This window comes from Natrix helvetica (assembly GCF_964273705.1).
Source record: "Natrix helvetica genome assembly, chromosome: 1".
NCBI classification, from domain to species: domain Eukaryota; kingdom Metazoa; phylum Chordata; class Lepidosauria; order Squamata; family Natricidae; genus Natrix; species Natrix helvetica.
Window position 1 is genome coordinate 212,788,943 of NC_138548.1, and position 72,089 is coordinate 212,861,031.

Here is a 72,089-nt window from a genome sequence, read left to right on the forward strand (position 1 = left end):
AGAAATACGAAATAAAATAAAAGTAAAAGATACTAACTCCAAATTGCAGATGGTGACATTTGAATGCACCCCTGTGCGTCAGAATGGTTTGTGCCTCCACCATAGCGCCATCTACAGGCAATTGTTGGTATGCCTGCATCATGTCCAATTTAGAGAATACTTTGCCGGGGCCTAAAGAATGTAATAAATGCTGTACAGTGGGTACAGGGAAAGCGCTTTGTTGTAATGCTTTATTGATTGTGCATTTGTAGTCTGCGCAGATGTGGACAGACCCATCGGATTTGACAGGTGTCACTATAGGGGTCTCCCAGCGGGCGTGATCAACTGGCTCTAGGATTCCCTGGCCTACGAGCTTGTCAATTTCCAGATCATTTTTGAGGCAGAGAACAAAAGATACTCTCCTGGGTTTTAGCCTTATTGAGGCTATGTTGGGGTCCAAATTAAAAGAGAATGGAGTCCCCACATGCTTACCCAGACCGGTGCCGAAGACATCCTCGAACTTCTTAAAAATTGCTTCAGCGCTCTCATCTTTCAAGGCGTCACTTCTAGGCCCAGGGTTTTGAACCAGTCAAGTCCCAGGAGGCTCCGCAGGTCGCCGCTGACCACCGTCACTGGGAGTTGGCCGCTGTATTTCTTGAAATGCATCCGGAAGGTGCCCTGGCCCTGGCCCACGATGGGGACTCGGTTCCCCTGATAATCGCGAAACCGTGCTGGCAATGTTCCCTCTAATTTTTTTTCGATGTGAGCAGAAAAGTATAGTGTTTGAGCGGCACATTTTCATGTCTGAGCACCCGAATTTTTTTCACAGATGTCACCTAAGACAACAACGAAATCAGTATGATTTGAAACTCAAAGTTATGTTTCTTCAAGGTACCCGCTTAATTCAAAGTGTTATATAATATCAGTATCACTTAACAACGCTCCTGCTTAGCAACCAAAATGTTGGCTCAGAAACTCTGGCATTTGAAGCACGCAACTCTTAAAGCTGTCAAGTTACAAGACCCTTCCACCCCTAGAAAAAAAATGCAGAGCTCTTCAAACCTGACAGCTTTAACACTTGTGGACTTCAACTCCCAGAATTCCTCCTCCAGTCATGTTGCAGCGACGTCATCTGCGTGGATCTGCTCCATCTCTGCTTTCTTCATTGTGGGCAGGGCTGCTGCTGAAGTTGCCGACGAGTAGCCAGCAGAATAACTGCTGCTACCTCCTCCTCCTCCAACAGCACCACCAGATTTGCTCCTGAGCTCAGCGCTGGGTAACCCGTGCCCGCTCCTCCTCCTCCGTGCTTTTGAAGAACCATGAGGCTTTTTTCCCCCCTGCTCCCTCCCCGAGGGGAGGCGCTGCTGCCACGCGCGGAGATGCCGGCTGGAGCTTTGCCGGCTTCATCTCAGCCGCAGCGCCGGGCGGCAAATCCGGCAGTGCTGCCTGTTAGAGGAGGAGGAGGAGGTGGTGGCAGCAGTTCTTCCGGTGGCGGTGGGGGCTTTGGGGCTTCACAACTAGCCTCAGTCGCCCCGTGCTCCTCAAAGCAAGTCTGGGGAAGTCCTTTGCAGGCGGCCCGTTCTAGCTGCCTGCAAAGGACCTCCCCAGCTTCCAAAGCCTGTGGCAATAGAAATCACTGCGCGGCAGTTGAAAACTGCTGCGCGGTGTTTTCTTGCCACCTGCGCGCTAGCGCAGCCGCGCACCTTAGAGGGAACGTAGGTGCTGAGCTCCGGACTGGATTTACTTGCTGGATTGCTACGCTCTTTTTGGCTTGCCTAGTTGCCTTCCAATTCCACCTTCGTCGCCAGTGTTAGATCGGGTAATAAAATAATAATGGTTGTCTTCTCTTTCATGAAACCTTCCTATTATAGGGAGCTGTCAGACCCTTCGACCAATGAGATTAAACCTCTGTTCCCGCCAGAACATTGGACCTTGGTGGAAACCACTATAACTGAAGCTAGTGTCTAACACTCCTTATATAGCATGCTTTTGTCCTCGGGTCTTTAGAAGAAGTTTAAAATTCTTCAGATTTTAGGTAATTTATTGCATTTTAGATAAGAATAGAGCAATTAAAGACATTTTACTGTTATTAAATGAACCTTGGGGTGGTTTAATGACTCAGATGGCCAGTTAGGTCGCTAAATGAAGCTGTCTTTAAGCGAGGCATCAGGTGACTGGACCCAATTGTACGACAATTTTTTACCATGGTTATTAAATGTATCGTGGTAGTTTAGTTAATCACATGGGTATTATGTGAAATCTGGATTTCCCAATTGACTTTGCTTGTTAGAAACAGCTGGGAAGGTCACAAAATGCGATCGTATGGCTACAAGATGCTGCAGCCATTGTAAATGAGAGCCAGTTGCCAAGTGGCCAAATTATGATCATGTGCCTGCAGAGTGGTGCAGCAGCCTTCAAGGACTGGTTGTAAGTCACTTTTTCCAAGGGAGTAGTAAGTTAAAAACATCTTTAAATGCACGCTGCAAGTCGAGGATTCTCTGTATATTCTTAAATCTACATTCCTGATATTCTTCACTCATTTCTCGGAGGAACAATCTCCTCAGCCTGATGAGGCAGCCTAGCAGGGCTTGAGGGGAGGATCCCTGAAGTAACATACCATACATATGTTTCTTTACATGCTCTTTTCTGTATTTTTTTTCCCTTTAGCTCCTTTAAACTGTGGGTGATGGTGATTAATCAGATAAGGAGTTCATGTCTTGAGAGAAAGCAGAAGATTTAAGGCATTTTCCTGTCTTTTCCATCCTGCTGTAAGGTTCGGGGAATACTTGTTAGAATAACAATAAGAACAAGAGGGCCAACCCCCAAATCAGTAAACAATAGCAGGTGTAACTAAAGTGATATTTAGTGTGCACAATACACTGAGCTAGGAGCCATTACAATAACAGATGAATTGCACATAACAACTATCCAAGGATTAGAAACAAGCTGCTTATTTAATGTCCCAGAGAAAGAAGCACATTAGAATTAACTATGCCTGATCAAAGATGAGGCTATTTTTACCTTAAATTGATATTGTTTATGACTAATACAGTACACAGGAAGATGACGTATATAACCTGTTTGATAAAAGTGCTTGTTTGCATATCATTTTTGTCTTTCCTCTAAGAGAATACCCTGTAGATGCAGAAAATAAAAGCTTCAAAGCACTCTTCATCAGTTAGTAGGGTTACATTGACATCAAAAGAGAAAGCTTGTGCTACTGCATCTCACATTCAAAGTTTATTTATTTAGGAAATAATATGAAACATAACGGAAGTTATGTATATATATTATGCACCAAGATACATATACAGTATGTATAGTTACTTTTCCCTGAAAAGCTCCTTTAGAGATTAATGTTTTTAAGAAGTGTCATTCTTCTGTATGCCACAGGAAGCATTTTTTTTGTGATAATGTGAGAATCCCTTTTTGTGGTGTCACTAAAGCCAATGAATTCCAGTCATGCTAATGTCCTCATTTTTTTCTACCATCAAGCAAACAGGGTCTTACTTAGGCAAATGTGATCACCAGCTAATTTAGTTGACTTTGAAAACCTAAACTTAACTGAACTGTATTGATGTTTGGATGAAAAACCAGGAAACCTGAGGATTGTATGCTACTTCTGTGTGTATGTGTGTATGAAGGCAGAAGGCAGTGGCAAATTATTGACAAGAAAATTACACAGGTGTGTCTATGAATTCACAAGGACACAAATTCAACTCTAACTTATTCACGTGAATTTTTGCAGAAAGAGGAGATGGGGTAGGAACTGTTTTGGTTGTGCTTATTATGTTTATAAAGTCTTTATGTTTAAAAAATATACATGTTTTATTGTATTTTTAAATTAGATTTCTTCCATTGGAGCCATTTCTTGGCTCCAAAATGGGATGGATGGGTGGCTGTACAATGAATCAATAGAAGGAAGAGAAAGAGTCGTATTTATGGAACATGCCATGGCTCCCAAAGTTTCATCTTCATCTCAAAGGATGCAAGAGCTCTTGGGTAAGCAGAGGAAGAAACATTTGTCTGGTTACTCTTTTCACTCATAGCTACTGCTAATTCCTCTCTAAGAACTATAGAGTGATGATTGAGGGAGAGTCTTTTGGAAGAGAGCAATGGACTCAAGAAATGGAATGACATTTTGGGGAAATATTGAGTTTGGAGGGCAGAACTAGAGATACTGCCTCTCCCAATGCTCTTCGCCCCCAAAGATCCTTTCATGCAAAGGGAAGACTGACTGTTCAGAGGAACAATTCCAACATGCAGCATGAGGTTTTGTCAAACTGGAGATTCTCCACAGCCTTGGATGGTGATGGCAACAATGAGATAGAAGAGAATAACAATAATTGTTATTATTTTCAATTCATCTGGAGCACCATTTGAACACCGCCATTGACAAAATCATCATCAGTCAATTGCAAAAGGCAGCTGTACTTGAAACATCTTATATCCCATGATGATATATTTAATACTGTGAAACATTTGTCTTTCCCAAGTCCTTGGGAAGGACTCGCTAGGTGGACAAAATGTCAAATACAGTGTAAACCTCTGGCTGACAATAAGACCCATAATAATGATTGTTACAGCCAATCCTGTAACAGCCCCTGCTGGCCAAATCTGGCATTGAGCTCAACGTTCCACATGACTGATGGGGAGAAAGTACGATGTCACACAAAGATTTTATCTTGTATGCCTTTCCATGCAAAAAGCTTCAAGAAGTTGAGTGCTTGGTGCTGTTTTTTTAACTTGGAGGATGGAAGTGGGCTTACCATTTTGAAATAACAAAACTCAGCATGCACACAATATTTTGAAACTGAATTGATACAATCTTCATTTCAGGATGACTATTGTTAATCTAAATTACACAGTCACCATCAGTCTCCATAATATTTTGCATTTGTGTGAGGAAAAGATTAGGGGCCAAGCTGCCATCAAGGACTTTACAATCTAAAATCAATCCTAGAGATCAGAAGGCCCAAGGAACTAGAAGACATGAGTAGCCAAAAATTAATGTGACCAGAGCTACATATGTTGACACACTCAAGACTTGGTGAGGATCCTCAAGGATTTATTATGGCTAGGCTAACTCTTGTTGTACCAGAGACCCCCTCAAAAGTTCTTATCCAAGGAGATTGTATACAACAAGAAGCAAAGAGAGCAGCCACTCAGTCATTCTGGTTTGTAAGGTGAAGCTTTTCTCTAGCAATTATTCTAAGAATGTGGAATGAGGCGGAACAAATTAAGATCCCATTGCCCCTCACAAAGGAGCTGTCATAAAGTATGCCCAGCAACAAGATGGGGAGGAGGGGGCTATTAAAGTTAGAACAAAAGTTGGAACAAAAGACAAAATGGCATTTGGCTGAAATGGGTCAAGGAGTGACATAGGAAGGATGAGGGAAAGGCCTTCCCGTTGGAGCCAGACACACTCAGCCTTTCAGCCACTGATAGAAATCAACGGGATGCAGGTTACATTAATCCCTGTTTGTTTCAAACAACTACTGGAAGCATGAGAAATCTCTCCAAACTGCTTTTCAGGCGTCTGAGTGGAGCAAATCTGAATCTCATTATTCTTCATGTTTTAAAGCAAGAGTGGATAATCCATAGCTTTCTAGATATTGAACTTCACAGGAAGATACAAAGTGGCCAACAATCAAAATTTATTTTAATTCAGCAGTGTTTCGAGAGCCATAGGATATCCATTCTTTTTAAAGTTTGCTACTTACTGATCACTACTTACTAATCAATTAATTATTAGAACAACTCCACTTGGTCTAGGAGTTTAGGGAAGCATTCGGTTACTTCACAATTGATCCCTCACCCAATCTGCTTTTTTCCGCAAACCAGATTAAATGTCTTTAAGGCTGAGCTATATTCTCACGCACTTCCTGTGCTGCTGGAGGTGAAGGTAACATTCTGAATAAGCCATATTCATGTGAAATCTAATGTAAATACCTGGGACTGATTGTCAGAGCCTTGATACTTATTCTGGAACTGGCTGGCAATAATTCAAATATAGTAACTGAGCAGCCGGCAAATAAAACAGTTCAGTAAATTTACCCTGCATTTTATGAATGGGAAAAGTGCTTAGGGAAGATTTTCTAGTACTGTACCTTCCCCATCACCAACAAAAAAGAGGATTATTTCAGATTTTTCACTGCTTTTTAAAATTTTTCATGCTTTCAAGTTAGTCTTGACTCCTGGTAACTGTCTGGATAAGTCCCTGAGGTTTTCTTGGCAAGATTTGGAAGTAATTTGCCATTGCCTACCTCTTAGGACTAAGAAAGAGAGACTGGTCCAAGGTCACAGCTGGCTTTGTGCCTAAAGCAGAACTAAAATTCATGATCTCCTGGTTTCTAGCTTGATGTCTTAATCTCTACAGCTAATTTATTCTCTTCTCACCAACTTTCTCCATCTTTAAATCTGATTCTACCTCATAGTTGTGTGCCTCATTCTGGACATAAATAAACTAAATCCATCCCTGCTAAAATGAGATGAGTGATTGAACTTGATTCAAAGTGCTCAAGTAAGCTGTCCTTATGCATTTAAATGTGCATACTATATAAAAATGCATTTTAAATGTGCATATTATATAAAATAGGAGGGACGCGGTGGCTGAGTGGCTAAGATGCTGAGCTTGTTGATCAGAAAAGTCAGCAGTTCTGTGGTTTGAATCCCTACCACCACGTAACAGAGTGAGCTCCCATTACTCGTCCCAGCTTCTGCCAACCTAGCAGTTCAAAAGCACACAAAATGCAAGTAGAAAAATAGGAACCACCTTTGGTGGGAAGTTAACAACGTTCTACGTGCCTTCAGTGTTTATTCATACCGGCCACATGACCATGGAGATATTTTAGGACAATGCTGGCTCTTCGGCTTTGAAACGGAGATGAGAACTGCCCCATAAGAGTTGGGAATGACTAGCACCTGTGCAGGGGAACCTTTGCCATTACCTTCATTCCTATTCCATCAAATGGAAATATGGATTTCTCAACTTCCAAGTGGAAACTGATGCATCTTTGAAGAGCAGGAATGATTCTGAAGTGGAGAATTGTGACAATAGTGATCCCAGACTGATGCAATTCTCTGAATAAGGAGAAGCCAAAGAGATTAATTGTGTATTTCGGAACATAGCTTCTCATGGGGAAGTCTCCAAAGACCCTGCAGGCATCTTGGGAGTAAGCACCAGAAGCCAAGGAAGAAATAGGTGTTTGCAGCCTCAGTGGAGCCTGTAATGGACATTGGGTCTGACTTAACTTCACTTTCCAAAATACATCTGCATTATTTAAAGGTTACAGAGATCCTTGAAGCAGCAGCAAATTGAGAACTGTCGAGTGCTCCTATGACCCTGGGCATGAATAAGGGAAAGGGGTGGGGGGAATTTAACTACAAGGATTTAAAAATAATCTACAGCAAAAGGTTTAAGAGTTTGGTCTATGGAAATTAGAAATGGATAAAGGATTTGGCTGAAGTCAAATCCCTGACTTATTGTAAAGTATTTTCAATTTTTTTAAAAATGCAGACCTTCTTGGAAAGAGAACTGTTTGGATTCTTCGAGATAAAATGATTGATCATTTTTTCTAAACAAAGTGGGGATTGACATTCAAATGCCTCAGAACATGTTGAATGGTACTGTAATGAGTTAAGACCATAGAGAAAAAGGGGGAAAGAAGAAGGGCTCCATTTTGGTTGTTGCTTTTCCTTGTTAGGCAAATTTTTAAAAAAGAGAAAGATGGCTATTATCATGGAAGCAATGAAAGAAGAGAGAAGAGGACCACTAACACCTCAAACGCCAGGAAAAAACATTACACCAGGGATGATACAAAGGATGTTTGAAGAATGGGGGAAGAATATTATAAAGCCAGTGACTACTAATTGAAATATTTGCAGTTGGAGTTTTTGCTGAAAATGGTTAAAAATGATGTGGTGTGGGAAATGGGTGGTTTTTGTTTTTATTCATTAAAATGGTTAAATGTGAGGAGTGGGGAAATATGTACAAAATTTTAAAGGGGGTGGGAGGAAATAAGCTTGTTTATAACTGCTATGAAGATTAGAAGCTTTTTTTCCAGTATCTTTTTCATACTTTTTGTTTAATCTTTTTTCTTAAATTTCTACTATACATTTTTCATCTTATTTCCATGTAATTTTTTTCAAACACACACACACACACACACACACACACACACACACACGAAAGTACTTGTATAGGTAGTCCTCAATTTATGACCATATTTGAACCCAAAATTTCTGTTGCTAAGTGAGACATTTGTTAACTGAGTTTTGCTCCATTTTACAATTATTCTTGCCCTGGTTGTGAATCAATGCAGTTGTCAGGTGAATCCCCATTGACTTTGCTTGGGAGAAGGTGGCAAAAGGTGATCACATGACCCTGGGATACTGCAACTGTCATAAATATGAGTCAGTTGCCAGGCGTCTGAATTTTGATCACGTGACTACAGGGGTGCTGTAATGGTCATAAGTGCAAAAAAACGGTATAAGTTACTTTTTCAGTGCCATTATAACTTTGGTCACTAAACAACTGTTGTAAGTTGAGGACTACCTGTATATTCTTTACATATTTGAAAAGCATTTATGAATATCTTTTAAAGAGGCAACAGATTTTTGCTTGAGTGTAGATAACTTCTCACTGCCAGTGGTTTCCAAACTTACATTTGTGTAAATTGATTTTGAACATACGAACAATTTGATTTGGAACTTTCTATTTTAATTAGACAAAATTGAACAATGACTTCATGCATATTCCAAGATCTTTCTTGCCAGTGATATTAACGTTAAATGAATTCCTTATATTTTGAGTTTGACTTCCAAGGACTACATTAAGACATCCTTGTTAATTTGGGAGCATAAATACTGAGGTGGTTTGAAGTGGCTAACCTGAATTTTTGTTGTTTTCTATTTATAAAATTCTCTGATTTCCTGATGGTCTCCCCTCCAAGCACTGGCCAGATCTTGCTGCTTAATTTTCCAAAATCGGATGTTGTCAGCTAAGTGCTGCCACCTAGCAGGCCCACTGATCATTTTAGTGACAATCATAACACTATATCTGTTCCATAGATGAGGCCTACAGAATCCCTTGGGAAAAACCTGGCAACAATACCGTAGGCACGCAACTGGAACATTCCTGGATGAGGGTGTGTGAGGAAACTGCTGGAGAGAACCAAAGAGGAAAGTTGGTGGGATGTGAAGGGATTGTGATCAAAACTAACAGGAAAGAAAGAGTAATCTCTTACCTCCCAGCTGCCTGACACAGATAGTCCTCAACTTACAACAATACATTTAGTGACCGGTCAAAGTTGCAACGGCATTGAAAAAAGTGACTTATGGCCCTTTTTCACACAACCATTGCAGAATCCCCATGGTCACGTGATCAAAATTAAGATGCTTGGAGCTGACTCATATTTATGACGGTTGCAGTGTCCCTGGATCATGTGATCACCTTTTGCAAGTCAATAGGGAAGTTAGATTCATTTCACAACTCTTGTTACTGACTTAACAACTGCAATGATTCACTTAAACAATTGAGGGGCAAGAAAGGTCAAAATTGGTGAAATTCAGTTAATAAATTTCTCACTTAGCAACATAAATTTTGGGCTCAATTGTGGTCGTATATTGAGGACTACCTGTTGCTGGTCAGCTGATTGAATGTGGATAGGGGTCTAGTGTGCAGCACAAGCTACAGGTTACTCACTCATGAATCAAACAAATATCCTCCAAGCTATTGTTTTGTTTTAAGATCTCTGCCAAGGCTTCATTATATACTTTTGCATTGGCCTCATGGTTTTTTAAAAGATATATATCAATCAGAGAGCTGTTGCAGCAAGACCCATTAATTTTTTTTAACATAAAATTTTGAATGGATCATATATGTAGCTACCAGTATTTTATTTCTTCATTATACAATCCCCTGGATTGCTTTTGGAATGCAGATGGATGTGTTCATAGGATTTGGAGACTTGAATTTCTTGATCTTTATTTTCCTTCTTCAAATTAACCAAAGGCCTGTTTCACAATCTGTGAGAATTAATATATGAATCAGCCCCCCCCCCCAATTCCTAGAATAAATAATGAAGCAGTGAAATACTGGGATTCCATTCATTTTCATTTAATTGAAACTACTATTACTAATGCTACATTTAATTGAAGGAGAGCCGGGAACTGGCAGTGAGAAGGAGGCTGATTTCCTGCAGTCAAAAATTATTCCTGAGAAGCAGGACCCCCCTAGATCAAGTCAAGGTTTTCAAATGGGGGCTAACTAAATGTGCAGAACTATGAACCAAATTCGTTTGAAAGCACCTAAAATTGTGTGCTACAAAAGAGCCCTGGCATTGCAAGAGGACTCAGCTGCCTAGAATTTTGCATTGGTTAGAAGTGTGTGAAGTTTTTATGTGTGTGCTTGTGCGAGAAGAGATTGTGTATTCTGGTTTTATTTGTATGTAACTTCATCTCTGCACTGTCAAGTGTCTGAAGAGACCATCAGAGAACTAATTATGACCATCAGGGTATGAAGCAGATTGCCCATTATGCCTGCAAGGGCTACATTTGATCCATTACTGAGGGGCCACACTCCAGAAGATCAGCATAGTCCAGACGAAAACTTTACTGAACTAAACATAACATTTAAATTTAAAAGTACCCTGAATCAATTCAATGAGGCTTTGGAGGGCTAGAAGTGGCCACGAAGAGGACAGAGTCTATGGTCTGTAGACAGCTAATGCATGTGAGTATCAACAGTGGCAATCAACAGGAATAACCATAAACCAAAGCCTCTGAAGAGTTTTAAAATTGTCTCCAGCTTCTCATCCAACTAATCTACATTGGTCTTTAGGCCACGGTGTTCCCTTAAAGGAATTTTTTTTTGGGGGGGGGGGGTCCAAGAATTAGCTCACATACACAGAAAGATGTCCAAGAAGTTTATGGATTAATAGGGCAGAGGATGAGAAAGAGCGCAATCGCATCTCACCTACTGGAATTTTATCGACAACCAATAATAAAAAAAAGAAGAGAGCGCCCTTTGGAATGACGCAAAGCATTAACCCAGCGCAAGACGTGGAACGCCTCGCATTAAAGGTAGTTCCGGAGGAGCCCTCCAACCCGGGCCTCTGCAGCTTCTCGGCGGCTATTTCTCGGGCTGGAAGTGCGCCGTCGGGGCTGAGCGCGCGAGTGACGGCGGCGGCGGCGGCGGCGGCGGCAACAGCTTTAATAAACTCCATCTGCTGCTGACACCCCCCCCCCCTCTCCGCCTTCTCTCTTTCAATCTCTTTCTCTTTTCTCTCTCCGCCACTGCGGGATGAAAGGAGGCGCTGAGGACTCTGCAGGCCAAGCCCAAGCGGGGATGACGTCTGGTTAGCGGCAGCCAAAAGACTCCGGAGAGGAGGAACGAAACCACCGCAAAGCCTGGCCGGCCAAGTGCGGCGAGTGTGGGAGTCCCCCGGAGAGAGGCGATCCCCGCGGGATGGAACTGCACGAGCAGAGACGGCAGTTGAAGATCGCGGTCAGGGGCGATGCCGTGACCGGCTCAGCGTCCCGGCTCTACCATGCTTGTGCCCGGGACGGGTGCCTCTCAGTGCCTCGGCGCTGTCTGGATTCCCCTTCACGTGGGTCATGAAGGACGGAGCAGAGCGACTGGCGACACATTCTTCGGAACAAATGACTGGTCGTGGTCCCGTTTTGGGGTGGGGTGGGATGAGGCACTGGGGTGGGGTGAGTGACGAGCATGAGGTAGCCTCCCCTCCCCCCGAATGAGCTGATTTCGGCCTCTCGGGACTCCGGGAACTTAATCTGAAGCGGAGGGGAGCGGCCCGTCAAAAGCCTCCTTGCTTTTCTTTTATTTTTTTTACAGCCCCCCCGCCCCCCTGCCAAGCTGTGATGCGTCCCTTTTGCGCAAGGGCGCATTATTCGCGGGCGCGCACCGCGCCGGGTCTTCCTGACTGGATGGCTCACTCTATGGCGACCCTCCTCGCAGCCTCTATAAGAAGGCCTGGCCCTGGCGAGGGGATCGCAGACATGCTGCAAGGAGCCCACAGCTAGCAGGACGCACGGCGTTCTCCCCCGCTAGCGTCTTAATTTCTCTTCTGGGAGACATCAGCAGCCGGGATTGCCTGCAAGTGAGGCCCGCGGGGACTTTTTCTCCTGCAGCTTCTCCCTTTTTCTCTTCCTTTTCCCTCCCACCCCCATAAAAACTTCAACTTGGGCTCACATCTTTTTGACGAGCGACGGCCAGTTCCCGGGCGCACGGTGCGCGCCTCGCCAGCGGAGCGCTTTGGAGACCGCATCGCCATCCCACCTCTCCACCCACCCATCTATCATTCGCCGCTTCCAACTCCCCCCTCCTGCGGTTCCCTCGAGCAGGCAGGCGAAGCGATGAGCCCCGTGGCATTAATGCTAGGCTTGAAGACCTTGTGGGTTTTGGCTTTTTCCTCTCTTTCCAACACTCTAGCAGTGAATAACAGCGGCCGATGGTGGTAAGTGCGCTTTACGCGCGGCTGCGCCTTTGGCGAAACCGGATCGCCCGAGTTCAATGATAGGATGGGGAGGGAAATCGAACCTGCTGCTGCTGCTTCGAGGCTCCCGAATTGGCAACTTTGCGCTGCCCGGAACTCGGCTTCTGAAGCAGTGACGAATAGCCAAGAGGGGAAGCGGAGCAGGACCAGGCGCTGGTTCTTGCCTAGCGATCTGGATCCCGTTTCGGTTTCTGCGGGATATTGCTCCGTGGAAACTTGGAAGACTTGAGCATCCAGCTGTCGTTTGCAAGAGATAAGGATAGGGCCCAAAGCTCCCGAATGGCTCTTTGGCTCTATCCACATGGGGTGGCCAAATTTGTAGTTGGAATTGGACCATACACGATTTCTACCAAAGAATTACTAATAATTGTTGCTACTTCTACTTTTGCCTCTACAAGGCTACTTATTAATACAGAAATGTTTCCTCTATAACTAAAGTATGTTGCACCCTCGCTATAATTATTTATAATGATGTGCTATTTACTGTTGCACTATTTCCGTCACTGCTAATGTTGTTATTCAAGTGTTTAGTGCCTGTACTCTTTCTTTCCATTTTCTTTGCATGCCTCTTCTGAGACACCAGGATAAATCAAGTAAAAAATAATTCTGCAGATATTTCCTCCAATCATAGTTCAGAGAAGAGAGATATAGCTCTCATTTTCGGTTTTGATTCCTGACACTCCTGTTGAAATCTCTCCATGAAGCCCCGAGAAAGCAAAGGAATCCCATTTCAAATTTTAGCCCCTCTACTGCAATACATGCCTGATTTTTGGTCCAATGGAAGAATCAATAGAGGAAAAGCAATGATCATTTTAGTAAGCATCCTGGCCAAGTAGAGGTTTCACATCCAAATTCAATGGCTATATACCTTGTGGGTATGATATCTTCCAATATAACTTTTTACTGCCAGTCATCAGTGATTTGGATCTGGCCACTCACCCAGCTGCGTAATTCACCCTGTCTCTTGCCGGAGCACTAGCTTTCTGCATGTGGGACTGAAGCAGCAACATGGGATCTGGGAAGGGTAGCTGCGGGACCCCATGAAGTGGTCTTGGAGTCAGGGCAGATACATGGAATCTGAAATTGCCAGTGGCACCTGCTCAGTACAAGGGAGGGAAACAAGGGAGGGAAATGAGCTGAGTTATAGGTTGTTCAGTGTAGAAATGAAAAGAGAATTCTAGTTAATGGAAGTGCCTCTTTCTCCAAATGTGTTGAGGTATATATGGAGAATTCCCACATTTATTTTTTTAAATCCTGTTTTTATGAATTAATAAATAACCCAAGATGACAAACATACCTAATACTCCTTCCTTCTCCTATTTTCTCGACAATAACCCTGTGAGGTGAGTTGGGCAGAGAAAGTGTGTGTGTGTGTGTGTGTGTGTGTGTGTGTGTGTGTGTGTGTGAGACTGATTCAAAGTTACCTAGCTCTGGAATGAAGCTGAAGGTCATGTTCTAGGTTTGGATTGAAAGAAGAAAAGAATGCCTGTTTCTCAGATGCCGCTGGTAATCAGAATGGTTTGAGGTGCATAAGTATTAAATATCTGTTTATAAGGGTAGCATGGTGATACACTAATGACTAAGTGCATTTGTGTCACATGTGTGAAGCAGATACATTTCTAAATTCTCTATCAATAGTTTTGAGTAACTGGCATATCTCAGATTATATGCATAAGTATGAAATACTCAATAGCCTTGTCAAACCTTGCAGGATCCAGGATCAGCTCTGTATGAACAAAACTATTTTTTTTTCATTTGTGTTTGAGCTGGGGAAAAAAGAAATACAATGCTTTTAAAACTTATAATGTAACATATATATTGCAGCCGTTCCCAAACTTTGTGGCCCAGGAACTTCCCACAGTGGTTTTCTTTCAGGCAAAGTGAGGAACAAAGTCTAAGAATGCATTTGCTTCCACTTGGCCAGAACCAAGTGATCAGGCTTTAAAGAAAATGATCACACACACTCACTCACGCACACACAGACATTCAAACACAAAGTTGGTTGTGATTCCTTGGAGGGAGAGTCTTGACCTGTAGCTTGGGAAAATCTACTCTAACATTTTGGAGGCAATACAATTCCTCCATCCCATCTTTCAAGGAGGAATTCTACAATTTTCCAAACTGTTTTAGCTATTAAAATGTCTCGGATGACATATGTATAGTACCAAATTTCAGGGCTGCAGTGCTTTGGAAAATTAACCCAACCATTTTAGTACTCCAAGTGAAGTGAGTCAGTGAGTGAGTCAGTGAGGCCCAAAGGTCCTTGGTAGTACTGGTAAAAAGAAAAAAAAGAAAGAAAAAAGAAGGATTTCCATGCTTCTTACTGCTATTTGTTCTAGCTCCCTGCCACCAAACGTGATAATGGACTGGAAGTCATAAAGCCCAATGTTCTACCTGAGATGTGGTGAGAGCCTCATTGGCTTTGACAGACTGGCCTCTACTGCAAAATCATGCGAATGAAAAGGTTGTGTTGGAATAAGGAGTTACGAGAGACAAAAATTCAGCTGTTTGTCGATGGACGTTCTCAGTCATCCAGGTCATGGTTGTCCCAAAGGTGCTTTGTCAAAAGGCAACTGGACTTTCTTGTTTTTTTTCTTAAAATACTTTTTGCTTCAGTTCAGAACTTGAAGAAGTTTCTTAGATGAGAAGCAAAATATCTTCAAGGAAGAAAAAGAAAGTCCAGTTGCCTTTTGAAAAAGCATCTTTAGGTTCAACTCTTCTGATTGCCTAGAAATACCTGGACTGTATGCCTTGGAAGTGTTTGTTTTGATAAGTGGTGAAATTCAAAAATTTATTACTACCGGTTCTGTGGGCGTGGCTTGGTGGGCGTGGCAGAGGAAGGATACTGCAAAATCCCCATTCCCACCCCATTCTGGGGCCAGCCAGAGGTGATATTTGCCGGTTCTCCGAACCACTCAAAATTTCCGCTACTGGTTCTCCAGAACCTGTCAGAACCTGCTGAATTTCACCCCTGGTTTTGACCCTCTTTCCCATTTAGAGTTAGGTTTTCAGGGGAGTGCTTGGACTATTGTATGCAGTATTACAAAACCCCTTTACAATGTTTTAAGGAGAAGATGCACACACAATTTATTGGGAAAATATTCTTCCATCACAAAGACTCTTAAAACAAGTGTTCTGCACTTTAATTCCATAGCTCAATAGGAAATACTTTCACTATTTTAGTATGCCTGTACCATTTATCCATCTGTTGGTTATCTGGGTTTTTTATTTATTTATTCTGTTTATCAAAGATAATCTATGAGTGCTATACCCGTTCTTATTCGAGCTCTCAGATAAAGCTCTTCTCCCTGTCATGATTCCTTCTAAAACATCAACCAGCGGAAACTAAAATGAATGAATAATAGAGTGCAGTGATAATTTATAAAATCAAGTGTCCAGCATGTCAGATTACTAGAGTTTATTTTCACCCAGGCAGTGAGTGAAGTGTTTTTGGCTATGGGAAAATAATAATAATTATTTTTTTACTTTACTTTGCTTTTATTTTGCCTTTCAGGATCAAAGGTGGCTCCCATCAAAAGCCAGCTGATTATAATTATCAGATGATAGTTATTGTTAATAATTATCAGATTATTGTTGTTTTTCATGTTCAAACATCTACATTAAAAAAAGCTTAGAACCATCACTTCTGTAAAGCAAAGGAGGCCACAATTTGCAGCAGCCACAAATTAACAGTTTAACACCAGTCATTTTCTGAATAAGATAGATCATGCAATCTTCCCCCAGTCTTGTCCTCCAGATGAACTTTAATCCTTACCCCATAATCTCCCTTACCTAAAAATTATGGGAGTTTGTTGGGTATGGATGAAGAGTGCCAAGTTGAAAAAGTTGGCTTATCGTCCTTCAATACTAGTAGTTCCAGTGGTGGAGTAATGCATTTTCCTTCTTGAAATGGCATAACATTGGGGGGTTATCCTAGACCTAGAAGTAAGGGTGGTATCAGTGCAAAAAGCAATTGGAGCTGCTGCCTAGAGCATCTAGTGCTCCTATAGAGATTCTCCACCTGTGTAGGACTGGGGTGATGGAAGGCAGGATAACTAGCAGCTACTTGGATGAAGAAAATGAACAAATGTTGTTTGCAAACTCTTCCACTGGGTGGGGCCTGGCTTGTAGTTTGAATCTTTCAAATACTGTATCCAGAATAGTTGTTTTCTTATTTTGATGCCCTTGTTTCTCTCCCTCTCTTCCCTGGATAGTTGTGGCCATTGTTATTGAGGGTGGCAGGGAGGTCTCGGAGACCTTTTAAAGGAACCTAGCTCCCTTATTATGGGGTGATATGTGGCTGCTTTTCTCCACTGTGGTTTGTAAATTCTAATTTTAAAAAACGTTTTTCACTAATGCTTTTCTGCATGTTTTATAATAATTTTTTGTATATTCTGATATTATATGATTGTTGTACCTGGCACCTCCTCTACATTCTCTGGAGAATAAGTTCTAAATTTTCAAATAAATATTTTAATATTTTCAATAGCACGGAATTGCAGTTGTGATGCGTAATGGTGGTTGAATTTCTTTTAAGCCTTACGGTAAAATTTTGGGCTTTACATTTGTGTTATACATGTCTCTTTCGTGTGTGCATGTGTGTGCGTGTGTGTAGACAAAAAAAAAAACCTTAACTGGCTGTCATATTCTGAAATCCTATCTGGAATAAAAGTAAAGTGTATGGATTTTATAAATAAATATACATTCCAGATTTTCGATCTAATCTAATAACAATAATATAAATAAATAGGTGTAAGATAATAACAGCTATGTTTTGTATATGCATAACAACCTATTTATTTTTATTTAAAACATTTATATAGCTCAGCTAGTTGGTTAACAAAATAAATGTAACCAAGATTACATTTATTTCAATGAACTGTTACTGTACTGTATTGTTACTGCAACTGTTATATTATTAGGCATTTATTGCATTTCTATAGCAAATGACTGGAGTTTATAACAGTGCTTAATGCTATGGTGTTTAAAGAGAAAAAGGGAACTGACTGGGAATTCTGGATGTTGCAATTCTAACTCATCTTGAGCATATCAAATTAGAGAAAGCTTGAGCAACAGAAATTGTGCACCTTACACTCTGCTCTCTTTATGGATCCTGCAAGGAACTCCTCTGCCTAATAGAAATCATGCACAGCAAATTCTTTTTAGACAGCTCTGTTAAGTAAATTTGTTTTCCTCCTACATGACTTTAAGTTGGGGACAGAAATTCTCAGACAAGATTTTCTTAATTCAAGAATGCCAGATGCACTAGATTTGGAATTTATATGGAATTCCCCCTTAGCTGTTTCCACATGTTTGGGGTGGCTCTGGCAAGAGATGGGAACACTCTGCTCCCCTCTTATTAATTACAGTAAGTAGATTGATTCCTCATCCTGCCAAAACCTGTCCAAAAACTGCTATGATTTCTTCGTTTGTCATATAGAGTGTGATTGCCCCAGCTGCTATGATATAAATGACTTGCAGACATTTTTAATTATGTTTTTAATATTATAGTGGGGTACCTCACTTCTTAAAATTATAATATGTTTGGCATTTGAACTGGAATAAAAGAGGGACTTCTTTGCAACTGGACCTAGATTTTGGCTTTCCTGTATAGCGGGGCTTCCCTGATTCACTCTTTAATTATCTTCCACCAGTAAAAGAGGCAACTCATGATTATTAGTTGATCTATCTCACATGTTTTGATGAATCTTGTGATCCTACTGGGAATGAACCTATACTATGGGAAGATTTATTTTTTATTCTTTAAATTAATTGGTAAGGAACTGATGTTAAGAGGCAGGATGGCACAGTGGTTGGAATGGAGTATTGTGGGCTAATTCTACTGACTGCTAGCAGTTCGATGCTGACCTTCTCAAGGTTGACTCAGCCTTCCATCCTTCTGAGGTTGGTAAAATAAGGACCCAGATTGTTGGGGGCAATATGCTGACTCTGTAAGAGAGAGCCAAAAAAACACTATGGAGCAGTATATAAGTACTATTGCTATGTTATGTTGTCTATTTGTGAATTTTCATTTTTCTCTTTTTCTTTTGCTATTTTCGTTTGCACTGATTTTCTTGTTTGCCAATTTGGACCATTCTGTTATATATCACCAGGCAGAGAGAGTTTAAATACATACGTGTGTATTTGTGTGTCTGTGTGTGTATGGATGGATGGATGGAAAGATAAGAGAGATAGAGAGATAGATACTGTAGATAGCTGTAGATAGATAGATACTGATAGATAGAAAGATAACATGTATTGGTATGTTAGCAGCATTGAATGCAATGATATTTAGGCCAAAGCAAAGGTTAAAAAAAAGCCCATGATAGAGGCTGTGCAGAATCATCAAAGAATGCCAGAAAGTCTTAACCCCTCCTATTCCAAATGCCCTTGGAGTGCTTAATATTCAACACTGCAAGATTTTGAGTGAAACGTTTGTATCTGGCATTTTCCGGGTGCAGCTGGAAGTCTTCAGTCCATTCTGGAGACCTGAGTCCTTAAGGAGCCCAAAAACCACCCTGTCCTGATCACCATGTAATCTTCTTGAAACCTCTGCTTTCAGGGGAATCATCAACGTGGCCTCGTCTACCAACCTACTGACCGACTCCAAGAATGTGCAGCTCGTGCTAGACCCTTCCTTGCAGCTCCTGAGCCGCAAGCAGCGCAAGCTTATCCGCCAAAACCCAGGCATCCTGCATAGCATCAGCAGTGGCCTGCAGAGCGCCATCAAGGAGTGTAAGTGGCAATTCCGTAACCGCCGCTGGAACTGTCCTACTACCTCAGGCCCCAATGTGTTCGGCAAGATTGTCAACAGAGGTAAGAGGATGATATGGGTAAAAAGAGGTTTGAACGGTGGTGGTGGTGAGGAGGAGGAGGAGGAGGAAGAAAAGGAGGAGGAGGAGGATGGAAGTCTGTTCAGTTCTCTAGGTGAACTTCATGAATCTGAGAACTTCATGAATTCCTGCTCCTATAATCTGGCTGACTTAGCAAGGGGAGGCAGGAAACTAATTGTGTTGCTTTGCGATGGGTAGTTGGCTCTCCATTTTTAATGGGGAGCACGGCAAACATGAGTGTGTCAGTCAAGAAGAGCAGACTTTTGCACAGAGCACACAAATTTCTCGTCCCCATTTTCTGTTTTTCCTTCCTCATAGGAACCAGCTCTCCTGTTTAGCTAAGTCACAAGTGTCAAACTCGTGGCCTGTGGGATGAATGTGTCACATGCTAGCCACCCCTACCCTCAGTTTAGTGAAGGGGCGGGGGGAAAGTCACGATACGTCACAAGATGACTACATGATGCCGTGATTTTGACACCCCTGAGCTAAGCGAAGCAAATGCTTCAAAGGGCACAGCTGGACAAACAAAACCCACTCACCCACCTTCCTGCCCTGCCCTGCCATTTGGATCAGCCATTTCACTGGGACTAAATCTGGATGGCTGGCCCCATTGCCACTTCCATTCCTTGTAAGAGCTGCTCAGTGCATTATCTGGTGCCTGTTGCTGCCATATCTGAGAAGCACTATGTGTATCTCACGGTGCTTCGCTGCTGCTGCTGCTGCTGCTGAAATCGGAGCATGGAAAGAAGGAGCAAAGTATCTTTCCTCCCCAAGGTTCAGGTCTTTGAGGGCCTTTTCCCCTCCAACTAGAACCTTCTACAGGTAGACCTCGACTTACGTCAACAATTGAGCCCAAAGTTTCTGCTGCTGAGACATTTGTTAAATGAATTTTGTCCCCTTTTACACCCTGCTTTGCTGCCCTTGTTAAGTCAAACGTTGCAGTTGATAAGTTAGTAACCCAGTTGTTAAGTGAATCTGGCTTCCCCATTGACTTTGCTTGTCAGAAGGTTGCAAAAGGGAATCACATGACCTTGGAACACAGCAACACGAACCAGTTGCCAAGCCTCTGTGAAGAACGGTCATAAGTCACACTTTTTAGTGCTGTTGTGATTATGAACAGTCACTAAATGAACCGTTGTAAGTCAAGGACTACCTGTACTTAATTTTTCCTCTCTTTAATTTTGCTTCTCTGCAAGATTTTAACAGGTGATGCCCAAAATAGCAGATGTACCCATCCGCTATATAGCCTTATATTTCAGAATATAAGCCCTATAGAATGATCAAAGGATCCATGACTTATGAGGTCAATTTGGGGAATAGCCACGAACCCTGGAGAAACTGAGCAAGGGAGCACAGTCAGGTAGCAAAAGATCAGCTGACTGTTCTTTGTTCTGCTTTATTTTTTTCAAAAGCAAAATATCTCAGAATTTTTCATGGTGCCCATGCTGACCTCTTCTTTTGAAGCAAACTGTGTGGCAATTACTGGGATGTGGCTGAAGTACTTTGCATAACTTCAGCATTATTAAGAACAATATCAGACTTGCTGTTCTGGGTTAGAAGCGTCACATCATTACTGATAGCACACCTGGCCTGGTTAAATCTGATGGATTTCAGTGGGATTTCAATAGCTTAAGTGGACATTAAGGTGGTTGAAAATTAAAAGGTGACTTGTCTTGGGGCATGCGTGGGTATACACTCCACAGCACATTAAGCCAAATACATATTTTATGGGAATGTATACAGTAGCTACCACAAGAAGATGCAACTTCTTTAAGGAGTTGCCAACAGATGCAACATGAGCATCCATGCACACTCTGATTCACCTTTCTTTCGAATTTGGATCATTGCACAGCCGTGACGATGCTATTAATGATGACATCCCACTCTGGGGTTAGCAGCTGAGCTCTGCTAACAGCATAGTTCAGCAGACTAACAGAATAATGGAACAATAGCAGAAAAAAGGAGGAAGAACTGGAGAAAATCAGAAAATATAAAGACCTGCACATTGGGTGCAATTCTCTCCCCCCCTCCCCCCTGGCCTCCAAAAGCCAATTTGATCTAGTGGTTAAGGCAGCAAGCTAGAAAGCTGGAGATGGCATGTCCAGGTCCCGCCCTAGCGATGAAAACCAGCTGGGGCAATCTTCAACCAATCACTCTCTTCAGATTTGTTAATGTGGGGAAAATAGGAAAATGAAGATGTGTTGGATATGTTCTTCATTTTGAGTTATTTGTAATGACAGGATATAAATGAAATAAATAAAACATCTGGAGCACCACATGAACACCCTCGGCATTGACAAAATCACCATCAGTCAATTACAAAAGGCAGCTTTACTTGGCATGGTTTACATCCTGCAACAATAGCTTTAACACCATCAAATAATATCTGCCTATTCCAGGTCCTTGGGAAGGAGTCAATAGGTGGTTATAAATGCCAAATCTTGTCTAAACATCTGGTTGATTGTGTGACCAACCATAATGATGGTGTTTATGATAATACTAACAATACTATGTAACAACAACAACAGCCTATTAATTAATTGACAGGTTCTAGTTGCCCTCAGCCATGGAAGCTGACCGAATAACTTTGGATCAGTCATTCTCTCTCAGCCCAGGTGACATTATCAGGTTGTTGTAATCGGGGGGGGGGGGGGGAATGGAAGGAGGAATCATGACATATTCCCTCTTCAGCTCCTGAACAAGAAGATGGGACTTAAATCCAAGAAACAGATAATAGAGTAGAATTGCAGGGGTGGGGGACTATGGCCCATTTATGACTTGTGGATTTTAACTCCCAGAATTCCTGCATCAACCACACTGGCTCAGGGATTCTCGGAGTTGAAGTCCATAAGTCATAAAGGGGCCATAGTTCCTCATCTCTGCCTTACTGGAAGCTGCCACTGAAGGAATGGGGATGAAAATTATTTTCAATCCCTTCCTGTTTCCTGGAAGCCTTCCATCTCCCTTCCAATCTCTATATATTAAAGCGAAATACCACTCACGCAGCATCACAAAATCTCCAGAGCTGTAAAGCTTACAAACTTGAAATTTGGTACATACTGTATGTTCCTCTGGGCTTCTAAGTGCTTGCTAAGAAAGGATTTTTCAAAATGACCATCAGATCATTAGTCTTTCTTATATTATTATTAACATGCTCTGATGCTAAGAAGTTATACGTTCTACTCTCCCTCCCCACCTGAAAAGAACTCTGTTGCAACTGCCACTTGGGCATGGGCATGGGCATGGGCAGCGCATGACTCATCTGGCCTGCAGCCTAAGAGTTTAGACATTCTACCCCTCTGTGGGGGCAAGCCTGGGGGAGAAAAGGGGAGAGGAAACGCCGATCATAATTACTCATTAATTTTCAAGCTGTAAGTGTCGATTTCTCAAGCCCGATCACATAGTTTCATAGCGGAGCATGGGTATCCAGCTAGTATATTCCATAAGATTGGGGGAATCCCTTGGAGAGAATGGGAGGGAGGAATAGCCGGAAGAACGGCTGAGAATCCCCTTCATTCCTGTTCTGTTATTAGAATCTTGGACCAATCAACAAGTATGCCTCTAGTTAACTTGGCTGTTTGCTAAAGGGTATGCCTGAGCATTGTGGTAAAGTGCGTTCTGATGGCTGAAAGGTATCTCTTCATGAGCACCATTTAAAGCTGGTTACAGGTTTATAAATTAAGGAAATACATTACTTGGGTGAGAAGGCTTAAGAAGTTGCCGTTTAGACTGCCCAGATTAAAGACAACAGCTGGGAGGGGCACAGAGAACCTCTAAGACTGGACCCTCCGTTGTGTTGTGGTGCCCTTATCCTCCTCACTCCTTTTAATTTGTTTTTAAAAGTTTAATTTACAAACGTGACTGTGGACATAATGATTTGCCTTTAGTACAGGTAGTCCTCGACATACGACCATAATTGAGCCCAAAATTTATGTTGATAAATGAAACATTTGTTAAATGAGAATTTTATGACTTTTCTTGCTGTGGTTGTTAAGTGAATCATTGCGGTTGTTAATTTAATAACCTGGTTGTTAAGTGAATCTGGCTTCCCCATGGACTTCGCTTGTCAGAAGGTTGTAAAAGGGGTTCACAAGATCTAGAGACACTGTAACAGTTATAAATATAAATCAGGGGTGTCAAACCCATGGCCCACGGGCCGGATGCCTCACGTGCTGGCCAGGCCCACCCCTGCTTCAGCGAAGGGGAAAAAAGTTGGGATACGTCACATGATGACGACGTGACGCTGATATAAATCAGTTATCAAGCATCCAAATCTTCGTTACGTGACCATGAGGATGCTGCAATGGTCGTAAGTGTGAAAAATGGTCATAAGTCACTTTTTTCAGTGACTCTGTAACTTCAAACGGTCACTAAATGAACTATTGTAAGTCGAGGACTGTCTGTGTTCTATTGTGTTTAGTGAGGCAAGTAGGCTATTTGGCATTTGATGCTCAGATCTCACCTCTGCCTTGCAATCAGTCTCTTGGCCAAGTAGTCTGAATCAAAACAGTGACATCTGTTTTGACCAGCCCAGAGAAGTTGCATATGAAGAGTACAGAAGTCTGTTTTTAAGATCTAAAGTCTAAACCCAGCCCAGCATCCATTACAAATATCCACAGCTGGGATTTGTCCATCAGATTTCATAGATTATGTCAGATTTTATAATAAGCAATTGTTATTCTCTTTTTTCCCTTCCCCATCCCACTCCATGGAGAGCTGCAGCATTCCTTTCCCACAAACGAAAACTCTATTGCTTGAATGTTCCTTTTCTGACCCTCCAGTTCTCTCTCCCTTATGAGCCAAATCAGAAATCCAGCAAAGATCCACAATCCAGAAAACAATCCACAACTATTTCTTTTTATGGGATGCAGCATTATAGTCCATTGATTTTTAGATTGCTCAAGTAAAAAAAAAAGCTCTTGGGCAGCATGGGGGAGAACGTTCTTTAAAGCATTTAAATTTTTTTAAAGAAAGGGATTTTTTTTCAGGAGGAAAGGTGCTGTATAAATAAAATAAATCAATGCCAGAATCTTTGCAAACAGCATGCATGGTGCTGTGCTCTCCTGGAAGAGGGTTTCTTTTTCATTCAAGAGGCAATGCCTCTTCTAAGATAGTGAAGCTATCATTTTCAAACATGCTTTCAAAGTTATTAATCCTTCCATTCATATGCAAAAGTAGCTGAGTGTAATCCTACATTCAGAGTAATCCTCCTGTTTTCACTTTTGAGGCTGTTGGTTGAGGACAGAGTGAACCACCACTTCCTAAACCCCACTGAGCTCAATCTGACAAAGGAAGAAATATCTATATCTACAGTATATCTATATATCTCTATCTCTATATCATCTGTACCTCTGTATCTCTCTTTGTATATCTATATCTATTTACATCTATATATATCTACGTCTACATCTATGTATGTCTACATCTAGGTAGGTGGGTAGGTAGATGATAGATAGATAGATAGATAGATAGATAGATAGATAGATAGATAGATAGATAGATAGATAGATGGATGATATAACGGTAGAAGATTCAAGCCCATTGGTTTTATGAAACTGAGAGATGGAATTCTCATACTGATGGTTGGGGAAGTTAAACATCTACCTCCATTAAATGCTTCCCATGTTGGTCTCCTTGCACCTCTGCACATCATCTCACCCTTAACAGCTCCTAACTATTCATTCCCTTCACTTACAAATGCAGAGGGTACATAACTTAAAGTTTCTTCTCATAGGAAGTGCCTCCTACCCAGCTCCCATGTTTGTTGAAAGCAATGTACAACTGCTTGAAATGGCCTGATGAGTAACATCACCTTATATTCTTATTACTGCTACCACTTTTATTGCTATGGTTGCTACCACCATGATTATTCCTTGAAACTAACAATACCACTTTTTTGTATGCGGGGGGGAAAGCTTTAAGGAATGCTGCTGCCCCTGCATTGTGTCAGGAATGTGTTGTTGGTCTTCAAGCACATGAGGCAGCCCTTATTATGGATTCATTGGGAACTACTGGTAGTCCTCAACTTAGGGCCACAACTGAGCCCAAAAGTTCTGTTGCCAAGTGAGACATTTGTTGAGTGAGTTTTACAACCTTTCTTGCCACTGTTGTTAAGTGAATCACTGCAGTTGTTAAGTTATTAACATGGGTGTTATGTGAATCTGGCTTCCCCATTGACTTTGCTTGTCAGAAGGTCACAAAATGACCCTGGGACACTGCAACCGTCATTAAATATGAGTCAGCTGCCAAGGGTCTGAATTTTGATCACATGACCCTGGGGAGGCCGCAACAATCATAAGTGTGAAAAACGGTCATTAGTCACTTTTTTCATTGTAACTTCAAAAGGTCCCTAAATGAGCTGTTGTAAGTCAAGGACTACCTGTACTAAGCCAGGTTCGGTGCTGTTCACTGATACGTTGTATGGTCTCTCTCTTCTGCCTCCAGGTTGCCGAGAGACTGCCTTCATTTTTGCTATTACCAGTGCTGGGGTCACTCACTCGGTGGCCCGTTCTTGCTCGGAAGGCTCCATCGAATCTTGCACTTGTGACTACCGACGGAGGGGCCCAGGAGGTCCCGACTGGCACTGGGGTGGCTGCAGTGACAATGTGGACTTTGGACAGGTCTTTGGGCGAGAGTTTGTGGACTCCAATGAGAAGGGAAGAGACCTGCGCTTCTTGATGAATTTACACAACAACGAGGCAGGACGTCTGGTAGGAAGAATGGTGACCGCTATGGGGTATATGGGGCTTTACATAGAACTGCATGCATTGAGAATGCCTTTCATATCAATATGGTGTCGGGCACAGTGATATCAGCAGACCCTAATTAACACCACATTTGACTTCTGCAATAAGTATCATGAATATTTTCAACATGTGTTCAGACCGTGTTTGTACCAGCTCATTGTTTTCTGAAGAGCTAATCAGCTATGATTTCAGTTATGTTGTTCTATTCCTAGGAAAACTAGCCGTCAAATTCCTCCAAAGTAATTAATGTTTGATTATGGTTAGCATGCAAAAAAGGCCCCACTCAGATCATTATGCACTTATGCAGATGTGTGGTTGAGTTAATGCGATTATAGCTCTCTATATTATTCACCTGGATGAAATTGGATTTGGAATCCGAGACTTTATCGTACAGCATAGAGTTGTATTGTAGAATCAAAAACAATGTGTTCCAGGAGCTTCTTGTTTTAAGAGAATCCTGGGAATATTGTGCTTCCCTGAAAATATGATCTTCCCCCAAAAGTATGTCCTAGCTTGATTTTTACACATGCGCCCAATATAACCCCTACCCCAAAATAAGCCCCAATTAAGACCCCGCCCACTCCAGGGTGCATGGGTAAAAATTAAGCTAGGGTAGGGATTGGGGGGGTGGAGCTGCCCTACTACTTACCTTCGGACAGTTTTAGCCAGGCCTCACACATCCTGACATCTGCCTTACTGGCCCATTTCTTCTGCCTGCAAGGCTTTCCTGAAGGCCTCTGTAGCCGATAACAGAGCTCCGGAGCCTTTTTTGGTAACCTGGTGTCTTTTTTAGTGGATATGTATGTCTGTCTGTCTGTCTGTATGTATGTATGTATGTATGTATGTATGTATATGTATGTATTTGTGTATGTATATGTATGCATTTGTGTTACAACCCCTGGTATGCCCAAATATGGGAGGGAACTCACTACTCCCCCTTTCTGTCTATCGGCTCACTACAGGAGACCATCCAGGCAGAAAACCATTTTTTTTATTTTGCCTTTTTATATTTGTGTTATATATATCACCACAAGCTCTCAGTTGCTTTACTGTTGCCTTACAAATAGGGCAGAAGGAAGCAACAGACTGCCAGTTCTGGTTTACCTTCCAATCCTTGCAATGATTTGCGCACTTTATTGAACAAGTATGAGCTAGTCCAAGAATCCATCGCTCCATCTGGGGAAGAATTCGTTTCAGGAAAACTCAGCTCAAGCTGTTGTCATACCTTAATATGACTAACAGAACTGCTTTGCTAAATCAGGCTATTTCCTACCGCGACTTTCCAGATGAATCCGAAAGGCACATTCATGCTTTTCATGAACATAAAGACACATTATCCTTGGTAATATCCTTGGTTCCCTTTCACTGAAATTGATTGACATATCCCCTTCTATGATTTTATCTTGATCCACTTTAAAGGCTTCCTTTCCAGAGTCATTGGCCAAATCCGATGATAGTAAATTCCATCATTTACTCATGCTCCACATGAAGTGACTTAGTCTGTCTTGAACATACTGCCACTCTATTTCACCATTCTTGTGCTACAACAGAAACAGAGAAAAAATAGGTTGATGTATCATTTTATATATTTCCATCATATGCTTTCAAACGTGATCTTCCTGCAGTTGCTTTTTCCTAAATAAAAAGCCTCAAATGTTTTAGATGTTCCGCATAAAATAATTGATAATTTTGATAGTCAGATAACACACATTTTATAATTCTTCGGTGTCCTTTTTTTGGGATGTGACATAGCCAGAACCTATTTTTATGGCCCTTCCTAATAACCCATTGCCATGGATTTTTCTTTTTTGATTAATTCTGCAAACAGAATTACTTTAGAGTGGTTAGGAAGAAACATTTTGAACCTTGCTTAAACACAGCGTCTTTGGTATCCATTACAAACTCTGACTTTTTCAGGCTTCTGTATCATCCTGTAAAAAAAAATGATGATGACAACAATGATGTAAAGAATCCATTGATTAAAAATAATGCAAATTGTAAAGCGGCTGTGGAAGCCAGAGAGAAAAGGTCTGAAAGAATAGCAGAGAGGTGCACAATCGTTTTCCCTGCCACACTGCACTGTCCCAATGAACATAAAGTTTCTTTGCTTCTTTTCCATACTTAACTAGCTGATAACCCGGCGTTGCCCGGGTATTTATTTATAGGGGGAAAATGTCTGGACCAAACGTAATTTCTAATGTTGGATTTTCACCCTTACTAGAGGGAGCCCCCTTGTGGAGTGCTGTGAAGCCATTACCATGGCAACTCCACTGTGATGTACATTAGAAGCCATTTTATGGCAGTACAGTAGAAGCCATTTTAAGGCACAACAGGCTATATCTTAACGGAACACACACCCTGAGGGGCTTTAGGGGTGTCTTATCCCCACAATATTATTTTCCAGAGAGTAAGTCATCTGTGTACCAAGTTTGGTTGAAATTGCTCGAGGCGTTCCAGAATTATTCTGGAACACACACAAATAGATAGATAGATAGATGATTGATAGATAGATAGATAGATAGATAGATAGATAGATAGATAGATAGATAGATGATAGATAGATGATAGATAGATGATAGATAGATAGATAGATGATAGATAGATAGATAGATAGATAGATAGATAGATAGATGATAGATAGATAGATAGATGATAGATAGATAGATAGATAGATAGATAGATAGATAGATAGATAGATGATAGATAGATAGATTAGCCACATTAATTTTCAAGGAAAATAGCAAGTGAGGAATCCCAAACTGAAGTGTATTTCCAATCCACCTATTTGAGTTTCTTGCTTGAAAATGCACTTCAGCTTCTGGTTACCTCTGAAGCTGCAAAATATTTGCTGTAAATAATGATTCTGAGGTTGGATCAAAATTGGGGGGTGATAATCTGATCCCCGGGATTATTTTCATCTTTAAAAAGAAAGTATGCCCAAACTAGATCTAGGAATCTTGTGTCTTACTAGATGTGTTTGGAATACAGCTCCCATCCTCTCCAGACAACTGATTAGGGATGTGGAGAATTGTAGTTCAAAAACATCTGGAAGGTGGCATATGCCCCACTCTTATTTTTAAGATGTCTGAAATTTACTGGCTTCTGTGTTCTTTTGGCTATAGAGAACAATCCACTCCTGCCCTGTCCTTCTTGTCTTTTCTACAGCTGGTGGGTAGAAGCCTCTCATTTTCCCATTGTTGCTATGCTATAAGTCTCATTTACCTTTAGCTCTCCTTGCCCAGGGACTGGGAATTAGAATTGAACAACACCAGGAAGACTGCAGGTTTCTCATCCCGCCCAGTAATGATTTGATCCAAAGGCAACCAAATCTCACCAATTCTCATATTCCACTAGGTTTCTAGTAAATTTATTGTATCTATGGGATTATAACATCTGCATGATTATTGAATTTCTGTGTTCTGGCACCTTGGCTTCCATTATTAGAATATGAGCACCTACTGAGGACATACAGATGATCCTACTTTTTGTTTAAAGGTCTACAATCAAATTGTAGTCCATCTCTTTTAGGAGAATTTCCAACATCTCAAAGAAGCTGTGGTCTCAAACTGGGTGCTCCAGAGCTGATGCCATTTCCCTCCCAGAAGATGCTATTAAAAATTGCCCTAGTTAGGCATAAAAAATTGGGACCACCAGTTAAATTTTGGCATAGAAGATTTATTCAAGCTTATACAGGCAGTCCTCGACTTACAACAGTTCCTTTAGTGACCATTTCAAGTTGCAACGGCACTGGAAAAAGTGACTTATATGACCGTTTTTCAGACTTACGACTGTTGCAGCATTCTCTTGGTCACATAATCAAAATTTGGATGCTTGGCAACTGATTCATATTTATGATGGTTGCAGTGTCCTGGGGTCATGTTTGCAATCTTTTGACAAGCAAAGTCAATGGGGATTCACTTAAACAATCATATTGCTAACTTAAACAGCTGCAGTGATTCACTTAACAATTATGGTAAGAGAAGACATAAAATGGGGCAAAACTCACTTAACAAAAACTTAGCAACAGAAATTTTGGCCTTCATTGTGATCATAAGCTGAGGACTACCTGTACAGAAGAATCTGGTGAACTAACGTTCAACACTACATTGGCACCAGATAAGGGTCAATGGGATTCAGGCTGGGTTGGAATGGAGTCCTTGTGGGAGCGCAGTGACTCTAAGCTGATGATGCGTTTAAATCTACTCCCCCAACGCAGCTTGGTCTTCTCCTACATCCCTTTTAGCCTTGTATGAGATATGCCAACTATAGTTTGCAGGCAATATAAAAAACTCAAACTACTTTTTTGCTACTAATTAAGATGACATAAAGGACACGGTGGCTCAGTGGCTAAGATGTGAGCTTGTCAATCAGAAGTTTGGCAGTTCAGCGGTTCGAATCCCTAGCACCGTGTAACAGAGTGAGCTCTGGTTATTTGTCCCAGTTTCTGCCAACCTAGCAGTTTGAAAGCATGTAAAAATGCTAGGAAAAAAAATAGGAACCACCTTTGGTGGGTAGGTAACAACATTCCATGCACCTTTGGCATTGAGTCATGCCAACCACATGACCACGGAGACGTCTTTGGACAGCGCTGGCTCTTCGGCTTTGAAATGGAGATGAGCACTTTCCCCTAGAGCCAAAAACGACTAGCACATATGTGCGAGGGGAACCTTTACCTTTTTAAGATGACATAATGCACTAGGGTATTTATGTCTTGGCAGAAGGCAGGAACTGAATAACGCCCCACTGGAATGGACTCAAGTTCAGCCTTTTAGCAGAATTGTTTAGGAAAACATCCCAATGAATTGGTTGCGATCTGCCCATGTGCTGCCTTTAGAAATGCCCAAATTTGCTGCCTGACTTCAATCTGTTCCTCAATATAAAGGCCTTTATGTTGATGAACAGATTGAAACAAGAGATTCTGGGCACAAGAATATACCTGCTTATGTATGTTGCTTGGCTGCACAAAATGTATTTCCTCTCTCTGCTTATTTGCACGGATGTGAACTTACACTGAGAAGCATATGCTTGTTTGCTTTTACAGGGCATAGATTGTGAGGAGAATGGTAGCAACCTGAGAGGGGCGGGGCTGTGGTAATGGGATGTCCTCCTCCCCCTAAAATGGGGCAAGCCTCCCTTAATCAGGCCAGCCTTATGCAGGCTAGCCAAGCCCAGAACCACAAGCTAGGCTGACATGTGGGCTCCTAAACATCTGGAAGGAAATGGTTCCAGTTCTTCTAATTGCAATAAAAACCCCTTTGGAAAGAAAAACTGCGGGCTTGGAGAAACACATCCACATTTTTCTAACTGGAGGGGATCTGTGGTGTGTGGATGGGAGGGGGGGGGGGAGTTAGTCCCATTTGCAAGGAAAGGGGAAAGAAATGGACCTCGGAAAAGGGATTTGCAGCGAAGGGAGAGAGTGCGCAGGGAAAAGCAGAGATGTGCTGGCAACCAGCCACTCTTGATCATTCCAAGAAGCAGAAAAGATAGGACATACAGTAGAACCTCTGGTCACAACCATAATTTGTTACATAATGAACCTTATTTTGGAAATTTGGCACTTACAAAAAAAAAATGGAGCAGAAGGGGAAATTGGCTGCAAACCCCCCCCCCCCCCCACCACCACCACCTTTGTGAATTTTTGGGTTGGAACCCAATTTGGTCGTGGTCAGAAGAGTTTGTAACCAGAGGTTCTACTGTAGCTCCTCAACTACCGGTACCACCATTGCTACACTACCGTATTGTTATTGTCACTGTCGTCATCACATTTTGACTTCCCTTTCAATTCCCAGAGTTTCTAGATAGCATAACTAAGACCAGGAATTCTGCAAATTGTAGTCCTCACAGCTTTGAATTGAAAAAGCCACCTTTAGCTGGCTTGTTCAAAGCCTGGAGAACTTCTCTGGCAGTCCAGATAATCTATAGTTCCAGGAGTGAAATTCAGCAGGTTCTGGAGAACCAGTTACAGAAATTTTGAGTAGTTTGGAGAACTGGCAAATACCACCTCCGGCTGGCCCTAGAGTGGGAAGGAATGGGGATTTTGCAATATCCTTCCCCTGCCACGCCCACCAAGCCACGCCCACAGAACCGGTAGTAAAAAAATGTGAATTTCACCACTGTATAATTTCCAGTAGAGTTAGCCCACATGGACATAAATGAAATTTCTGGGAATTGCAGTTCAGCCATTTTCGGAAGATCTTAATCCTCTAGGCCTGACATCATCTTCACAGCTTTTATAATAGATCAGTTCTCTTTACTCAGAGAGAAAACTGAGACAAGGAAGATTGGCTTGCCTGAAGCTACCTAGTGAGTTTTGTGACAAGGGGTAGTGTTGGAGTCTGGGGCCCCTTGTTTTCACCATAGCCATGACAGGTCTCTCAAGTTAGGAACCAGGCGTTGTGCTTTGGGGGGCAGGACAGCCCAGAGTGCTGAAAAAGTGTATTGTTCTTGTACGAAATTTTATATCCAAATATATTTTATTCTTTATACTGTTTCCATCTTCCCTGAAAATATTAACAGAACCCACAATGGTCTGAGAATCAGTGTCTCCCTTAGATAATTCACAGTGAAGCTGAAACTAAGTTAATCAATTAAAATGAGCAAACTTCCTCAAATCCCAAAATAGGTTACCAGACCTAATCCACATATCAAAGGTTAAGGCCTGCAAACACAAACAGAATTAATTAAATTAAGTTTCCCAAAGAAATGTCATGTTTACCAGAATAAACATACCTACACTGTGGAATGTGCTGTAGTGCTGTGGTGGCTCAGTGGTTAGAATGCAGTACTGCAGGCTACTTCTGCTGACTGCTGATTACCAGCAAGTTTGGCAGTTCGAACCTCACCAGGCTCAAGGTTAACTCAGCCTTCCATCCTTCTGAGGTGGGTAAAACGAGGACCCAGATTGTTGGGGGTAAATAGGTTGACTCTGTAAACCGCTTAGAGAGGTCTGTAAGAGCACTGTGAAGTCAAAGTTCTATTGCCATTGCTACACACACACACACAGTGTCACCCTAGAACCACCACATAGATACCTGTACTTCAGCCCAGACACCCCCCCCCCCCGCCCTGTAAAAATCTGCTGCTACATCCCCCTTTTCTCTGCAGCCTGCTCCTAAAGGCAAACTGTTTTGCTTTTAGGAATAAATGTTTCTTCTTTCCTCACAGCTGTCTGGATCTCATTTTTATTTATTCTTCTGCAGCCCCATCTCGAGTTGGAACCCCGAATTATTCTTCTGACGTTCTTAATAGGCTTTTTGGTCTCTCCCCCCCTCCCCAGACTGTTTTCACAGAAATGCGCCAGGAATGCAAGTGCCATGGGATGTCAGGTTCTTGCACCGTGAAGACCTGCTGGATGCGTCTGCCCACTTTTCGGACCGTGGGGGACTTCCTCAAGGATCGCTTTGATGGCGCTTCCCGGGTCATCTACGGCAACAAAGGCAGCAACCGAGCTTCCCGCATGGAGCTGCACCATCTGGAGCCGGAGAACCCAGCTCACAAGCCTCCTTCCCCTCATGACCTGGTCTATTTTGAGAAGTCTCCCAACTTCTGCACTTACAGCGGCAAGACAGGCACAGCAGGCACGGCCGGACGCTTCTGCAACAGCACCTCCCCAGCTCTGGACGGCTGTGAGTTGCTGTGCTGCGGGAGGGGCTACCGCACCCGGACACAGCACGTCACCGAGCGATGCAACTGCACCTTCCACTGGTGCTGTCACGTCAGCTGCTTGAACTGCACCAACATGCAAGTGCTGCACGAGTGCTTGTGAGCAACGGAGAGGGAAGCAAAGGACATGCTTGGCCGAGTCAACGAGAACCACCCAGCTCAGAGAAGAAGACCTCACGAAAAGGCCCAGGCTGCAAGGCACTCAACAACAACAACACACACACACACACACACACACACACACACCTACCTTCCTATTTCCCCACAGGAGCACAGTACCCTTCCTTGGCCCAGAAAGCAGACATCTTTATGGTTACGAATGTCTTCACCTCTCTGTCTTGGGAGAATCAACCCAGGTGGAAATGGCTGCAGACATCCATGAGAATCAACACGGTTATGCATACCGCCTTGCCCGGCCCAAGTGTGCAAGGAGCCCCTTTTGTGTTTTTTTTGGCATGCTAATTGAAATTGTCACGTAGAGCTTAATTTATAAACTAGATCTAAAAACTTCAACCCTAGGGATTGCAGTTCCCAGGTTATTAGGTGCATTTTGATTGGTTGAAATTTTTAGTTCCTTTCTTTGTTTCTGGACCTCCTGGATGACAGGAGTGGAAGGGTGGGGAACATCTCAGACTTCAGGCAGAATGGCTTTCCCTCACCCGAGGCACCTGCTCAGGTCAACAAGAAGTGTCTTCCCTATGTGTTTGACACCTTTCATTTTACAGACCTCACACAAGCTTCTCTGAACTGACTTTCAGGTGTCCTGTATATGATAATTAGGAGCTAGAGGAACCCCTTCCAACTTCTTTTAATGTAGCTCCAAGAGAAATGCAACTCAAAGCATATCATTAGAGCAGGGGTGTCAAACTTGATTTCATTGAGGGACGCATCAGGGTTGTGTTATTTTGCTCAGGGAGGGGGGCGGCGGATGGTCCTGACCAGCTCAATGTTACTTGTGTTGTGACGGCCTCCTGCAGCCCTCTGCAAGTGAAAATGGAGCCAGGGAGCTCCATTTTTGCTGGCAGAGGCACTGCAAGCTGGTCCTTTGCTTCCAGGGTGGCCTCGCGGGCCTTGAGTTTGATACCCCTGCATTAGAGCATCCATGGTCTCTGTATAAAGGAGGAAGCACAATTGAGCTGAAAGTTCTCCCATAATAATGAATGTCTGCTGATGTAGGCATGTCCCTCTTTCATTTGTCTAATGCAGGGGTGTCCAAACTTGGGAACTTTAAGACTTGTGGACTTCAACTCCCAGAATTCCCCAGCCAGCATGGCTGGCTGGGGAATTCTGGGAGTTGAAGTCCACAAGTCTTAAAGTTCCCAAGTTTGGACACCCCTGGTCTAATGGGACGTTTACGGCAAATTATCTTGGCTAATTATTTCCCATGGTGTTAGTACAGGTAACCCTTGACGTACAACAGTTCACTTAATGACTGTTCAAAGTTGCCACAGCCCTGAAAAAAAATTGACAGGATCATTTTTAACACGGCCATTGCAGCATTCCCACGGTCACGTGATCAAAATTCGGACACTTGGCAACTGACTCATATTTATGATCATGGTCGCAATATCCCAGGATCACGTGATCCCCATTTGCAACCTCCTTACTAGCAAAGTCAATTGGAAAGCCCGGTTCACTTAACAAGTGTGTTACTAACAACTGCCCTGAGGCAGTTAACGACTGTGGCAAGAAAGGTCGTAAAACCAGGCAAAATTCACTTGACAAATGTTTCTCATGGCAAGAAAAAAATTGGGGCTCAACTGTGGCCGTACGTTGAGGTCTTATTTGTGCCAGAGACCCTTTGCCTCATTTCCCAATCTAGGTGCCCTCTTGAACTGTGGACCACTGTCAGCAAAACGTTGCAGTTAATTCTGCTAATTTGGTCCACATGTCAGCCAAGCTGGGGAAGATTGTCCTAGAATCTGGCCTTGGGTGCTGCATCTGTTATCTAGCAAAGTGGCAGTAGGGAGGTTTGGTCTCTCAAAGACAAGCACTGTTCAAGGTCCATGGGAGACAGGTAGCTCCCCTTTAATTACACGTTGCTCCCTGTGCTTACAACTATTCTCAAACACATTTTTTGTGCCGCTGTGTGAAGGTCGGGAATATGCATGCAGGGATGTGTATGCCCTTCCGACTTTTGAACTTTTTTGTTAAGAAAAGATGCTTCTAGAAAATACTGATTTTTTTTTTGGACAGTTCTAAAAAATTTCCCCCCTCCTTTCATTTTGCCCTCAATCACTCACTCAGAGAAATCACCCTGGAAATAATATGCACTGAAGAAGTGACTGGGATTGCTAATAATTTTGCAGATGTGTGTAAATAAAATATTTATTATTGCTTGTTTCATATTCCTTTAGGCCTGAAGCAAGTTTCTTGCTCCTAGACATGGTTTCTGAATCTTTTTGCGATATTTTAGAGAAGAATAAAGTATATATTTTTTATCAATTTAATGGAGTTTAATGTATTTGCTGTACTATTCAAAATTCAAATACCTGATCCTGGATTGCCTTGCATTACCTTGTATCTAACTCTGCGTTGGTTGTCCACAGATGTAGTTGGCACCCTTGTTGAGGTTGGTGCACTTATGAATACTTGGTGCCTAATTTGACCTCTCAACACAGATCATGGAGTTCTGTCTGGCAGCTTTTTCTCTAAGCCCAACTATTTGCAGCTGAATGAGAACATATATTTGGAGGACTCAGCCAGTCATCAGTTAAAGTCTTCAAGTATTAGATAATTTACCACATCCCTTGCTGATCTGTTCCAATATTATTGCATTTTTTAAAAAGCTGCATTTCAATTCCAGCTTGAGTTAATGTTCAAGACTCCAAAGCCTTTTTACGATTGTGTCTACTACGTTAAGAAGCCCATCTCTTCAAAGAATAGTGACAGGTTCAGAACATGTAAACAAAGCCATGCTATCATGACTCGTTCATCACTTATAGCAAGAAGATTTTACGGAATAAGTAAACATATAGCTCAAGCAAAGGTAAATACAGATTACCTTGTTATTAGTACAGATTAAAAAATTGTTCCAGGAATGCCAATACATACAGTATTTTGATTTTTTAAAAAGAACATGGGGAAGGACTCCACTGAGAAATAAATGGGATAACTGACATCTGCCATTTTAGGCCTCTATCTAGTACATATTCCAAAAGGGGGGAAACAACTAATACAGTTATACCTTTATGCACCTTAGCAGGTGAAAGATCTGTGCAGGGACCTGTCTATTCATTGATGGTGCTGAAAACAAGAAGCTTTGGGCCTAACGTTTGTATGTTGAGCAGCTGAGGCAGGTTATTGGCAGTTTCAACTATTTTGAGGATCTCTGCACTATCCATATCTTTTGTTTCTCACTTCCAACTGCAAAGGGGAACATGACTTGGCCCCAGAGCCAGAGGAGGTGGCTATAGGAAACAAAACATTGAAGGACAGAAGTCTAGACTCTAGCCTAGGCCCTAGAGACTGCCTAGAAAGAACAAGATGCTCTTTGTAGTGCTTCACAAGAAAGGCAACTTGATAAGAGTTGAAGATGGATGGCAAAGGAGAGGAGCAGAGGCCAAAGTTAAAGCCCATCTTTGAGACCGGATGAAAAGTAATGCTATATCTAATCTACAGCTTTCAATCTTCAGTGATCCAAAAATTGTTTCAAGAAAGCTAACATATACAGTATAAAGCAGGTCACATGCTTTCAAATGTGATATAAGGCATTCTGTTTAAACAATTGTGAAAGATCATTATGATAGACCTGCTCTAGAGTGCAGAAGCATCTGCTAAATTTAGAGCTATTGAGTAATTAGATTTGGCTAGCGAGGGTAAACATGGAGAAGAGTCTGAGCCATATGCTTTCTTCTGAGTATGAGAGATCAAGTGCCTCTTGTTCCAGGTCACCAAATAGGTTATGGAGGCCAAAAAAACCAGGGAAGTCTTGCCTTTGAAGAATCATTTATTTTTTAGTTTAGTATTTGAATCTTAGGAAAATTATTTGACTGGTAAGGTCTCCATCCATGTCACTGCTTGATCTAGAACTCCATTTGAAGCTTTTCATGGTTGTGCCACCATTGAGCAGTCTTCACTCACTGGTACCTGTTGTGCGTAATTTAGTCTGACTGTCAACAGCAACTATCTTGGAGGGCAGCAGCGTCTCAAGAACTTTTGAGATGCATAGAATATAGAGCATGGTCCATATTTTTGCTGGATTACTCTCAGCAGCAAACCTATCAAATCTAGGGATAATGCTCAGGCCATTTCATGCCTCAGGGAAGCCAAAAGGAGTGGCTGCAGGGTTGATTCCTCCTTCAACCAAGACTGGTGTGGATAACCTTGGGCCAGTTGTACTTTCACAACCCAACCAATCTCACAGGGTTGCTGCTGTGAGGACACAAAGGAGAAGGGAACACTTCATATCACCAGCTTGAGCTTCCTTAGAAGGCTCAACCCCAACAGGAAGTTTGAAGGGGAAAAAAAGCTTTCCTGGGAGAACCTCTGCAAGAGTTAGCTACAGCTATTACACATTTCTTATTTGATATCCAAAATATTTCCTTGTTGCCTGAAGGCTAGTACATAGCTATCAGTGGTGGGTTTCAAATTTTTTTAGAACCTCTTCTGTAGGTGTAGCCTGCTTTGTGGGAGTGGCTTGCCGGCCATGTGACCACGTGGGAGTGGCTTGCCAGCCATGTGACCACGTGGGAGTGGCTTGCCAGCCATGTGACTGGGTGGGTGTGGCCAACTTGTAAAATGTGGTGAAACTCACTTAACAACGCTCTTGCATAGCAACCAAAATGTTGGCTCAGAAATTCTGGCATTTGAAGCACGCAAGTCTTAAAGCTGTCAAGTTACAAGACCCTTTAGAAAAAAAAAAACCAGGGGTGTTCAAACCTGACAGCTTTAAGACTTGTGGACTTCAACTTCCAGAATTCTTCCTCTCGCTCTTCATCTTGAGGATGTACGGACGGGTGGGGGGAGGGAGCTGGAACCGGTTCTAAACGGCACTGTAGATTTGTGGAACCTCTTCTATAGAAGAGGTTAAAACTGGCAGGAACTCACCCCTGATAGCTATGCACAAGCACCATGCCATTCCTGGCAGTTGAACTGAACAGCTTTATTGGAAAGCTGTTGTTTTGCCTTTCCTCCATAGAAATAGGATATGTTAGTAGTAGTTTGCACTTCATGTCAATTGCACTGTACTCATCAATGATGCTGGAAGAAATGATAAAAAGATAGCCAGGTTAGTCCAAAAGTCCAGTGGAATCGTTTTTTCTGCTTTCAGCATTGACCCATCCAAATGCCGCAGGAAATAAAAACAGTACTGATGTTGCTGCCTAGTTTGAGTAATGAAATGTCTGCAAGAAATCAACCAAGTTCAGAGAGTATGAAGGACCCCTCATTTCAACCTTGAGTTACAAATATTCTCCTTTATTGGTAAAAAAAACAAAGATAAAAAAAACCCCACTGTTGAGCAAGATACAAACATGGTACTTAGAGATGTGCACATGACCAAGCCTCTCCTCAACAGTGACAAGATTCTCTATATTATTCTGTTTCAGCAAATGTTTGTGATTTTTTAAAAAAAAGAGTGGTAAAACAATCTCACCTTTCTGTTAATAGTAAGGCTGCCTAATAATTGCTGCCTGGGTGGAGGATGCTGGAGACAGTTTAAGTGGATCCCAAAAGTTCACTCCCAAAGCAATTTGTGGCTCATTACTTTTCATCCTTAGTGGAGTTGCTCCTCTATTTTTTGTCCCTGAAATCTGGCTTGTGGATTAGACACTGCTAACAACCCTAACCGGAGGGGCCTTGATGTCCATGTTGGGGCCTCCTAGCACTGACCTCTGCTGGTGATTCTGCCAACCCACAAGGAGATCTGTTTGGAAGATCAGTCTCTCATCTTCCAGCTTCTCTACAGCCAGGGTCCCCTTTTTAGGGCCAGGGAAAACTTCAACAACCCAGCTGCATTTTAGCTGTGGCTAAGGGATCCTTTGTATAACTTCAGGGGGCATACCATATACCAGTTTTGGATATTCCTGAAGGAGAAAACCTCTGAAGAATATTCAGAACTGCAATTGGTACAAAACAAAGCACCCAAGTAACACCTGTATTGCAGGAGTTGCATTGTCTACCAATAGGCTTCTAAGTACAATTGAAAAAGATGGGATGTTCGCTATCATGGCAACTCATTTTTTGTGTTCTTGGTGGAACACAGAATAATGTATTGGACTGCAGCCACCCTCACTTTCTAAGAATTTCTGATAAACTCAACTACATGCATATCCTTGGCTAGCTGATGAGAGCTAAATAGCTTGAAATAGATCTATACTAGTCTCCCTTTATTTATTTATCAGCACAAATGCAACACAAAAATGGTTTTCTGCCTGGAAGTCTCCTAGGGTGGAGCTGAAAGGTAAAGGGGAAGCAGTATGCTCCCTCCCATATTTGGGCATACCAGGTACTTTGACATAACACTTAATCATTTTCTTGGCTCAGCTGATAAGGGATGAAAGCTTATGGGTTAGAGGCTAATACAACTGCCTAACATGTAAAAACAGTGCAGGTTCAAATTCCAGTAAGAGTATGGCTAGCTGATGAGAGCTAAATAGCTTGATCTAGATCTATACTAGTCTCCCTTTATTTATTTATCAGCACAAATGCCCTAAACACACACACACACACACATACACACACCTATGGGATCACCCCTCTCACCCGTCATCACAAACCTATAAATGGAACAGTTTGAAACCAACGCCTTAGATAAATCTGAACACAAACACAAACTCTGGCTTAGATATGTAGATGACACTTTCATAATTTGGCCACACGGGAAGGAAAAACTGGACAACTTCCTCACACATCTCAACAGCCTACACCCCAAAATACAATTTACTATGGAAATAGAAGCTAACAACCAACTTCCCTTTCTGGACATCCTAATCTACAAAAACCCCAATGGCTCCCTAGGACACACCATCTACCGGGAAAAAACACACACCAACTGCTACTTAAATGCACAATCCCATCACCACCCTGCAAGATCAATTCCGTAGCCAAGACCCTCATCTCCAGAATCAAATGCCTAGCCAACAAAGACCACCTGAAAACTGAATTACACACTCTCACAAACGTATTAATTTCCAACAGATTCCAAAGAAACACAATTACCAACCTAATCCAAAAGGAGACACCCCCCAAGAACTGAGACACAGAACAAGACAACGGCATCGCCCTCCTCCCTTACGTCAAAGGAACCATGGATAAAATCAGCAAAATTCTCCACAAACACAATATCAAGGCAGCCTTCGGCACTGACCAAAAAATAGCCAACATCTTAAGAAACCCCAAAGACAAGATCCAGCTAGAAAACCAAGGAGTCTATAAAATACCATGCAAAATCTGCCCAGCCACATACATTGGACAAACCAATAGGAGAATAAATGCACACATTGCAGAACACAAGAACGTAGTCAGAAAAGAAGAAAAAACTTCCGCCCTCTTCCAGCACTTTAAAGCAACAGGGCATGAAATTGATTTTGAAAGAACCAAATTAATCTCCAAAATGGAACACTTCATCAAGAGAATAATTATGGAAATCATCGAAATAGAGAACCACCCCTCCCACAACACGAATAAACATGATGATACTTCCCGCTTACCAGACATCTGGAAACTAGCCGTAGTCAACAAACGAGTCCCAGCCACAAAAACCGACACCGAACCCAGAACAACACAGGACGCAATCACCAATCACCCTCACCAGATTCAAACCCAAACCCATCCCATAGACCAAATGCAACCACCATCCAGAAGCCAAATCACGGTGGCATCACCAACTGCTGCACCCCCTCTGACTCCCACACAATGCAAACTGACAGACGCCATGAACACATGGCCAGACCGCAAACTCGGTCCTAATCTCATTTTTGTGGTGCTGCTTTTGATAGGTTGGACTGTTTTATCCCTTTGTGTAAAGACAGATGCAAAACATGAGTTAAATAGTTCTGCTTTCTCCCTGTTGCTTGTCACCTTCTTGCCACTTTCTCCTAGCAATGGAGCAATTGTTTCCTTGACTTTTTTCTTGTTTTTAACATGTTGGAAGAAGCTCTTTTTGTTAATTTTTACTTTTGTGGCAAGCCTTTCTTCATTGTGAGCCTTAGCTTTCCTCACCATCTTTACAGGCTCGGGCTATTTGCTGATATTCTGCCTTAGTTCTGTCCCCCTCCTTCCACTTTTTATACTTACCTTTTTGTCTTTCAGTTTGTCAGATAGTTCTTTATGCAGCCATGCTGGTTTCTTTTGGGAGCTGTTATTTTTCTTCTTCATTGGTATTGTGCTAAACTGGGCTTTTGTAATCTCATTTTTCAAAATTTCCCAAGCTTCTTGAGTTGTTTTCCCCTTGAGGATTCTCATCCATGGAATTTTTCCCAAGCTCTCTCTAAGTTTATTGAAATTAGCTCTCTTGAAGTCCAATACTCTAGTTTGACTTTGTTCTACTACTTGTGTTTGGATAATGTTGAATTCCAATATTGCATGGTCACTTGCCCCCAGGGTTCCTATGGCTTCAACACCTTCTATCATTTCCTCTCTGTTAGTGAGAATTAAGTCCAATATGGCTGATCCCCTTGTTTCCTTCTCTACTTTTTGGGAAACAAAGTTGTCTGCTAGGTTTGTTAGGAACCTGTTGGATCTTCCACTTGGTGCAGAGTTTGTTTCCGAGTTGATGTAGTTAAAATCTCCCATTACTATTGTGGTGTGCTTCCTACATACCTTAGTTAGCTGACTAGCAAAAAGTTCATCTACTTCCTCTGCTTGGTTGGGTGGCCTGTAGTATAGACCTATGGCAATGTCATTTCCCCCACAACCTTTAATATTGACCCAAATGCATTCAAGATAGTTCTCATCATTGTTGTGCTCTATTTCTGTAGAGACGTAGTTATTTCTTATATATAGTGCAACTCCACCTCCTCTTTTATTTGGTCTATTTCTTTTAAATAATTTTATTCTAGCTGTATGTTCCATTTGTCGGTTTCATCCCACCAAGTTCCTGTAATGGCAATAATATCGTATCTGCCCTCTTTTATTTGAATTTCTAATTCACCCTGTTTATTCCTCATACTCTGCGCATTGGTGTATAGACATTTGAGTCCATTTTGATTGACCTTGTGTTTACTGTCTACATAACCTGTGTTATGAGTTCAAATCACCAGGACCAGATGGATTACATCCCAGGGTTCTGAAGGAACTGGCAGACGAGATCTCAGAACCACTGAACTATATCTTTCAGAGATCTTGGAGCCCCGGGGAACTACCAGAGGACTGGAAAAGATCTAATGTGGTTCCCATCTTCAAAAAAGGAAAAAAATAGATCCAGGAAACTACAGACCTATCGGCCTGACCTCAATACCAGAGAAGATTCTGGAAAAGATAATCAAGCAACAAATCAGCGAACACAAACAAAGTAATAACCAAAAGCCAACATGGGTTTGTCAAAAACAGATTATGCCAGACTAATCTTACTGCATTCTTTGACAAAGTCACAAAATTAGTGGACTAGAGGAATGCCATCAATATAATTTACTTGAACTTCAGTAAAGCATTTGATAAAGTAGACCATAACCTACTACTAGATAAAGTAGAAACATGTGGGTTAGACAGCATCACCACCAGATGGATTCGTAACTGGCTGACCAACCGCACTCAACGTGCAATCCTCAATGGAACTGCATCTACATGGAGGGAGGGATGCAGTGGAGTACCCCAAGGCTCTGTTTTGGGCCCAGTATTCTTTAACATCTTCATCAATGATTTGGATGAGGGGATAAATGGGGAACTCATCAAATTTGCAGATGACACCATTTGTCTGAAATGGTATAGGATTTCCTATCTAGGCAGGGGGTTGGACTAGAAGACCTCCAAGGTCCCTCCCAACTCTGTTATTCTATTCTATTCTATTCTATTCTATTCTATTCTATTCTATTCTATTCTATTCTATTCTATTCTATTCTAGTCTATTCTAGTCTAGTCTAGTCTAGTCTATTATTCTGTTATTGTTTAAACAGGAAATATACAAAAGTATGCAACATTTGAATAAGAACATTTCATGCTTGAATATATGTTGTTTTCCCCATTTCCCATAACATTCCAATTTAATGGCTTAGGGTGGCCTTCAGACATTAACTGATAGAACCTCAGACATTTTTCTGGCTGATTTGCAGAGGTGGTATTCAGCCGGTTTTGACCAGTTCTGGTGAACTGCTAGCGGAAATTTTGAGTAGTTCGCAGTACCACCTTTGACTGGCCCTGGCCCTGATCTATTGACTGCCTCCTGAGCCCCAGCTGATTGGAGTCCCAGCTGATCAGCTGGGTCTTCTTTTGTTGCCCTGCACAGGAGAACGGAGCTGGAAATCAGTTTAATGGGGTGGGGAGGGAATGGCGATTTTACAGTATCCTTCCCCTGGAGTGGGGAGGGGATGGAGATTTTACAGTGTGTCTAGTATTTTTATCACTGTCCAGAGCCCTTCTCTGAGGGAGATGGGTGGTTAAAAGTGTGAAATATAAATAAATGAAACAAAGAATTTTTTTTTGGATAAGGCAGATAGTCAAATTTTGAAGATTTTATATTGAAGAGAAACTAGGTGATTGGAATCGGAGGTGGGTTACTGCCGGTTTGGCCTGGATTGGACGAACTGGTAGTAGCGGTGGTGGGAATGCACAGAAGCGTTGCATGAGCGCGCCTGAAGTGGTAGTAGAAAAATTGGCAACCCACCTCTGACTGGAATCCATATAACAACAGCGGTGATAGACTATAGTATGCAGAAAATGCAAAACAATTCTGCCTTCCTTGTGACTCAGAGGTTGAAAAACTCAGAATGGCAAACAGACTTATCTAGAGTTGGGGTATTTGAGTATCAAACCCTTTATGCTTCCAGAAATATTACCATGGAAAAAGTGAATCTCCCTGGCCACTCCATGCCAAGGGGCAAACGAGTCATCCAGGTAGCAAAATAGAACCGGAGCAGTCAGAGAAAAATAGAATCTAGAAATAGAGAAGCATCACTAAATCTTGAAAATAGGTGGTGTATCACCTTTGTCTGCCAGGAGCTATCACGAAATCCCGGACAGGAAAACAAATAACTCTTTTTTTTCTTCCTGTGGTGGAGAGTTAAGAATATAGATAATGACTTTCTCCTAAGTCACTCTGCAACGCAGCTTTTCCAGTGGGGTGGCTGACATATCTTAGATCTTTTGCAAATGAGTTGTTCCTCCTTCTTTTGAGTTGTCCTGCTGCGAGACTCAGACACATTAGGTACAAATTATAAATAAGCCAAGAGGGCTTTTAAAAATAGTCCTACTCATCCCCCACCTCCCTTCGCCTTATTCTACGAGGCATGCTTGGCCCCGTCTGGAATGGAAAGACCATCATATCTGGGAAGCTGAGCAACATCTGGATTCCTTAGCCACAAATGGCACTTTTCTGGTTGAGGAGGAGATTGGTTAAGGAGGAGGGAAAGATGATTCCGGAAGGAGGGAGGAAAACTTCCAGTTTTCAGTCTGTTAAATTATGTTCATGAATTTAACTCTTCACTGCCCTTTCAGCTAAATAAGAACTGGAAGCCAGAAATAAGATTTGAGGTTTATCACAACAAGTAGTATTCCAAGGTATAATCTGTAAAATCCACATGGTTCATTATTATTCAGCGTATAATACTGGGGAATAGTTTGCTTGAATCTAGACATCAATGTGATCTGCTCTAAACAGAGAAATCAGGACTTACTAATAAGCTTACCCAAATCTAGTGTCAGTCAGTTGATTTCACAGATCAACCACTCTTGCCTATGGGCATTACAAACTAAAGGATATTCTCCTTCATGATCTTTCTAAAACACCCACCATATGGCATTGGCTAGACTTCAAGACAAAGGAGAGGGCAGCCTATGGACTATGGGACACAAATGCTCTGGAGTCTTCAAAGCCTACCAAGGTCTGATGCCAAAACTCATAGGTAAAAGACCTATTTTTGGCAAGACATTTTCTTTGTTTTTGTTCCAAATAACAATGCAAACAGGAATGTTAATCCACTCTTAGCTTAATGCACCTGTTTGATATTGAGCCTCCGCAAAATGTCTGCATTCTGAAAAGTTCAGTGATGTAATGGTATTACCAGCCACCTCCACCTCCACCCCCTCCAAAGCCTTTAGAATAAAGTATAGTGTCTGGTCACAAAGAAGTTGCCATCCATTGTAACAAGGAGCCATAAAATGATGATGATGATGATGATGATGATGATGATGATGATGATGACGACATACCAAAAATCTTGGATGGCACTTAGAAAATCTGCACTGTAATATAGTTTCTATCTGTCAGCTACAAAAGGCCACACTGCTTGGATCCCCACATATATTATGCTGATATTCTAGATCAGGGGTTGGCAACCTTAAACACTCAAAGAGCCACAAAGGTCCTAACCGGAAGCCCCTTGTTCAATTCTTGAGATGATAGGAAGTCCAGTTCCCCACCATAGAGTCTCTTCCTAGCAGGGAAGTGCGGTCAGGGGAGGCAGAGCCTCACTGCTCTCATCATGAAAATAAAAAAAAAGGGAAAAGGGAAAAGGCGCTGAGGAGCCTTCTACACATGTGGTCCGGGAATGGGACCACGTGTGCAGGTGGCTCCTCTAGCCTCAGCCTCCCTCCTGCACACGTGGTCCCATTCCCCGCCTTCCTGAGTCAACATGAAGGGGACCGGGGAGCGTGAGCTGCGGTCCCGCGGAGCGCGCTCTGTCGTCCCCTTCATGTTGACTCAGGAGTCAGGAAGGAGGAGAATGGGACCACGTGTGCAGGAGGCTGAGGCAGCTTCAGCCTCCTGCACACGTGGTCCCATTCCCTGCCTTCCTGAGTCAAATGAAGGGACTGTGGCTCGTGCTGATGACATCACCAGCCTCATCAGCCATAAACCTCACCGCACGTCACTGCTTCCTAGCGCAGCTTCCTTTTTCCTCTACCTGTCCTAACTGAAAGCCCTGGAGTCAACCAACCACAGGGAGCTGCAGCAGAGGGATGAAAGAGCCACATGCGGCTCCAGAGCCGCAGGTTGCTGACCCCTGTCCTAGATTAGCAGCTAAGGAACTGTAGCTGTATACATTTTGTATATAATAATAACTTTATTTGGAACAGCTAATATCCTGCTTATACCTTCAAACAACATCTGCCTTGGGAAGGACTTGATAGTTAGACAAAAATGCCAAATCCAGTCTAAACATCTGGCTGACTGTATGATCAGCCATAATAAGAATGACCGATTACACTTGTATGCTGCCCAACTCTCAAGAACCTTGCGGGGCTCACAACAAATCAAACAAATTACAATTTAAAAACAGAAGAATAAAAATAGTGGGGGGATAAAGTTAGGGGTCTAACTCACCCTATGTTAGGGTGGTAAGGCTAGGTTGCTAGGAAATTGTTCCTTCTCAGGAGTATACATGTTTGATGATTTGTGCTTCACATTTTCTGATCTTCATTACATGAGCTGGGTTATGCCCTCTTTTAAGGTTGGAGGCAATATTAGCCCATGAGAAGATAAATATTTTTATCCAACAACTAAACATACCTAATTTAACTGTGGATAAAAATATTCAACCCCCCCTCCAAGGTAGCTGATTAAATTAGCACCAACAGCTTTTGAAAGCTGGTGGCCAGTAGCCATGTTTTCTTAGTAAGTGTGATAAAAAAGGCATATAAAATGATGGCAAATTAGCAATTCGTATCATTCAAAATTGTAATTCAAATTATTTCATTTCGTGCCACCAAAAGCATTTCTAAGCCTGGGGAAACATAAAATCTTAGTTTCTCTTACAGGAACAGGCATGAAAATTCACAGTCAATTCTTTGTCATTCAGTTGGCATTTCAATTGAAAATATTCCATATTCAGGACAGATAGGATAATATTTTAATCAGGAAGGACTTTCTCCTAAAATAAATCTTGTGAAATAAAGTGAAAAAACTGTGCAGGTAAAAAGATGGTTGTGGTTTCCACTCATACTTGACTGCCATAGTGTCTCGGATGCACTATGTCTTTCATCCACAGCCTGACACTAGCCATGTACAGCACTAAAAGTGGGTGCTTGCTAGCTAGCTTTTTCATGCTCAACATTTTAATAAATGATTAATTGCTACCCCAGTGATCTCTCATAGGCTAACTGACTTCTTGAAATACATCACCTTGCTCAAATTGCTTGGGCCCCGCATAGGACATGGTATTTCAGTTTATAAATGTAACAGAAAATTGCAGTGAAATGTATGACTGGTTATTTCAATCAATGTATGAACTTGACTCTTCTTCTTCTTCATCACTTCTCCTGGTCATCATCATTCACAGAATCAGAAAAGGTCATTTAGTCCATCGAGTCCAAAAATATTTTCCGGGTTCAAATGCTAGTTCTTATTTTTATGAATGGACTCTAATAGCATTCTAGTATCTGATAATCTTCTTTCCAAATTTTCTTGGTAGTGATTTCCTTTGTTGCTTGAACAGTGCTTGTTTTTAGATTTAGATCTTAATTTTTTTTAAAAAATGGGGAATTATGACCTGAGCAACTTGAAGTATATCACTGCTCAGATAGGAGGAAAGCAGCTGATAGTACTAATGTAATATCTGTCAACAGTTCCATGGATAGCAGGCAGAAATAACTGTGACAAAACTAAAAAAAAGAGGCATGTATCAGGACACTTACTTAAGGATAATTATGTTATTGCAGAAAAGAAAAACCTTTTTCCTACTTGTTTCTACTGTTAAACCTTCTGGCATTGCTGATGAGCATATGCATATATCTTCTAATTAAACAATACTTGATGATTGGCAGTTGAATGCCAGAACAGATTCCAGTAAGGTCAGTGACACCCCGTTAGTAAGGAAAGTGCTATCCAATACAATGGAATTATGTACAATAATGGAGAGAGAGAGAGAGAGGGAGGGAGGGAGGGAGAGGGAGAAAGAGAGAGATGGAGAGCGAGAGAATGGGGAGATTGTTATAAATATGTATATATTTATAAGAGATGGAGGATTAAGACTGAATAAAGTTTACTATATATTTGTTGCTCATTCTGAACTTGATTACTTTTAGGTCTAATAGCATTTTATTAATTTCCTGTGTCATTCAGTACTGGCTAAAGTATTGAATTTACCAGCACTTGGCTTACCAGCACTATAAGATTAAGCATGTTAGAAGTACAATAGAGGGTCATGGATTAGAATCAAAATGGCAAGTCGGCTTTTCATTTTCCAAGCCATTAATGAAATGTCACTTCTTTTGGAAAAACCCACAGTCAATATGCCTGAACAATGAATCATTGGCCCTCAGTCAGACTTCAATTCCCAGTATACCTTAATCAAACTGTTGTCACTGGGAGATTTAATTTTTTGCATATTGTGTGCTTAATAAAGAGGAGCCTCTTCAGCAGATTGAGAAATTGCATACTGCAATGTGCGAGTAGTTTTTTGTTTTTTTTAAAAAATAAAATCATGTGCTAAAATGTTATTGTCAAGATTATTTCTGAGTAAGGATCTGCTGAAAAAACACATCATAATTTATGTTATGTCTACTGCTGAGTTGAGAAAAATGGAATTCAGGAATTCAGGGTATTTCTCTTATGGTTTGCCCAAATCACTGACCTTTCTTGCAACTTGCTAGTGTGCACAAGATGAGGTATATCCTCACTTGAAAGCCATGGAGATAAGACAGACTTGAGATTCACTGAACGTAATGGTGTAATGTATTAGATGCACAGCTATGTTAAGAGTTCAATAGATAGCAAGTGTCATGTTGGTGCCACCGAGTGGGAGACGCCAAATGAGTGAAATGATCTTTTGATTAGGCCGGCTTGTTTAATTAAGGAGTAGGCAAATGTTTAAAATTCACAGAACTGTTCCTAAGGGAGTATGCATGCTAAGTCACTTGTCAGTTTCTAATCAAGTCCCAAAGGACAGGGCTATCAATATCGACACCAGCTCTTCATGCTTGTTTATTTCAACCCGGAGTGGTGTTTAGCCCCTGTATTTAGGATCAGGCTTAACTGTCTAAGCCGGGGAGGTGCATGTGTGGGAAAGAGCTGGACTCTCTTCCTAGATTATTCAACCTCAGCTTTAGCTGAGCCTGTCCCGTATTAATCCTCGGAAGTGATTTCGCCGTCGCCGCCTGCGGCCCCTTGCCTAGCTTCTAATTAACTCCTTGCGCCTCTGGTTTTGTGTTTGGCAAGTACCCCACCTTGTTGGAACGCCCCTCTGCTTCCCCCCTCCCTCTCCAGGGGCATTCCTCTCTCCACTGGCCAATTCACCAAGGCAACGTGGCAAGCATCCCCCCTAATCCCCAGGCTCTTCAGCCCGTCACCTACTGGCTGTTAGGTGGCCTATGCCTGGGACAGACAATTAGGGACAAAGCGCTGAGCCCCAGGGGTCTAACACAAACCTTCATGGGTAGGTTGTGTGGCATTCGGGGAGTTTAATGAATTGTCCATCATGTCTTTCAGTGTTGCTTGGCCAGGCTGGATTAATCTGAGAAGACCCAGTGGGGTAGAAGACACTAAGCCTGTATTTATTACTCTTCCATTGTAACTAATTGAGGTAATTATCCGTGACTCCAGCCCGGCGTGACAATGCGGCATTCACTCAGCCAAAGCTGCCACGCCGGGAGATCTCAGGCTTCCCCAACCAGGCACATGGAGACAGACCCCATGGAATCCTGGGAGAGTGGACATCTTCCCACAAATCTGTGTGACTCTCTTGGAACGAAATCCACATTCTATGGTGTTTATCTTTGGCTAGGCAGATAATGCATTCATGTTCTACTTGATACAGACATTTCCCACCATGGTGCTTGAATGTCATGACTCTTGAGGTGCATCTTGTCCACTCCTTGGAAGAATGCCACTACTGTTTTATACTCTTTTGGGTTTTCATCAATATTTCTGTACGTTCGTGGTCTCTAGCGTAATGGTGCTTTGAGAAGCAAAAATCAGAAAGCTGTTGAAAATAGGAGAGCTGAAGGCAGACAAAGAGCATTCTTTTGTAATTAATAGCAGGCCTTTTTAATAGGATGAGCCGACTAAATACTTAGAGTAAGTGTCAGATGATGTCTTGACCTTCTGGAATGCTGTATCATTCTAATCCATGTACGCAATTCTCTATCAAACATCTGCAAAGACAGTGCAAATCACAGTGATGGTTGCGCCCCTTATTTGTTATGTACAGTGCCTAAAGATTGGCTATCAGTGTCTTGCACCCTTTCATAGCTAAACATGCTTTTGCCTCAATATGCCGTTGAGACATTTCATCATAAATCAAATAAGACTATTCTGGATGGATCGTTGACTTGTGCAGAATACATTAGGATAGCTCATTTTTAGAAATGTGCTGCTTACATAGGATACCTGTTCTTGCTAGTCTGCCTTGATTGTCCTTCCAAACATAACCAAATCCCCATATGTAAAACTATGAATGTTTGGAGAAGAGTTTGTTGATATGTCACGAATCATTATTGTAAATGATGCCTAGTCTGTGTTTGAGTGAGGCACGGTTCCATCATTCAGAGGAAAGAAAGGATTGGGGAGAAACCAGTATTCATGAGCTCATAATCTGAAACTTTATCTTTCACTTCTCCCTGCTTCAGTGGTGGGTTGCAGGCGATACACCCCGGTACGGGCGTACCGGAGCCAGCCTGGAGCACCGGATACAGTTCCGGTACGGTGCTCCGGAGGGCCCACCTGCCTGCCCAAGCTCCTTACCGGTCTTTTAAGTCTTATGCGCTTCCATGCACATGCACGGTGTGTACAGCGCCTGCGCGATGCTCTGCTGAGCAGCTGAAGCGTCGCGGAGGCTCGCGGAGGCACTAAGATGCATGCGCACGCTGCCCGCGTGTGCAAGGACGCTGTGCCCATCCATGTGGATACCGGAGGCCTATTCCAACCGTACCAGTTGGAACAGGATCCAGAACCCACCACTGCCCTGCTTCTGTGTATTAGTACTGCCCAAAGATTACATTATACAATTAGAATGAATTGATTAATGACTACAACAGAATGTAGCCAGGCAAGGTTCTTTAACATTTGCTTTCAGATTATCACTAAAGTCTTCTCAAGTTTTCAGCTCACTTTCAGAATCCATAGACTAGCTTCTCTCCTCTCCTCTTCTCTTCTTTCTTCCCTTCCCCTCTCCTCTCTCCTTCCCTCTCCTCGCCTCTTTTCTCTCCTTCCTTCCTTTTCCTTTCTTCTTTCCTTTCCTTCTTTCTTCTTCTTTCCTTCCTCCTCATCTTCCCTCCCTCCCTGCCTTCTTTTCTTTCTTTCTTTCTTTCTTTCTTTCTTTCTTTCTTTCTTTCTTTCTTTCTTTCTTTCTTTGCCTCTCTCACTTCCTCACTTCCTTTCCTACTTTCTTTTTTTCCCTTCCTCCTCTTCCTCGTTTCTTCTTTGTTTCTTTCTTTGTTTTGTTGTTTCTTTCTTTCTTTCTCTTTCTTTTCAACATATTATCAATATGGCCGTATTTCTGCTCTCATTGAAAATTACACACACACACACACACACACACGAGAGAGAGAGAGGGGGGGGTATCCTTCTATATGGCCTTTTTTGTGTGTATTCCTTTAATATGACGTACACCTTTAAGACTGAGGTGGCCAAAACAAAATTTTAGTAATGTGCCTTCAATCTGTTGCAGAAGATGACCAATTTATAACTAACTTCTCCTCAACTCCCAGTGTCTGGGATGTGTTACGGGGTATTTTCTTTTGCTTTAGTTTCAATTGTGCCTTATATCAAGCCCTCTATTGCTACCAAAATGAGATAACCAGAGTTGGCTTTCTTCCGCACTCTAGATTCTGCTTCGGTGTGATAGAATTATATATAGCTCCTTTCTTGGGGGTGGCATGGGGTGGGGTGGGGTAAGCAAGACTTAGTTTCAACAGCTTTGTGGTAAGCAACATTTCAACCAGCACAGCTTTCAGGATTATTTCAACTCTATGAGAATGAAAGCACAGCTGTTGAGTTTTGATGGTAGGCAGCAGTTGGAAGGCCAGAGGCCTAGCCCCAACACACCCACACCTCCAGCATGTAAGTCACCCTTGAGGGAGGTGTCAGGGCCACTATTTGCTAAGAATGCAGCTTTTCCCAGAAAGCCCCGCTGTTGAGAAGGGAGCAGCCTGCCTTGACAGGTGGCCGGGCTCAGAGTTGCTATGGTGACCAGAGGGCTGGGTGGAGAGACTTCCTGTTCTCCCAGTGACCTGCCCACAAAAAGCAATGTTGCCAGGCCAAGGAGCATAGAGGTGGAGGAGGCCTTGGTTAGACCCCCTTATCCCAAGTGGATAGACTCCCTCCCCCCATTAGTTTTCCTCCCAAGCTGTAACACACCAAGCTGGGAGGTTGGAGCTGAGCCCAGTGTCAAAGCCACGGACGATGACGGCAGAGCTTCCGAGGTGGGGAAGAGCTGCAGGCAACCTGCCCACCCTCTTCCAGTTACTGGGTGGTCTGTGCTGTGCCAGGAGCTGTGGCATTTGCGGCGCGTGGGCATGGAGTGTAAAGGAAGGCCACTGTGTTCAGTCTGAGCAGAGTAATGCGTCCTACTCCTGGGTGAACATGCATGTTTCACATACGCATTCAGGGTCGTGCCTTGACCTCATGCTTTACCTTCCAATTCAACATGGGACCTTTTCCCTTTCCTTTCCCAGCAATAAGATTATTAGAGCTGGGCTGCAAGCTCTGGACAGACACTAGAGGGCACCAAAGAGAGATAGAAAACTACAAAGCTATAAATCTTGGCCCTCTTAATGGTTGTCTTCATTTTTGGAGCTCAGATCAACACATTTTTTGCATTTTTTATCAATGTATTTTTTGCATGCATCCTTACCCCCTACTGACCAGCACAAATCTGCATAAATGCACACACACCCCCATGCACTTATTTTTAAACTTCCGGAAAACCATTCCCTTCAGGATTACAACATCTCTAACCCGGTAGAATTTAGAAAATTAATTGACCAGGTTTGGCCAAACTATCTGAATGAAGTTTATAGATATATTGCCCCCCAAAAATTATTTACATTATTGAGAATGTGTTCATTGGCATCATTGGCACTCCTGTTCAACACATATATGAAGCTGCTGGGTGAGATCATCCGTGGTTTCGGGGTGGGATACCACCTGTACGCTGATGATACTCAGCTGTACTTTTCCACCCCGAACCACCCCAACGAGGCCATCGAAGTGATGTCCCGGTGTGTGGAAGCCGTACGGATCTGGATGGATGACAACCGACTCAAGCTCAACCCCTCCAAGACGGAGTGGCTGTGGGTACCAGCTCCCCGGTTCAGCCAATTAACTCCATCATTGGCCATTGGGGGCATTCAACTTGCCCCCGTGGAGCGGGTGCGCAATTTGGGCGTCCTCCTGGATGCCCGGCTGTCCATGGATGACCATGTGACAGCCGTGGCAAGGGGGGCGTTCCACCAGGTTCGCCTGGTGCGCCAATTGCGCCCCCTACTGGACGGGGACGCCTTACGCACAGTCACTCATGCGCTGGTGACGTCTCGCTTGGACTACTGTAACGCTCTCTACATGGGGCTTCCCTTGAAATGCACCCGGAGGCTACAGTTGGTCCAGAACGCAGCCGCGCGGGTAATTATGGGGAGTACTAGGTACTCCCATGTGACACCGTTCCTGCGCGAGCTGCACTGGCTTCCTGTGGTCTATCGGGTGCGTTTCAAGGTTTTGATAACAATCTTTAAAGCGCTCCATGGCTCAGGACCTAGTTACTTGCGGGATCGTATTCTGCCCCATACATCCCTGCGACCAATCCGCTCGCACAGAGAGGGCCTCCTCCAGGTGCCGTCCACTAGACAGTGTCGGGGGGCGGCGCCTAGGAGTAGAGCCTTCTCTGTGGCGGGCCCAGCCCTGTGGAATGACCTCCCTCCGGATATTAGGAATACCTCTGACCTCCGCTCCTTTCGTATTAAGCTTAAGACCCACCTATTCCAAGTAGCTGGCCTGGCTCAACTTTGATCTAACCATATCGCTCCTGACGGGTTTTTAATTGGGTATTTTAATTATATTTAATTATTTAGGGGTTTTTTAATCACTGTATTCTAATTGTTTTTTATTCATCAGCCGACCTCCTCCTTGTGTATGTCTCGGTATATGTCTCTGTTATATGTTTGTTTTGTCCACATATTTATTTCATATGTTTCATTGTACGCCGCCCCGAGTCCTTCGGGAGAGGGTGCGGCTAAGAAATAAATATTTATTTATTATTTATTTATGTTGGTCAAATGATATTATCTATATTTATTTGTAGTGCTGTAACTTTGGGGTTCTTGCTCCTTTTTCCCACCACCAGTGATAAAATCTCCTGTCCCCAAAGGTTTTGCAGATACGTTTCAGTGGTGGGATTCAAATTTATTTTTACTACCGGTTCTGTGCATGTGGCTTTGTCGGCTCGGCTTGGCTTTGTGGGTGTGGCAGAGGAAGGATACTGCAAAATCCCCATTCCCTCCCCACCCCACTAACCTGCTTTCCAGCTCCGTTCTCCTGTTCAGGGCAACAACAGAAGATCAGCTGGGATGCAGAGGGGCAGGGCCAGCTTATTTGCGGGTTCTCCAAACTACTGAAAATTTCCGTTACCAGTTCTCCAGAACCTGTCAGAACTGGCTGAATACCATCTCTGATACATTTTCACAAGCAGGTTCTGCGAACTTTTATTAATTAACAACTCACTGGCAGGCAAAAAAGGAACAAGATCCCCCCCCCTTTAAAAAATAACTGAGATGGAGTGTACACATGCTGCTTATAGTTAATTGTGTTGAAAGAAAGGAAAGGTGAATGTGATAGGAATAGAATACTTAGAAAGTAGGAAAGAATAGAGTCAACAATAAGTGGATACTAATTTCCCAAAACAAATTAGTAGGATAAAAAGTCTGTTGAGGTAGTTGGCGATGCAGAGAGAATGAATGAGGATTGAATAGAGCTACTGTGTCAAGGAAGAGGGAACGGAGAAAAGAAAGAGAAAATCCAAGGAAAGGGTAGTTGGGCAGAACTATTGCAATCCTCCAAAAGAGAGGTGAGAAGTTTAAAGAACAAAAGGCAATGTATGAAGCAGCATATGGATGTGTTTGAAACAAGGAGGGTTACAAGCATGGAAAGGCATAAGCAAATATAGTGAAGAGCATTTCTTATGAACTAGATTTAGCTATACTCGCTTTTCTTTTCATTTTTTAAATCTCATATCTTTAATGTTTTTACTTTACTTTTTCCTTACTCCTTTTCTGAGCTTTGTAAAAGGTTTGCTCATCCTGAAAGGGAATAAGCACGATGGCCTGAACTGTAAAATGTCTTTGATCATCAGGTTTGTTTCCTATTTATATCTAGATGCCTATTTATAAATACATAAAACACATCTTCAGGCTTTATCTATCTCTGCAAATACATGCAGGCACATTTATATCCTGTTATTGCATCACAAAAACACATGGGTCATACACGGGCATCAGGCCCTCACACATTTGTTCAATCCGCCTAATTCCTGCTATATTTCAAGGCCTAGTTATAGTTCCAGGATAGCCCTTTCTCCATATCAGAAACGAAAGATTTCAGGAATAAAAGCTAGGCGGAAACTCTGGAGGAATTATTTTGGAGGGGTAAGGATGTGTCACTTCCTTCTCAGTCTATACCTATGTTGGGTGGGAGCATTTTCTCTCTCTCTCCTGTCTTTGACATCTGTCTTCCAGATCTTTTAAACAAAGATAGATGAAAGAGGGCTCTTCCGCCATATTCAAGCTTATGCATGAGTTACTTCAGATCCCAAGAAGAATAGTTAAATCCCAGCTCAATGCATGATTAGTGGAAGTGCATTGCATGAATTCAATGGGACTTTTCTTCAGAGGAGCTGTGGAGGATAAGTGGAGGAAAGGATCTTTGGTCTACTATTTTAGCATTTAGTTCTGCGGGGTATTGGGGGTTTCAGGATAATTGGGGAACATGGAGAATTAAATTTTAGGAAAGGGCAGGAGGATCCTATTTTTTACCCATGCTTTTGGTAACAAGTTAGCATTCTTATTCTTTCAATCCAGCCTATGAATTCTGCAAAAAAGGCTTTGGCCTAAATGAACCAGCTATATATTTGCTTTAACAGGCCACATAGATAGCACAGAAAGCTCATCTTGTTCAGATGTGGGAATTAGCTGAATTCGGTGATCTGCTGACTCAAAATAAACAGAATGCAAAACCTTGCATGTTGAAGGCAGTTTAATTATCGCTTTTGGGGCGTGATGCTGCATGAGACAAGGCCAGGATGGTGATGATGATCTACATTCTAGCCCAGTGTAGCCGTTTAAATTGCTTTGTGGTTTATACTTTAGAAATAAGGGAAGAAGGAAAGCGTATCAGTAAAAAGGAGGACACATCTGGTTTTCCAAATTCACCCCTCCAGCCACCAGCTATGCTGCGTACAGACGCTCTTGTTTTATATTACCTGAAGCTTTCCAGGGCGAAGAGGCATTATTTCTGCCTGTTCTCTCCCCACCCTATCCTTTGCTTCCTGCTCTCCACTCTCATGAATCAAACCATCCACTCTTGAGGGGGGGGGGGATGATTGATGGGAAACCAGAAGCCAGCTGGCCACCATCACAAATTGGAAGCAGATTGTTGGGTTTGTGTCATGGCAGGAGAAAGACAAAGTTAGGGAGGACTTGCCCTGACTAAGCTGCTCACATGGACACTTGTCCCCAAGATGCAGCCAGCAGCGGTTTCACATCTGGATGCTCCCAACTGTCTCACCACAGAAATGACACCTCATCCTAAGGTTCCCTTGGAGGGGACCCAAATCTGCACTGTTTGTTTTTTGTAGCGAAGAGACAGCCAAGCTTAAGCATGACAGTCTGTCTTAGGCAGGAACAAGGTTGAAAACAAACACCGCACCTTTTTCGGCGTTCCAGGGCGCACAGTGGGGAGTAGAGAAGAATGCTTTTTTTCTGAAAGAAAGTTCACAAGCCCCAGAAATGGGGAGCCTCCCTCTGAGGAGTGGGATACAGGGTTTCTGCAACAATAACCCTGTTTTCCCTCACTGCTGAAGGAAGCTGCTGAGGCCCCTGGGTGACGTATCTGATGTGGGCTCCCCAGATGAGAGGCTCCTGTGGTAATTTTGGGTTGTGGTTGAGCTAGGATCTGTCCTAATTGCAGGGTTGGAACGGCAAGCAGGAGGCTCTGGTGTCACCAAGCGTCCAAGGTCTGGGCAGAGAGCCAGGCCCACCTGTGGTCACACTCCCCACCCTCAGAAAATATCATTGAACGCTGGACAAGCAGGAGAAAAAAGGAAGGGGTATAAAGCAGGAGCCTCACACACACACACCCTTGGTGAACATCCACATACAAATATATAACATCCCCTCCATCCCGAAAGAAGGAAACTTATAGAACTCAGATAGGACAAATAAATAATCCTTATATTTTTGAGGAACAGAGTATTTAATGCTACTTTGACAAAATGTGGAAAAAATGACATCCCTTCAGAACCCACCAATTAGCGACAATCTGATCCACAATTTGGACAAATAGAAATAAATTCACAAATGTTAAATGTTTCAAAATGTGCTTTTGAAATTGTTATATGTTGACGCTCCAGGTGTGGACTATTGTTCCACAGGTAATATGTGTGTGATGATTGAGTTAGGTTTAAACAGTGCAATCCTATGCATGCAAATAAGCTACATTTCATTATGTGGAATTTATGTCTATGTAAATGGATATCAACTAAAGGCAGGTAACCTGCCTTCCATGCCCCTTATAATAATCTTGTGCTGTTCACAGAACCAATTCCTCAGTTGGTGCCAAAATGTAATGCTTTGAGAGCATTAAGTGCACTAAGTTCAATGTTGCTAAAATGAATTTTAAAAACCATTAAAATGAAACCTTTAAAAAAACAACCCTTTTTTTGTCCTGGTCTCTGTCATTGGCTAATAAAATAAATACCAAGTGTAATTTTCAACAGATTTTTCCCCTCACCATGTATTCCGAGTTGCAACTTAAATTGTTCAGTCACACTAAATTCCTTTTGAAATACATGGTAACTATTAGTCATGAATTAACCAAAATCTATACATTTGAATCAGAATAAAGTGCAGCTAAATTCATTTGAACCCAGTTCATTTGATAAATCTATAGAGATGGTATTCTGCCAGTTCACACCAGTTCGGCCGAACCGGTAGTGGCGGCGGCACTGACGTCATCACACATGTGCAGAAGGTCCTGCGCGTGCCCAGAAGTGCTGCATGCAAGCGGAGCAACCATGCCAGCGTACGCGCTTCCACTACCGAACCGGTACCGAAGAAAATAGGATTTCATGCCTGTGCCATTGGTTCTCAACCTTTCTTCACTATGGACCAGGGGTGGGTTCCTGCCAGTTCTAACCTCTTCTATAGAAGAGGTTCCACAAATCTACAGTGCCGTTTAGAACCGGTTCCAGCTCCCCACCCCGCACATCATCAAGATGAAGAGCAAGAGGAGGAATTGAAGTCCACAAGTCTTAAAGCTGTCAAGTTTGAACACCTCTGGGTTTTTTCCCCTAAAGATTAGGGGTGCAAGAATCTTGTAACTTGTCAGCTTTAAGACTTGCACACTTCAATGCCAGAGTTCCTGAGCAAACATTTTGGTTGCTAAGTAAGAGCCTTGTTAAGTACGTTTCACCACATTTTACAAGTTGGCCACGCCCACCCAGTCATATGGCTGGCAAGCCACCCCCACCCAGTCACATGGCCAGCAAGCCACTCCCACAAAGCAGGCTCACACCTACAGAAGAGGTTCTAAAATATTTTGAAACCCACCACTGCTATGGACCCCCTTTAAATACCTTTTGTGACCCCCCCCCCAAGACTTACATAACTAAAGATTTAAATCATAGCATTTCTTCAAGCCTTCACAGATCTCCCTGGATGACATTGAGGGCCCCAGGAGTCCATGGACCACAGATTGAGAAACACTGCTATAAGCCATAACTTTTCTAAAATTTCTCATATAAATGTAACTAGATCTTGAAGGCATTTTTATTGGTCCAAAAAGCAGAACTTTGATAACATTTGGTTGAATGTTTTGTTTTTACCAACTTTAATTTCACTTTGAATGACTGATCATTTATTGATATTTTATTTGGTTTTCTTATATGGCACTTATTTTTCACTCTCAGTATTTTTATAATTTATTCTTGCATTGTAATCTTCATTACTTATGGGTGCTTTCCGGTACAGTTGCAATGGGGCCCAGCGTCCTCCAATGAATGCACGCAGCGCGCGCATGCATCTTATCGTTCAGCGACACCTCCGCGAGCCTCCGTGATGCTTAAACTGCTTGGCGGAGCATTACACAGACGCTGTACGTGCCCTGCCCGTGCTCGGAAGCGCTGAAGAGTATAAAGACAGGTAAGGAGCATGGGCAGGTGGGACCTCCAGAGCACCGTACCGGAACGATACCTGGTGCTCCAGGCAGGCTCCGGCAGGCTCGTACCAGGGCGTACCACCTGCAACCCACCACTGGTGCTTTAGAATCCCTAGTGCCGTGTAATGAAGTGAGCTCCCGTTACTTGTCCCAGCTTCTGCAAACCTAGCAGTTCGAAAGCACATAAAAAATGCAAGTAGAAAAAATTGGGACCACTTTGGTGGGAAGGTAACAGTGCTCCGTGTGCCTTCGGCATATAGTCATGCTGGCCACATGACCACGAAGAATGTCTTCGGACAGTGCTGGCTCTTCGGCTTTGAAATGGAGATGATGACCACTTCCCCCTAGTGTCGGGAACAGCTAGCACATATTTGCAAGGGGAACCTTTACCTTTACTATTTATATTTACTGTTATGAATGTTCTTGTTGATTGTTTTGTAAACTACAGTCGATCTGTACTGATTGGTAGTATATCATTAGAATAAAAATTATTAAATTTTTAATTATTTTGGCACATTTGAAATAAATCTTTCTCTCCCCCACACAGACATTTCCTTTTATAGGCAATTCTTTTGAAAAAGTGGAATTACGGTACAGCAATTCAACTTCCCATCTTCCTAAATCCCTTCCTTCATTGTCTTGTAATTCACATTACAGGTAGCCCTTGATTTACATCCATTCACTTAGTGACCTTTTGAAGTTATGATGATTTATGAAAATAAATGAGCTATGAAAATAAATGACGTATAACTGGTCCTCACACTCACAATTATTGCAGCATCCCCACAACTGTGTGATCAAAATTTGGATACTTTGCAACTGGAATATATTTATGACAGTTGTAGTTTTGCAGGGTCACATAATTGCCACTTGCAACCTTTCCAGGGGGCCTCTGACAAGCCAAGTCAATGGGGGAAGCTGGATCCACTTAACAACCACACAATTCGCATAGGGAATACAACTCATTTAAAGGTTACAAAAGGAAAACAGGGTACAACTCATTTAATGACCATATTGCTTAGCAATGAAAGTTCTGGTCTCAATTGGGGTTTTAAGTCAAGGACTACCTGTAATCATGTCAATTAAGAGACTGGAAAAATAATTTTAGAAGCCAGGATTTCTTTTCTTTTTAAAGAAAATAATGATTGGAAAATGGTGAACTCTTATTTCCCAGTACTATAGTATTTAAGTGTTTTTAAAAGCTTTCCATAATTTAACTCCCTCGCTCTTGGAAACAAAAGAAAAGGGTGCATCTCCATCAAAATATAATCTCGTGAGGACGTGAGATGATACCTTAGAAAAGAATCAAACGTTTCAATGAGGCTTTGGGGTTTTTCCAGATAGCTCCAGACCTTAGTAATCAAACGATAGCCCACAATTGCTTTTGTTTTCCTTTTCATCGCAAATTAGTTCTGCCCATAAGCTGAGTGATTGGATAACCCTTTTCTAAGAACATCTTTATTTACTAAGGTAAAGGTAAAGGTTCCCCTCGCACATGTGTGCTAGTCATTCCTGACTCAGGGGCGGTGCTCATCTCCGTTTCAAAGCCGAAGAGCCAGCGCTGTCCGAAGACGTCTCCATGATCATGTGGCCTGCATGACTAAACACTGAAGGCGCACGGAATGCAGTTACCTTCCCACTAAAGGTGGTTCCTATTTTTCTACTTGCATTTTTACATGCTTTCAAACTGCTAGGTTGGCAGAAGCTGGGACAAGTAACGGGAGCTCACTCCGTTACGCGGCGCTAGGGAGTCAAACCGCCGAACTGCCGACCTTTCTAATTGACAAGCTCAGCGTCTTAGCCACTGAACCACCGCCTCTGTCTTTATTTACTAATAAGCCCTAAATTGGCTGTACAGTTTTTCCACACATGGCTACTATTATTATTGCTGTTTTTGCACTCATCTCTATTCACTCTCTTGTGTCTCTGCACTTGAGACCCAGTGTGGTAGAGTGGTTAAATGTTGACCTGAGAGTGGCAAAATCCATGTTTTCTTCTGCTTTCAAAATAAAGTGGGTAACTTTGGGCCAGCGACTTTCAGATAGGGACCATACACAATGACAAAGATGCTATTGTTTATCTGTAAACTGGCCTTTGAAGACTTCGGGTGATCAACGTGTGTGTGTGTGTGTGTGTGTGTGTGTGTGTAATATTTGGTATATCCAGTGGTGAATTTTTACCAACCAGTTGCATTATCTACATTATTAATTTTTAGATGATGTACTAACTGAAGATAGTTTACCCAAACTAAGGCAACCAAATGAATGTCTATTTGGAACTTCATAGTAGTCTTTCTGTGAAGCCTGGTGAGATTTCTACCTGTTCCAAAGTTCATTGGGGGTCCTAGACACATTGTAGATAGAAACCTGGGCCTTCTAGAAGTTTATAAAGTGCAGCTCCCATGGACTCTCCATAATTAATTATCCTGGATTGAGCTGTTGAAAGCTGTGGTTCAGCAATGTCTCCAGTGCTGGCCACCCCCAGGAAGGAGTCAAAATTGTCATATATCCAACATATTAGCTGCTTTCGTACTGTTTACAACGGTCTATGTCTGTTCCTGGTGCCTTGACGCTTTGCTTTATCTTCCACCTGTTTTCAGTATGATTATTTATTGTCTCTTGGCTCCCAATACAGTAGGTTCTTGGGGTGAGAATAGAAAGGAGGATGCCCTGGCGTCAGGCAGAGTTGAATTTAGCAGAAGGTAATTTTCTCAGCAGGGAATTGGAGGGGGAGTTTTGGACTGAAACTCATGAAAAAGCACCCATCCATCAGTTGCTTTTCTGGTCGCTATTTCAAGCAAGTGTTGACACTGTGGGAGACTCAAGACCATATACAGTAGATGGTGCCCCATTTCCCATGAGATAAATATGTCCCAGTTTATACGTGTTCCCTTGGAACACAATTCTCTGTATAAGCAGAGAATAAGCAGACAGCAAAGAGTCTGGACACTTGAGTGATAATTGTCACTAAGTAATATAGGTACTCCTTTAATTACAACCTCAATTGACCCCAAAATTTCTGTTGTTAAGCAAGAAATTTGCTAAATGAGTTTTGCCCCATTTTACAACTTTTCTAGCCACGGTTGTTTAAGAGAATCATCACTGTTGTGAAGATAGCAACAGGGTTGTTAAATGAATCTCTTTTCCCCGTTGACTTCGCTCGCTAGAAGGTTGCAAAATGGGATCACATGATCCCAGGACACTGCAACTGTCATAAATATGAGTCTGTTGCCAAGCATCCGAATTTTGACCACATGACCATGGGAATGCTGCAACGGTCATTAAGTGTGAAAAACGGCCCTAAATCACTTTTTTTCAGTGCCGTTGTAACTTTGAATGGTCACAAAATGAACTATTGTAAATCAAAGACTACCTGTAACAGCAAAAAAAGCAAAAGAAAACTGGGACCATTAACAAATTATAAAACATCGACTCCAAGCATGGGGCCAATGCCAGATTATCAGAGCTTTATGGAACCCCAGAAGAGGAATCGAATTTCTGAAGGATGAAAAGATGGTGACATTTCTGATCCAAGGAGTCCAAACAGCCATAGCTACTCACTCTTGCTGGGATTGAGCTGATCTGTTCTGTTCCAGCCAAAACTAAGTGATCATCCAGTCATAGAAGTAAAGTAAATAACTACTAAGTGCCCTCTTTCCCCAACCTGAATACATCTTCAGATGTGTTGGAACTGGTACTACAGTATGAACAATTAAGGACTTTACTATAGAGATTGAACTATTGCTTTCAATTTTGAAGGAAATATAAAAAATAAAGAAAAAATAGCAATAAACTGTTAGTGAGCTAGTGTCTTCTGAGTCTAGATATCTGTATTAACAAAGGTAAAGGTTCTCCTCACACATATGTGCTAGTCGTTCCTGACTGTAGGGGGTGCCACTCATCTCCATTTCAAAGCTGAAAAGCCAGCGCTGTCCGAAGACGTCTCCGTGATCATGTGGCCAGCATAACTAAATGCCAAAGGTGCATGGAACACTGTTACCTTCCCACCAAAGGTGGTTCCTATTTTTCTACTTTCATTTTTATATGCTTTTGAACTACTAGGTTGGCAGTAGCTGGAACAACTAATGGAAAGTCACTCCATTATGCAGCGCTAGGGATTCGAATCACCGAACTGCCGTCCTTCCTGATTGACAAGCTCAGTGTCTTAGCCACTGAGTCATCATGTCCCTAGATATCTTTATTAGATGTGCACAAACATACATATACATTGAGATTTAATCAGACTAACCTAGTATTACAAAAAACCTTGGTTATCAAAAGAGCCCCTCCACTTCTTTTTAATTTCTTAATGTTGCTTTTCAGACTTTAATTATAAACTGTTATTAATTATTATGAGTTTACTATTCTGGTTAATTTGGCAAATTCCCTTCCTTATTTTACTCGAGTACTCTCTGTTTGTGAGACTCAAGTGGCTTTTTCCACTTTTTTGGGGGGGACGGGACACATTGATTTTAATGCTCTAAGGATCTTCCCAATGTTTGAAATCAGAAAGATAAAAGAACAGACATGTAATATATTGACCTGAAATTCTAAGAATTCTTGTCCCAACGTACCTGAAGAACACCAGCTTGGAGAATGTTGACTTATAAAATAGCATGGTGAGCAAATGAACTTTGTTCATGTTTTCTATAAAAGGAGAAGGTGGAGGAGGAGAGTATTCCAAGAAATGAAAATAAGCTGTGACTCCTATTCTTAATTAAGTGATAAAAATATTCCGCTGAGGTCTTTTGATATTTTACACAGCCACCTTTCAGGAAGCAATATTGTCAGCAACAATTTGGGAGGCTTATGGGAAACCTGACTTCCTATCAACACACAACAGAACAGCAATCTTGAAAGGAAGGATGTGAACACAGGAGTTGCATCAGAGGGCAGGCAAAGTCATGCCCGCCCACCTCCACCAAATGCTACCCATCAAGAGCCCACTCGTTTTCTTTCCTGTTTCCCAGACAATGACCCTCACAAGTGGCAAACAATTTGAGCATTGCTTGACTGCCTGGCAGCATAAAATCTCCATTCCCTCAGCACAGACTGCTGCTCTGCCTTGACCTCTAGGAACTGTAGATCACTTCATCTATTTTGCTCTCTACACACACTCTAAATATCCTGTCTCCTGTATATTGGACTAGCACTTAGGGTTATAGGTTAAGAGCATTGGAATAAGACCACACTTGGAATATTGCTTCCAGTTTCTGTCACCATTATATAAAGATGTCAATATTCTAGAAAGAGTGCAGGGAAGAGCAAAAAATATGATTAGGGACAGGGGTGGAATTGAAAAATTTTAAGAACCAGTTCTCTGCCTGGTTGCTGGGTGGATGTGGCCATGGGGACGTGGCCTAGTCGGCTTCCTGCGCCACCATGGGGTGTGTGTGTGTCATTTTCACCTTCCCCAGGCTCTGGAGGCTTTCCTCGAGCCTCTGGGAGGGTGAAAATGGCCTCTCCCTGGCTCTCCAGAGGCTGGAAACAGGCCCATTTCCGGTACTTCTGGTAGACCAATTTTTCTCCCCCCCCACCCCCCCCGAGCCTCCATGTAGGCCCTGCACTTACCTGGCATTCAAAATGGGCCGCATGGAAACTCCTGGAAGGGGTGGGGTGGGATGGACGGGGTCAGCCACTCCTTGCAACTACAGGTTCAGCGAACTAGATTAAAATGAATTGCCCGAACTGGTCTGAACCGGTTGAAAGCCACCCCCATTAAGGGACTGCAGGATGAAACATATGAAGAACGGTTGCAGCAATTGGGTATCTCTAGTTTAATTATGCGAAATAAATTAATGAATGAATGAAAAGAAGGACTAGGGGATGATATGATAGCAGTATTCAATATCTCAAGGACTGCCACAAAGAAGAGGGGGTCAACCTATTCTCCAAAGCCCCTGAGGGCAGGACAAGAAGCAGTGGATGGAAATCAAGGAGAGAACCAAGCTAGAACTAAGGAAAAATTTCCTGAAAATTAGAACAATCAATCAGTGGAACAACTTGCCTCCAGAAGTTGTGAATACAACTGGAAGTTTTTCAGAAGATGTTGGATAACTATTTGTCTGAAGTGGTGTAGGGTTTGCTGTGTGAGCAGGGGCTTTGACAAGAAGACCTCCAAGGTCGCTTCCGAGTCTATTACTCTGATATTTCTGAAATTAGTGTCCCCTGCATGTGTTTGTACCTTCCCAACCACTTAGTAACCATGAGAACTGAGAATTCTGGAAGAAACCTACATATATTTTGAAGACACCAACATAGGAGAAGCAGGACTTCTACCAAAGCAGAGCTTTTGAGAATCTGCTTCTCTGTAAAGATTTGTTACTTCCATACATGTGTCTGTATGTGTGATAATGCAGATGTCTTGTGCAGAGGAAATCAAGAGATATTGCTGTACATTGATCTTAATGTATATCACTCGATACCTTTGTCAATTCATCATGGTTTCTTCCAATTTAACCTGGAATTGGAGATAATGAGAATCCTAAGAACTGAATCAAAGATCCCTTCCCATGTTCCCTTCACACAACTACTGGTCTCAGCATTTCTAGGACAGATTAACTATTAACAAATTAAGTCATAATACTTAGATCAAACACGAGCAAGACAAGAAGATACAAGACCCCAAGGGAGGAGTATGGGAGATGTGCCAAGAAGTCAATAAGAATGGAGATGCGAAAATGGGCAATGGGGATTTGACAGTATCCTTCTCCTGGAGTGGGGAGGGAATGGGAATTTTACAGTATCCTTCCCCTGCCATGCCCACCAAGCCATGCTTTACTACCCACAAAACCGGTAGTAAAAAAATTTGAATCCCACCACTGATTAAGAACTAGTATAAAGATAGAAACTAGAAATGGGGAAACTATTACTTGTGTAACTTGGAAATTATTTTATTAATGATTAGAAAACAAAGATGAAGTAATTTATATAATTGAATAATGAATATGAAATAATTAAGATAAGTAAACCTTATGATTATTTGGAGGATAATGGTTATAAATGTGATCTCTATATATGATGTCTATAATGTTTGATATTATCAGTCGATTATAGAGAAAACTGAACAGAGTTTTTAACTGAATAACACATTTTTTTTAATAAGGATAAGTGAAGACAATGACGAATAGGATCAGAGAACAATAGTTATAAGTATTGCGTATATAATATTTACTATCTGTACATAAAAGAGATTGTACCCAGACAGTACACTGTTATTGTGAATATAGAAATTTTATATACAACCCAAGAATTTGTACAATAAAAAATAATAATAACAAATTAAGTCATTTGTGCATATTTATTGCATCTACAGAATGGTACACAAAAAAGACGCAATCCCCTGTAAATCGTAATAAGAAACTACTACCAGTTCCACCTGGTTCGGCCGAACCGGTAGGAACCCACCACTGCCGCATCCCCTGATACTAATAGTATCAAAGCACCTCAACCTAGCATATTAAATCTGAAGGGTCACTATATTTTTTACAGACTTCAGTTGTGTTTTAGCATGAGTAAGACAGAATTAATATCCAAAGTCTTTTTAAAAATTCATTTAAATGATTTTAAGTATAATATGAGGAAGAGACTTCTATTCAACGTTAATCCTGTGGAGAATGACCTAGTATGAGACATTTGATCTTGAACAAACCTAACAAGACAGCTGCAAGCAGAGAAGATGGGAGCTGGCTTTTTGGCAAGTCTGTGTCTTTTCTTAGTTGTTGAGTTTGTGGGTCACAAATTGTGCTGTCCTACCAATGTAGAAGGTGACCCACAAAGGGAAAAACACACACATCTTCTTGCAACTCTATTTATGGCTTAGATAAAAGGTTTCAACCCCATAGAATAATGTTTGAGTGTTATATAAAATTACAGGGTTTTCAAGAAATAAATTTGTATCTTTGCATAGTAAGATAGTCATCCAACAATGAATCATATCTTAGCATTCATTTTGATATAAAGACAAAATTAACTATACCATCCATTTAAAAGTAGAGCACAAAAACAACTAAGGATCTTGTTGCTCCTTGAAGAGACTAATGTATGACAATGTCAGCTTTCATCAATTACAATCGATCACATCAGATGCAAGAAATGGTGTCTTCAGGGCTATACTAGAGGTGACATTATCATCATAGTAGGCATAAAGACCTCCAAGATGGATCAGGACCATGGCAAGGGAAGGATTTTCTCCTTTAGAGTAGCCCCACATCTCTTTGCAGTATTTTTCAATGGACCCTTTTTTGCTCCTCATTCCTGGAATTATCTTTCCTCTGCCCTGTTATTTCTTTCCAATTCCAATCAAGATCATAGAGAGATTAAATTTAAGATTTCTAGTCCCGTATCATGGTGTCAATCTGGCTTACCATGCTGTACATTCCTTTGTTAAAACACACAAACATTTTTTTAAAGAATGTGTCTAGTCTGACTTTCAGCTGCTAAGTACCGGTATATCAATATGTGTTCTGAGTATAGCTGTGTAATTCAGGATATATAAATGCCAGTTCATAGTCCTTTTAAAGCATAATTGGTGGACATGTCAAAAAGCGAAAAAATATTGGACAAAAATACATACATGGCTGGAAAAAACAGCATATAGATTTGAAACCAGAGACATTTTTGTTGGGCATTTTACCAGACAAGTATAACAAAGGGAATTTATATCTGATTTTGCATGTAATGACTGCAGCAAGAATAGTATTTGCACAACAATGGAAAAGTGAAGAGATCCCAACATATGAAGATGTGATTAGAAAAATATTAGAATGTGCGGAAATGGATAAGCTAACACTTACAATTAAGGGGAAAAAAAAGAAACTGAATATTTTTTGACTTGGGACTTGTTTTATCAATCAGCTGACAAAAACAAGAGATGGAAACAGGCAAATATATGAAAGGATCAGCGATATAAGGAAGATGTGTTAACTTGGTTAAACAAATATTATGATTATTATTACTATCAATTAATATAATTGATATTAATGCAATGAATATTGTTGTAAACACTTTGATTATTATTTCCTAAAATGATTTGTACCCAGACAACAGTGTGGAAATTGGAATTTTTGTACGTTATAAAATAAAATAAAAACTTACTACAAAAAAAAAAAGAATAGTTGCTTATTAAGTTGCTACAAAACTTTTTTTGGTGTAAACTGATCAGCATGGTTGTCCCATGAAAATCTTAAAATGTGGTTATATTTCCATATCTGAAATAAAAAAGAAAGAGTAACATTCACGGATTGACTTCTGGGACATGAACTAAGAATTTCCTGTCTTCAAGAGTCAAAAAGTCAAAATTGTTTACAAGGGTTTTGTTAGATCTTTTGCATGTTGGTTCTTGATTCTTTCAACCTATAGCAAACTGATTGAGTGAGTCTCTGATGTTTCTTTCAAGCTTTACTGGGAAAGTCTTAGCAGAATTTGCTGTAGTAACACTTTACCAGTTCTTCTGACTCTTCATGTCAAAGATGCAGGATTTGCAGGTGAGTTGTGTTCATAAAAAAACCTGTAAGATTTCTTGGGAAGAATCTAAGAAAAGGAGGAGCCAAAAAACTTTTGATGATTTGAAGATAATTTCTTCAGTGCAAGAACTCACCGGGTGGTCTGAACAGTTATTCTTCTGCAAAAGTATTAGCAAGATTTGGATGTGTGGGCAGCTCACATAACTAAATAACATTCTGCAAAGAAAAAGATGAGTTTCAATAAAACTAGTGGGTCCCTCATGTCAAAATTTTCAAAGTTTGAAGGTTCTACATCAGGATTGTAGCAAACATCTTTCATCAGAATATCTAAGCCACTTAAACTAAGACAGAAACCCCCAGCTCAGGGATCTCTAGATGTTTTGGACTACATTTCTAGAAAATTTGTCCAGTGCAGGGGTCTCCACTGAGCAGAGTTATCGCTTTGCACTGCTTTAGATGCTATTTGAATTTTATCCCAGCACACATACCCTTGCAGCTGTTATTTGTTTTAGGAAAGCTCTATATGGCTGTTCTATAAGTGCCCATGTTACATGCCATAACTCTGTGCAGCTCGCAAAATAAGAGAAACCCAAAATAACGGTAAAACCAGCTTTTAAAAAAATCCATCTTGCTGAGATATTTGATTACAATGTCCATATTTCCAGATCTAGTATGTTATCTGGGTATTATAATAGTCCATCACTCTGGATTATTATGCTACAAGAAATTTAAGGTAAACGTAAAGGTTCCCCTCGTACATATGTGCTAGTTGTTCCCAAATCTAGGGGGCGGTGCTAATCTCCATTTAAAAGCCGAAGAGCCAGCGCTATCCGAAGACGTCTCCATGGTCATGTGGCCAGCATGACTAAATTCAAAAGGCGCATGGACCGCTGTTACTTTCCCACCAAAGGTGGTCCCTATTTTTCTACTTGGATTTTTTACGTGCTTTTGAACTGTTGGGTTGGCAGAAGTTGGGACAAGTAATGGGAGCTCACTCTGTTACGAACCGCCGAACTATCAACCTTTCTGATCGACAAGCTCAGTGTCTGAGCCACCATATCCCTGTACAAGAAACTTGGTGTACAGCGAATACAGGAATAAACATTACCATCTGTGTGTAATTTTGAAATGCTTCCTGTAAATGGGACTTATTTTAACCTGGAAATTGAATTTGAAAACTAATTTAAATTGGGAATTTGAAACGTAATATATTTGGAGGACACACAGCAAAAAGGGAATCCTACTTGATGAAGGCAAATTGATGACCCTGCTTCATCAGAACTGAAGAATATTCTAACTTTAAGAAGATCATAGGTAGATGTCTTAATTTCTGAAGTTGATATCTAAATTTGCCAAACTCTAGGGTGGTCTGATTAATGAATAATGCCTGCAAATAGAAGAGCTCCTACCCAGCCTCTGTTAAAATGATAAAACGCTTGGATCTATTCTAGCATAATATTCAGAACAACTAGAACTCATAGGATGTGCCAATACACTTGCAAAGCTAGCCAAAATATATACATTATTAGCTCTCAAATATACACATTATAATACAAGCAATTAGTGACACTTTTACTAGTTACATTCTCTTCTTTCTTTTACTAAATATGTTGATGCAAAGATACATACAGTAGTTTCTATTCTCTGAATTAATCTCTCCAATTCTACTAAGACGCTACACTTCACAAACCTTTTTTTAAAATAACTCATGGTCCTTTTTTTATTTTATGAAGAATCAGCTTCTGCCAGTCATTCAGCAATAATTGCTAAATTGTCAGAAATGGGATAGCGCTCCAGAGGGTTAATGTCAGCGGTGGGTTCCTACCGGTTTGGTCCGGTTCTCCCGAAGTGGTAGTGCTGTCTTCCAACAGAGAGCGACACGGTTCTCTGTTTTTGTTAAAAGAGGGCCTTCCCGCCTGCCTCTGGGTTATTCTTACCTTTATTCAAGCTTCCGAAGCCCAGCTGATCCGGTGCATCAGCTTGAATTGCTGCTCCTCAGCTGTTTCCCCTTTTTTCTGACCAATTTTCATTTAACTATGCACGTGTGCTCAGCGGCGTCTGGTGTGCGCACTCGGTAAACTGGTTAGGAACCCACCATTGGTTAACATCATTGCCCCGAGGATAATTGCAGGGGTGGGCTGCTATGGGTTCAGCCAGGTTCGGGAGAACCTGTATCTAATGTTATGGCTGGTTCGGAGAACCTCCAAATCCCACCTCTGGTTGGCCCCTCTCCTCCCACCCCTCCCACCCTGCCCCGCCACTCCCAGGAATCTACATGCAGCCCGTTTTAGATGCGAAGTAAGTGCAGGGTCCCCACAGAGGCTCAGAGAGGGGGGAAAACGGGCCTCCCAGAATGCCTCCGGAGTCTGGGGGAGGCAGTTTTCACCCTCCCAGAGGCTCAAGGAAAGCCTCCGGAGCATGGGAAAATGAAAAGAC

The 72,089-nt window shown here is 42.0% G+C and overlaps 1 protein-coding gene across 1 annotated transcript; it reads left to right on the plus strand.

Annotated features, from left to right (window-relative positions):
• The first annotated feature begins 12,345 nt into the window (after window positions 1-12,345).
• On the plus strand, window positions 12,346-33,847 carry WNT1 (Wnt family member 1). Its single transcript, XM_081935271.1, has 4 exons — window positions 12,346-12,458; window positions 19,060-19,313; window positions 25,775-26,040; window positions 33,353-33,847. Exons 1-4 carry the CDS (start codon window positions 12,358-12,360, stop codon window positions 33,839-33,841), a joined length of 1,110 nt encoding a protein of 369 aa, XP_081791397.1. The 5' UTR covers window positions 12,346-12,357; the 3' UTR covers window positions 33,842-33,847.
• The last annotated feature ends 38,242 nt before the right edge of the window (window positions 33,848-72,089 follow it).

Bases quoted from the DNA above. Each gene is read 5' to 3' on its own strand.
- WNT1 (XM_081935271.1), top strand. From the start codon at position 12,358: ATGAGCCCCGTGGCATTAATGCTAGGCTTGAAGACCTTGTGGGTTTTG. The intron at 12,459-19,059 runs GTAAGTGCGCTT...CTCTGCTTTCAG, and splicing joins AATAACAGCGGCCGATGGTG to GGGAATCATCAACGTGGCCT. The intron at 19,314-25,774 runs GTAAGAGGATGA...TTCTGCCTCCAG, and splicing joins CGGCAAGATTGTCAACAGAG to GTTGCCGAGAGACTGCCTTC.